Source organism: Chionomys nivalis, chromosome 3, assembly GCF_950005125.1.
Source record: "Chionomys nivalis chromosome 3, mChiNiv1.1, whole genome shotgun sequence".
Taxonomy (NCBI): domain Eukaryota; kingdom Metazoa; phylum Chordata; class Mammalia; order Rodentia; family Cricetidae; genus Chionomys; species Chionomys nivalis.
The window spans coordinates 73,639,108-73,711,196 of record NC_080088.1 but is presented as its reverse complement, the minus strand read 5'-3'; the positions used below and the strand labels follow the sequence as shown (position 1 = coordinate 73,711,196).

General features: G+C 41.6%; 1 protein-coding gene across 3 annotated transcripts; it reads right to left on the bottom strand.

The window, feature by feature from the left end:
• Positions 1-32,764: 32,764 nt before the first annotated feature.
• Positions 32,765-63,226, bottom strand: Parl (presenilin associated rhomboid like). Of its 3 annotated transcripts, XM_057765409.1 has the most exons (10): positions 63,042-63,226; positions 57,165-57,360; positions 56,441-56,581; positions 52,028-52,076; positions 44,964-45,059; positions 43,942-44,091; positions 41,531-41,601; positions 37,861-37,962; positions 37,645-37,742; positions 32,770-33,984 (listed from the first exon to the last, which is right to left on the bottom strand). In XM_057765409.1, the coding sequence occupies exons 1-10, from the start codon at positions 63,158-63,160 to the stop codon at positions 33,873-33,875; spliced, it is 1,134 nt and encodes a 377-aa protein (XP_057621392.1). In that variant the 5' UTR covers positions 63,161-63,226; the 3' UTR covers positions 32,770-33,872. The 3 variants fall into 3 exon arrangements, with proteins under 3 accessions (XP_057621394.1, XP_057621393.1, XP_057621392.1); XM_057765411.1 differs by lacking the exons at positions 52,028-52,076; positions 57,165-57,360; positions 63,042-63,226 and having other exon boundaries at positions 32,765-33,984; positions 56,441-56,578; XM_057765410.1 differs by lacking the exons at positions 56,441-56,581; positions 57,165-57,360; positions 63,042-63,226 and having other exon boundaries at positions 32,765-33,984; positions 51,972-52,066.
• Positions 63,227-72,089: the final 8,863 nt, after the last annotated feature.

Below are 72,089 nucleotides of genomic sequence, written 5' to 3'. Positions count from 1 at the left end.
TTCTTTGGTTGTCACCCCTAAGTCACAGTCCATCATTGTGGGAGCTTAGGAGAAAAATTCAAATTAATCCCTGATGAAAAAACACGTGGAACCATTGTTTCCTGGTTTTCTCTTTTGCTTTGTTACTGTCTTGTTCTCAGCTAGCTCTTTTCCAGCCCAGGCCTACTCGCTTAGAGACATTACTAACACAGTGGAAGAGTCTTCCCACATCAGTCATCAATCAACACAATCTCTTTCAGACTCAGAAACCAGACATTCTGCTCTAAGCACATCCTCAACTGACTTGTCCTCAGATGACCCCAGGTTTTGTCATGTTGACAGAACAGGCCAATTAGGATACAAGGAAAATAATATTCAAGAATCTTTAAAGATCCAAAGCCGATGTATTAATCATATTAATCCCTTAAGCAGCACAGACACAAACATGAAGATAGGAACAACTGGAAAGCACAGAGATCCGAGGAAATGGGAAGAGGCAAGCATCAAAGATCAAGAAGAGAAAGGTAAAACTGTCTCTGTACAGAAAATTCCCAAACCAACAAAAACTTAAGGAACTCATAACGTAAGAAATTTTTTGAATACAGAATTGGTGAATGTCCATCATTTCCAGAAAATGAACAGTTTAATTAGACTATCATAATAAAATCAACAACATAGATGGTAACACTGAGAAACAAGACACAAACATAGACCTACAAACATATATAATGGTCTCTTAAACAGGAACTACAAGATTCTAATCAAAATCAAACTCTAAGAGGTCACTGACCAGCACTCATTCTCTACGTTCCAGTTCTCTCCTTTATCAATAACAGAAAATGGGTTGGGTCAGGAGGGCAGTTCTACCAAACCTCGAGAGATTCACTTGAAACCTTCTGATGTTGTAACTTTGTAGAAAATAGTTTTGACTAATAAAAGGATCTCATCCTCTTATGACAAAGAAAGGGCTGTCTGTTAGGATCAATTAGCCACCATTTTGTTTCCATGACTGATGGTTGCCTGTAAGATTGTATTAGAGTAAGAAAATCAAAACTTTTTAAAACAAATTACAAGATGACAGCTTTAAAAAAAAAAATAGTGTATACCTAAAGCAACGTGTTTTACTATAATTGCTTTATAAGTCACAAATACTGTTGAAAACAAGTCAGTCCAAATCCCATCAGAAATGACAGCTCAGCTGACCTGCTCTGAGCACCCTACACCCACCATGGCATGGCTGTGGTCTTCCTTACAACTCTCTACAGTACAGGCAGAAGACAATCCCAGAAAGAACCCGCCAGTTTCCTGCCAGTAGTACTCCTGATTGCTAAGCCTTCCCAGAATCCTTCATTGGATAAGGCCACCCAGCTGCATCTCAGAATATTAGCAACTGCCATACTGGGTGATCAGATCAAATGACTCAGACAGCACAGTCCTTCCAGCTCTGCCCTTCCAGCCCAGAAGACAGCACCCTAGTTTAGAAAGTTTGTATTTTAGTAGACATTCTTGCTCTCTCCTAGAGCACATCCTGTTCTTCAGGCAGAGTACTGGGCCCTTTGTGAACCTTCCATTACACACTCAATGTCCAGTGCAGCCCACCCTTTGCCTCATAGCTGGGAAATCCTGCAGACAAACACAGGTCACATTCACGCAGAAACTGTTCTTATTGTGTAACTGTTGTTAAAGAAATAAAGGCTATGAATTAGAAAACAATGAGGGGTCACTGCAGAGCATGGAAGCCAGAAAGAAAATGTGATTATCTTGTAGTTATAATCTCAAACTGAGGCAATGGGGATGTTCTATCGGGAACTCACCAAGGCCAGCTGGCCGGGGACTGAAAAAGCATGGGACAAAACCGGTCTCGCTGAACATAATGGACAATGAGGACTACTGAGAACTGAAGAACAATGGCAATGGGTTCTTGATCCTATTGCATGTAATGGCTTTGTGGGAGCCCAGGTAGTTTGGATGCTCACCTTAATAGACCTGGATGGAGGTGGGTGGTCCTTGGACCTCCCACAGGGCAGAGAAACCTGCAGGCTCTTTGGGCTGAGGAGGAAGGAAGACTTGATTGGGGGAGGGGGAGGGAATGGGAGGTGGTGGCGGGGAAGAGGCAGAAATCTTTAATAATTAAATTAATTAATTAATAAAAAAATCAGCAAGAAAAAAAAAAAAAGAAAAGAAAAGCTGAAACAGGTTTTATGGTCATGTGCTCCAGAGACTAGGGATTTGTATTAGAGCATATCAAGATTTCTCATAACTTCTCTCTAAGGATGAACATGTTAAAACAGAAAAATCATAGTCCTGTTAGGCAGGGCCACAACATTCTACCCAGATCTTCTATTTTGGTTGAACTATTGTAACTATAGTAAGTTGGTTTGGTTACACAACAAGGTCAGTCTTTGCCCAGATTCTTGATTGCCCTGGTCTGTGGATCACAAGAAATGGCCAAAAAGGGCGTTCATGGAGCACCTAAAATTGATGACCTAATTCCACATTTCTAATCTTAACTACTGTTGAAGGAGGAAAGCTCGCACCCTCCATCCTGCCTCTCCTTTTCTGCACTGTGACTTCACTAGCTTCAAAGTTGGTCAAAGAACTCAATTCTTTTTTTTTTTTAATTTTTATTTATTTATTTATTTATTTATTAAAGATTTCTGTCTTCTCCCCACCCCCACCTCCCATTTCCCTCCCCCTCCCCCATCAAGTCCCCCTTCCTCATCATCCCTAAGAGTAATCCGGGTTCCCTGCCCTGTGGGAAGTCCAAGGACCACCCACCTCCATCCAGGTCTAGTAAGGTGAGCATCCAAACTGCCTAGGCTCCCACAAAGCCAGTACGTGCAGTAGGATCAAAACCCAGTGCCATTGTTCTTGAGTTCTCAGTAGACCTCAATGTCTATTATAAAGAACTCAATTCTTGCACAGGTCCCTCTTCATCTATAAGTGCCCAATAAAATCCAGAGAGATTGAAGGTCACTCATTAACTAGTCCATTTTTCCTTCTCACTGACTAGTCAAGGCCCAGCCTGAACGAAGTTGCCCAGCACTGGACACCAGAGGCAGGATTAGCTGTTCAAAGCAATTCTCAATTACATAGCATGAAACAACCTTAAGATATAGGAGATAGTGCTCTCCTCAGAAATCAATAATCAACATCACTTGGGAGAAAGGAATGAAACTATATTAATGACCTGGAAACATTGGAAAACAGAAATATAGAGATAAAAGCAGTAATGCTCTTAAAGAACTTATTTAAAAACAATACCAATACATGATTCTTAAAATGATGAATACACATATATTTAAGAATTAAAAAACCTTAACTAGCCGGGCGATGGTGGCGCACGCCTTTAATCCCAGCACTCGGGAGGCAGAGGCAGGCGGATCTCTGTGAGTTCGAGACCAGCCTGGTCTACAGAGCTAGTTCCAGGACAGGCTCCAAAGCCACAGAGAAACCCTGTCTCGAAAAACCAAAAAAAAAAAAAAAAAAAAAAAACCTTAACTATATTGATTTCGAAAAAGAATAGGTTCTTCCCTAGAAGATGAAATGTCATTAATAAGAGATAGATTAATGTTGTCCATACACATATGTTGTCTGCTGAGATCTGTAGCCTGACACATAGAGTCACAGTCAATGGCCTGTTTCACAAACCTCTGGAGCTGCCATAACTGTGTCAAGCAGGATTAACATACCTGCATAGGATAGTAGCCTATTTGCAAATTTAGGAGTCACTGGCCGAAGACAACATTCTGGAAAGGTACACCTACACAATCTGTCCAAGTTCAATCACTTGAAATGAATTAAAACATGCAGAGAAATTACAAAATCACCGCCCCTACCACAACCAGGTTCTTTGTCACAGTGTTGACTCCAACAGCTGCTTGCCTACCCCGTTTTCCCTGCAATGCACACAGTAAACTATTCCTCCCATTTTGGTCTGAGGAAGAAGCAATGCTCCACATGCGAATCCTTTTCCTGTGACTGCACTGGACAATCAACGACATGACTCTAATGGATCATTTTAATACTCTGAGGTGGGACAGTCATCTACATGAGAGTTTTTAACATTAAAATAGTATAGAGGACAGCAAGGTCATTGCCCCGGAGAGCAACAAACTGAAACCAAGGTCACCTGAGTCAAAATAAGAGAGCTTGTCTCAGGAATATTTTTCTAACAGCATCAAAATATAGCTGCTCAGAACGAATTTGCCCTCCCATTGAAAAATCACTTCACACACTTAGCAGATTACTAAGAAAGCTCTCTTTAAGGGTGGTGCGCATCCATCTCTGGCTAATCTGGATACAGGAGCCACCTTAGACAGGTTCTGCATTCCATATCCTCAAGTGTCTTTTAGGTTCAGGCTCCAGGTTACACTTTGAACAATTTCAATAGAGACAGGCAACTTGCCAATCTAGACACTTAGGAAGATAGGAGAGTTACACAGCAAAGATAGTCCCAGAATAATTTCTACAATACACCGGTGACTTGAAACAGGACGTCGTAAGGCGAAGGTCACAAGGGATGAGAAAGACAGGACAAGAAGGTAGAAAAGATAAAGCTGGTGTGGCGAGGTCGTGCATAACACTTGTCTGTTCCATGCAGAGTTAGCCTTTTACAACCTGCACAAAGTTTAACATAAATGGATCTTAAACTGAAAGGTTAAATGCAAAGGGCTGACCCTCTAGAAGGTACTGGAGAAACTAGGTAACCAGCTATCCATGGAGACACCAAAAGCATGTTGAAGTTGACTACAAAGAAGTTTCTACACACAGCTCCCTGATCCCCACGCTCTGAGCAGATTCAGCTCAAAGTGCGAAGTTATTCAGAGGCCTGGCCCTGGCTGGGTCCAGGAAGTTGCAAGGACCCCACGGAGCTTCCACAGGACTGAGAATCTGACTGCAGGTTCCCACCCAGATCCGGGGAGGACCCACCAAACTGGCTCCCGAACCTCCGCATCTACTCCACCCCATCTGGGTATTGCGGGCCCTCACTCACCATGTTGTGGTTTCCCAGCTCGAATGCTCTCCGCTCAGCTCCCTGCAGCAGCAATGGCAGCACAGCACCAAAACCAATAATGCTGTCTCCTCTTCAAAGCCAACCCTGAAGCCTGAGACCCTAAAAGAGCCCTTCACCACTTCTGAGTGGCAGGTCGCCAGGAGGGTCTGATTGCCTAGTTAGGCAAAAGAGACTAGAATACCTCCCATAAGGTCACAGTATGCTTAAGGAGGCAGCAACGTGGTTCCTGGCCATGCCTTCCACCCCAGACACAGACCTTTTCTGGATCTGCAAAGATATGCAAATTCCAGTAGTGCTTGCTTGGCTCTGATAGTAGACCCTGCTGTCTTCCTGCACTCCATAGGCAGGAAGCCTGTCCCAGCTAGCTTGTACAGCCCACTGGACCATGTGGGGTGGAGTGATTCCCTGGCACACTGAAGACTTCAGGAATAAATTACAGAAATAAAGGTCCGGTCCAGGAATAGAGAAATATAAAGTTGTAAGCCCAAACACATTTTGGTGAAACTAAATAAGTAAATCAATAGCCTCAACCACTGCTGACCTTTAGCAAAGACTTTCTACCTCAAGAGCTGACATCTTGGCATCCACTGTGAACAGAGGTAAAATTTTAACAGTCGTCTCCTGTCTCTCAGTTCTCCAGCGAGGCAGGAACTGGGGACAAAGGTTAGCTTTTAACTATTGCCTCTATAGGACCCTCTGCTTGTATTCCCTTCATTTTTAACTGTTCCACTATGTGACTCTACTCTCTGCCGTGCATTCTTTCAGGGACAAGGAAAAAAAAAAAAACAGCTGTGTCAGCCACAGGCTTTCACTAACATCCTAAGTTAACATCCTATGACCAAAAGATGTAAACCTTAAAATGCAATGTGACTTTAAGCCTGACCTCAAGGTTGTACAGGCTCTCTGATCCACTCCCAGTTTTTACTATTGCTGTAGGAGGAGGCCCAAAGGCAATCTTATGGCCACAGCTGCAGAACCCTGATCTCTGGCTGTGGTCACAGCTAGAGCTGATAAGCTTTGTGTGTCCCATCGAGAATTTTTTTTTCTGCAATACAGTTTGCCCCTGGCTTAATAGACTTTGGTGGTCTGTCCCCCATCTTTACACAATACCTGCACCCAACAACACAGGTGAAAGGGTGCCAGGATATGAACAACTACAGAGAGATTGAAGGACAGCAAAGGACATGCTTGTTATGTGTCTTCACACTGAGGTCAGGTGAACTGCAAGTACTTTTTACCTGGTTTTCATGGGGACATCAAACAACCAGAAAGGAAAAGCAGGAACTAGATCACACACACAAAGATAATAGGTCTGTCTCCCATCAGAGAGCTGAAAGATGGCTCCACTGCTTCAGGAGTTTTATTCCTGAAATTCAGAGCAAAATGTTGGCAAACTGATAATAATAAAAGAGCAGTCTTCATGAAATGTTGAGTCCTGAGAGCATGGGGCTAGGAGGAGTGTCTTTATGAGCACTAATGTTATCCATCACTTCTTCCTGCCCGGGCTGGAAAAAAAAAAAAAAAGACACAGTTGCATTATTCAAGGTTGTCTACAGGACTGGCAGAATGAATCTCTCCGTGTATGTAGAAAGTGGATTTATTAGAATGCCTCATGAGCTGTGTAGGTGGAGAATGCTCATTCCTTTCCCATCCATGCAGACCCAAATTAGAAATTTCAGGAGGGGATGGGGATGAGGGCCACGGGAGGAACGGCAGAGTTAGCAATGACTTCCGGTGTGTGAGTGTGTGTGTGTGTCTGTGTGTGTGTGTGTCTGTGTGTCTGTGTGTAGTTGTTCTTGCTCTCCTTTGGATTATGGAAAGTGGGAGCTTTGAGGACACATTTTATTGGCATGATAGCATAGTTGGGTCCCCAGAAGGGAACGGCATGTAAGTAGGAGACTCAGCACAGCAATAAGAAAGGAAAAAAAAACCAAAACAAAAACCAAACAAACAACAGCAACAGACTGTCTGAGAGAGGGGTGTAAGGGATAGGAGGAGATCGAGAAAGCCTCTGCCTGCTTGCCATCTGCAGGGAGGGGGCATCCCCTACTCTAGCTTTAAGATGTCCTAGGACAGGCAAGTTTGTTAATGCAGTGAGGGACTCTCCCAGACAGAAAAGTCAGAATGTTACTTCTCTCCTCCAGCGCTGCGCCCTCCACCACCCTCGTTTTATTGCAGAGATTGCCACAGATTCATTTAGAAGGAAAATGGATTCTCAGGCATCTGCAAAGTTCACAGCCCTGGCTTACAGAGTGTCCGGTTTCACTGTGGGCTTTGCTGTGGATCAGGGAAGGGAAAAGAGAGAGGGTGAGGAGGGAGAACTTAAATTCATTATGGGCTCATCAAAGTCTCCAAAGAGAAAAGCGCCCCAAAACTCAGCTGAGTCTGGGGAAGGCTGCCAGCGTATGCAGTAAGAGGGTCTGCCCCAGGCACAAATAACAGGCAACCAGTTTTAAGATCAAGGACTAAGAATGGCAGTGTGGATGGCTATGGTGATGGGGGCTGTTTCTCCAAGGCAATCATCAGTCAGAGACCAACTTTGGAGTGCTTGTAGGAGTTCTTAATCTGGCAATTACAACATCGTGGTCTCTGCCGACTTGCAGGGTAGGAGGGTAATGAAGAATTATCTCCATAAAAAAGTAAAGAGAAATTAATGGTCCCTTCAACTCTTCTTATTTTTCTTTTCTTTTTTTTTTTTTTAAATATTAATTACAGACTGTTTCACTGATGGCTCAGGCTTCTTACTGGCTAGCTCGACATTAAATTAACACAATCCTACTAGTCTGTATTTTACCACGAGACTCGTGGCTTGTTTCCTCACAAATGCAACCAAACTGGGTCATGTTCCCCTTCCTCCCGTACAGAAATAGAGTCTGTCTGCACGTCAACATAGCCTAAGTGTTCTGGGTTCTCTGGTGACCAGCCATCCCAGCTTGGGGCCTTCCATAAGCATGGCGCTCCCCAGGGCAGCTCCCCGAGGCCAAGCAGCACCCTTTCTCAGTGTGCCCATGTGCAGATGGGTTAAAGCAAGGCTCGAAACTGCCTCCCTACTCTGCTCCATGGCGGCTCCCTGAGACCCACCTAGTATCTGCACTCCAGACATCCCCAAGCAAGGGCCCGCGGAGAGTAGTGGGGTGATCTGCAGGAGTGGGGAACCCACTTTGCCTTACCTGTGACCCCTTTGGAGACCTCAGTGCACCTCAGCTCACAGCCATACTTGCAGGGTGAAGGCTTTGCTGAACAGTTCCAGGTAGGCCTGGAGGTGGAGCTGTTCCCCTCTTCAACTGAAGTAGATTATGGACTAATTTGGCTTGGCTCCCCTGAGGCCAAAGCCATGGGTTGCTACTGCTGCGTGAGGACGCACAGGGCTTCCCAGGTACCACCAGGAGGTGGCAGCAGAGAAGAACGGAGACTACAGGACTCCCTGGTGGTCAAGGAGGCCGGCCCACAATCAGGCCCGGGATGCACACGACCCTGTAATCTCCATCAGCTCAGTGCAGCTCTCAGCAACCCCTGGCTCAGCATCCAACCAGAGCCCCTTGTCTTACTGCCCCGCCCCTCCCCGCCCCGTTCCTGCCTCGCCCCTGCACAACAGCTGGGAGCTGCCAGCTTTGGGAGCCACTGGCTCCTTGGCTTTGTCCCCGCTTCAATGGCTAACCCCAGGTTCTACTTGCTTTTTTCTTGTCTTTCACACTTTTCTTCCAAACGTGTGTGTTCCATTCGCCCAGTCTTTCAAAAATACAGTTCAACTCCTCCTGGTTGGCAATTCATTTCTCTCCCTGCTCCTTTATTTACCTTATCCCCTCCCAAGCCCAGCATCTGGATGGTTCCTCCATGTTTTATTTCATTATTATTTTATATATTTCTCGCTCTCCAAAAAGAAAAATCTATAACACACTGATGGGCTAAATTCTCTCCCTCTACCCAAGATGGTCTCATTGATTTAAGAACAAACTAACAAAAATCTTCTTTAATTCTTTTTTAGTATAAGACAACCATTAAGATTAAATACATCATCCCTCTGGCATCCCTCTGGATTGGGAACTAATGGCCACAGACTCAGATCCTGTGCACCCTGCTGCTCTCCACAGCCACATGGCAGCACGTACACTAGGTATTACACCTTGGGTTTATCCATGGCTCCACCCTGTGCTTCCCTCCCCTCATTCTTTCCCAGACCTCAAGTCTTCTTGCAGAGTTCCCTCATCTATCACACAGGCTTCATGATTTCTAACTTTACTCAATGCAGCATCAGCCCAAGCCTCATCCCAGAGTTCCCTCAGCTAACACACGTCTTTAGATTTTCTTTTCTTCTACCCCTTTTTATTGTTTCTATTGAGTTACATATTTTTATCTGCTCCTCTTACTTTCTCCGCTCGCCCCTTCTACCTTCTCCATGATTCCCATGTTCCCAATTTACTCAGCAGATCTTGTCTTTTTAAACTTCGCATGTAGATTAGACCCATGTCAGTGTCTCTAAGGGTCCTCTTTGTTGTCTAGGTTCCTGGGATTGTGAATTGCAGACTAGTTTTTCTTTGCTTCATGTCTAAAAGCCAATCATGACTGAGTACATATTATATTTGTCTTTCTGGGTCTCAGTTACCTCCATTTCCCCGCAAATTTCAAGATGTCATTATTTTTTTCCGCTGTGTAGTACTCCATTGTGTAAATGTAGCACATCTTCTTTATCCATTTTTCAGTCGAGAGGCAATTAAGTTGTTTCCAGTTTCTGGCTATGACAAATGTTGCTGCTATGAACATAGTTGAGAACATGTCCTTGTGGTAAGATTGAGCATCCTGTGGGTATATACCAAAAACTGGTATTGTTGGGTCTTGAAGTAGATTGTTTCCTAAGTTTCTGAGAAATCACTACACTGATTTCCAAAGCAGCTGCACCAGTTTGCACCCACACCGGCAATGCAGAAGTGTTCCCTTTTTCCCACATCCTCTCCAGCATAAGCTGTCATCTGCGTTTTCGATCTTGGCCATTCTTGCAGGTGTGAGGCAAAATCTCAGAGTTGTTTTGATTTGCAATTCTCTGATGCTAAGGATGTCGAACATTTCCTTAAGTGTCTTTCAGCCATTTTGGACTTCTCTATTGAGAGTTCTTGTTTAGGTCTATACCCCATTTTTTTTTATTGGATTATTAGTTATTTTGACGACCAATTTCTTGTGTTCTTACTATATTTTGGAGATCACTGTCTGATGTCTGGTTAGTGAAGATCTTTTCCCATTCTGTAGGCTGCTGCTTTGTCTTGTTGACCATGTCCTTTGCTTTACAGAAGCTGCTCAGTTTCAGGAGGCCCCATGTATTTACTGTGGCTCTCAGTGTCTGTGCTACAAGGGTTACAATTAGAAGTGGTCTCCTGTGCCAATGTATTCAAATATACTTTCCACTTTCTCTTCTGTGAGGTTCAGTGCATTTGGCTTTATGTTGAGCTCTTTCAACCATTTTGAGTTGAGTTTGGGAATGGCGATGGATATGAATCTACTTTCACTGTTCAACATGTTGATGTCATTACGCCAGCACCATTTGTTGAGTATGCTTTCTTTTTTCATTTTAGATTTTTTTGCCTTTTTTGTCAAAAATTAGGTGTTCGTAGGTGTACGGATTAATGTCCAGATCTTCGGTTCAGTTCCATTGGTCCTTCTGTCCGTTTTTATGGCCATACTGGGCTGTTTTCAGTAATGCAGCTCTGCAGTAGAGTTTGAATTCAGGGATTGTGATGATTCCAGAAGTTCCTTTATTGTACTGGGTTATTTTGGCTATCCTGGGGTTTTTTTTTTGTTGTTGTTGTTTTTGTTGTTTGTTTTTTCCATATGAATGTGAGTATTGTTCTTTTGAGGTCTGTGAAGAACTTTGCTGGGGTTTTGATGGACATTGTATTGAATCTGTAGATTGCTTTCGGTAAAATTGCCATTTTTCTTATGTTAATTCTACCTACCCAAGAGCATGGCAGATCTTTCCATTTTCTGGTGTCTTCTTTAATTTCTTGCGTCAACGATCTAAACTTCTTGTCATGCAGGTCTTCCACTTGTTTGGTTAGAGTTACTCCAAGATATTTTATGTTGTTTATGACTCTATTGTGAAGGGTGATGTTTCTCTGATTTCTTTTTCCACCCATTTATCATCCATATAAAGGAGGGCTACTGATTTTTTTCATGTTAATCTTATCCTGTTACCTACTAAAGATGTTTATGAGTTGTAGAAGTTCCTTGACTGAATTTTTGTGGTCACTTACATAAACTATAATATCATCAGCAAATAGTGAGAGTTTGACTTCTTCTTTTCTGAATTGTACCTCCCTTGATCTCCTTTTGCTGTCTTACTGCTCTAGCTAGAACCTCAAGAACTATATTGAAAAAAACATGGAAAGAGTGGATAACCTTGCCTTGTTCCTGATTTCAATTTGATCACTTTGAATTTTCCCCATTTAGTTTGATGTTGGCTGTTGGCTTGTTGTATATTGCCTTTGTTATGTTTAGGTATGTTCATTGTATTCCTGCTCTTTCAAGGACCTTTATCATGAAGGGATGTTGTATTTTGTCAAAGGTTTTTTTCAGCATCAAATGAGATGAGCATGTGGTTTTTTGTTTGTTTGTTTGTTTTCAGTTTCTTTATATGGTGGATTACATTGACAGATTTTTGTATGTTGAACTATCCCTACCTCTCTGGGATGAAGCCTACTTGGTCATGTTGAATGATTTTTCTAATGTGTTCTTGGATTTGGTTTGCCAGTATTTTATTTAGTATTTTTGCATCAATGTTCATAAATGGGATTGGTCTGTAATTCTCTTTCTTGGTAATGTTTTTGTGTGGCTTGGTTATCAGTGTAAATTGTAGGCTCATAAAAAGAGTTTCGCAATGTTCCTTCTGTTTCTATTGTATGAAAAAATTTGAGGACTTTTGGTATTAATTCTTTGAAAATTTTGTATAATTCTGCGCTGCAACCATCTGGTCCTGGGCTTTCTTCATTTGGGAGATTTTTGATGACTATTTCTATTTCTTTAGCAGTTATAGGTCTATTTAATTTGCTTATCTGGTCTTGATTTAATTTTGGTAAGTGATTTTTAACCAGAAAGTTGTCAGTTTCCTTTAAGTGTTCCAATTTTGTGGAGTACAGGTTTTCAAAGTATGACCTGATGATTGTCTGGATTTCCTCCATGTCTGTTGTTATGTCCCCCTTTTCATTTCTGATTTTGTCGTTTTGGATATTCTCTTTCTGACTTTTGGTTAGTTTGGATAAATGTTTGTCTATTTTGTTGATTTTCTTGAAGAACCAACTCATCGCCTCATTGATTCTTTATATTATTTTTTGTTTGTTTGTTTCTATTTTGTTCATTTCAACTCTCAGTTTGATTATTTCCTGCCATATAATCATCCTGTGTGAGTTTGCTTCTTTTTGTTCTAGATTCTAATGTTCTGTTAATTCATTAGTGTGGGATTTTTCCAGCTTCTTAATGTAAGCAGTTAGTGTTATGAACTGTCCTCTTAACACTACTTTCATTGTGTCCCATAAGTTTGGATATGTTGTATGGTCATTTTCACTGAATTTTAGCAAGTCTTTAATTTCTTCCTTTATTTCTTTCTTGACCCATTTGTGATTCAGGAGACCATTGTTTAATTTCCATGTGTTTGTGTAGGCTTTCTGAAATTAGTGTTGTTGTTATTGTTGTTGTTGAATTCTATGAACATAGTTGAGCACATGTCCTTGTGGCATGATTGAGCATCTATAGACATAAGTCACAAAACAATCCCACACCAGTTTGGAATTATGATTAATAAAAGGGTTATTTATTTAAGGGGAAAACTTACAGATCACTGTCCTAGACAATAGCCCTCTGTGTGACCAGGAACAGAATCTAGTGGCTAGAAATGGAGTCAGAAGCAAGAGAGAGAGACAGAGAGAGACAGAGAGACAGAGACAGAGAGAGAGACAGACAGACAGAGAGAGAGACAGAGAGAGAGAGCAGGGCTACCGCTTCTTTTTAAAGCAAAAGAAAACACACCCAAGTGGACTGGTATCTTAAAGGCTATTGGCTGAAGGAGCAGCAGGAGCTCCAGCAGTAAGTATCCTTTGAATATATACCAAAAAGGGGTATTACTGGGTCTTGAGAAAGGTCGTTTCCTAATTTTCTGAGAAATTGCCGCATTGACATTGAAAGGGGCTGTACCAGCTTGCATTCCCACCAGCAATGGAGGAGTGTTACTTTTACCCCACATCCTCTCCAGCATAAGTTGTCATCAGTGTTTTCGATCTTGGCCATTCTTACAGGTGTAAGATGGAATCTCAGAGTTGTTTTGATTTGCATTTCTCTAATGACTAAGGATGTTGAACATTTCCTTAAGTGTCTTTCAGCCATTTTAGATTCCTCTCTTGAGAGTTCTCTGTTTAAGTCTGTATTCCATTTTTTATTGGATTATGTGTTCTTTTGATGACTAATTTCTTAAGTTCCTTGTATATTTTGGAGATCAGACCTCTGTCTAATATGGGATTAGTGAAGATCTTTTCCCATTCTGTAGGTTGTCATTTTGTCTTGTTGACCGTGTCCTTTGCTTTACAGAAGCTTTTCAGTTTTAGGAGGTCCCATTTATTAATTGATTCTCTCAATGTCTGTGCTGCTGGGTTATATTTAGGAAGTGGTCTCCTGTGCCAATGCATTCAAGTGTATTTTCCACTTTCTCTTCTGTGAGGTTCAGTATGGCTGGCTTTATGTTGAGTTCTTTGATCCATTTGGACTTGAGTTTTGTGCATGGTGATAGATAAGAATCTATTTTCATTCTTCTTCATGTTGATATCCAGTTATACCAGCACCATTTGTTAAATATGCTTTTTTTTCCATTTGATATTTTTGCTTCTTTGTCAAAAATCATGTGTTCATATGTGTGTGGATGAATATCCGGGTCTTTGATTCAGTTCCATTGGTCCTCCTGTCTGTTCTTATGCCAATAGCAGGCTGTTTTCAGTACTGTAGCTCTGTAGTAGAGTTTGAAATCAGGGATTGTGATGCCTCCAGAATTTCTTTTATAGTACAGGATTGTTTTAGCTATCCTGGGTTTTTTGCTTTTCCATATGAAGTTGAGTACTATTCTTTCAATGTCTGTGAAGAATTTTGCTGGGGTCTTGATAGATTGCATTGAATCTGTAGATTGCTTTTGGTAGACTGCCATTTTTACTATGTTAATTCTACCTACCCAACAGCATGGGAGATCTTTCCACTTTCTGGCAGCTTCTTTAATTTATCATCTGTGTACAGGAGGGCTATTGTGGTTTTTTTGTTTGTTTGTTTTTGTTTTTGTTTTTTTTGTTAATCTTGTATCCTGCTACATTACTAAAAGTGTTTATGAGTTGTAGAAGTTCCTTGGTAGAATTTTTGGGATCGCTTATGTAAACTATCATATCAGCAAATAGTGAGAGTTTGACTTCTTTTCCGATTTGTATCCCCTTGATCTCCTTTTGGTGTCTTATTGCTCTAGCTAGGACCTCAAGAACTATATTGAATAGATATGGAGAGAGTGGACAACTTTGTCTTGTTCCTGATTTTAGTGGGATCACTGGGAGTTTCTCTCCATTTAGTTTGATGTTTCATTTCCTTTAAGTTTTTCAATTTTGTGGAGTACAGTTTTTTGAAATATGACCTGATGATTCTCTGTTTTCCTCCGTAACTGCCCCCTTTTTTCAATTCTGATTTTATTAATTTGGATATTCTCTCTGCCTTTTGGTTAGTTTGGATAAAGGTTTGTCTATTTTTTGATTTTCTTGAAGAACCAACTCTGTGTCTCACTGATTCTTTGTATACTTTTCTTTGTTTCTATTTTGTTAATTTCAGCTTTCAATTTGATTATTTCCTGCCGACTAGTTCTCTTAGGTGAGTTTGATTCTTCTTGTTCTAAAGTTTTGAAATGTTCTATTAATTCACTAGTGTGTGATTTTTCCAGCTTCTTTATGTAGGCATTTAGTACTATGAACTTTCCACTTAACACTGCTTTCATTATGTCCCATAAACATGGGTATGTTGTATGGTCATTTTCATTGAATTTTAGGAAGTCTTTAATTTCTCCCTTGACCCACTGATGATTCAGGTGAGCATTGTTTAATTTCCATGAGTTTGTGGGTTTTCTGGAATTAGTATTGTTGAATTCTAGTTTTAAGCCATGGTGATCTGATAAGATACATGGGGTTATTTCAAATTTTTTGTATTTGTTGAGGTTTGTTTTGTTACACGTGTGTGATCAATTTTTGAGAAGCTTCCTTGAGGTGTTAAGAAGAAGGTATATTCTTTTATGTTTGGATCAAATATTCCATAGATGTCTGTTAGGTCCATTTGAGTCATAACATCTGTTAGTTCCCTTATTTCTGTTTATTTTTTGCCTGACTGACCTGTCCAGTGGTAAGAGTGGAGTGTTGAAGTCTCCCACTAATAGTGTGTGTGGTTTAATGTATGATTTAAGCTTTAGAAATGTGTCTTTTACATATGAGGGTGACCTTGTATTTGGGGCATAGATGTTCTGTATTAAGATTTCCTCTTGATGGATTTTTCCTGTGACTGATATGAAATGCCTTTCTTTGTCTCTTTTGATTGATTTTAGTTTGAAGTCTATTTTGTTAGATATTAGAATAGTTACACCAGCTTGTTTCTTAGGTCCATTTGATTGGAAAATTTTTTCCCAACCCTTTACTCTGAGACGATGTCTGTCTTTGAGATTGAAGTGTGTTTCTTGTATGCAGAAGAAGGATGGATTCTGGTTTCATATCCAATCTGTTAGTCTGTGCCTTTTTATAAGTGAGTTGAGTCCATTTATATTAAAGGATATTAATGACCAGTGATTGCTATCTCCTGTTAATTTAGTTTTCATTGTTGGTGATGTTAATTTGTGCATCCTTCTTTGGGATTTGCTGCTATGAGACCATCAATTGTCTGTGCTTTACATCTGGTATCCACTTATGAGTGAGCACATACCATGTTCATCTTTCTGGGTCTGGGGTACTTCATTCAGGATGTTTTTTTTTTTTTTTTTTTTTTTTTTTTTTTTTTTTTTTTTTTTTTTGTTCCATCCATTTGCATGTTAATTTCAAGATGTCATTGTTTTTTACTGTTGAATAGTACGACATTTATTGTGTAAATGTTCCACATTTTCTTTATCCATTTTTCAGTTGAGGAGCATCTTGGTTGTTTCCAGGTTCTGGCTATTACAAATAATGCTGCTATAAACATAGTTGAACCAGTGTCCTAGTAGTATGATTGACCATCCTTTGGATACATGTCCAAGAGTGGTATTGCTGGGTTCTGAGGTAGGTTGATTCTTAATTTTCTAAGACACTGCCATACTGATTTCTAAATGCTTGTTGGCATCAGTTTGGATATGATTCCCACAAAACATAATTCAGAATAATTATATGGCCATCAGGAATATATTTTGAAATAAATAAAAATGGACCAAAACCTGAGTGACTTCCAACAAAAATTTATCTTCACAGTTGTGAAGTCAGATAATCCCAAATTCAATTAACCAGGGAAAAGTTCTATCAAAGACATCTATAGGAAAAAAATCTCTTGTCTCCTCCTGCTTCTGGATACCAACTTCTCTCCTGATGATTTCTGGTGTAGCCACTCAGTCCCTGTCCTTCCATTCACATAGTTGCTTTATGTGTCAGTGCAAACGTTCCTCTTCTATAAGGATGTTCTCATGGGATGATAGCCCTCTCAGCAATCTTGCAAATGTGAAGACTTATTCCAAATAAATTCATAGTCACAAATTTCCAGAAAGAGGACTTCAATATATTTTTGATGTAAAAAGTCAATCCAACACGAGTATCTTTCCAGAGTTACAAAATGATAACCATTCAAGGACACACCCAGAGTAGTAATTTAATCAAAGAGAGTACTTTTGCATGTCAAATTCCTTTTACTGGCATGAGAATCACTAATAATATTTTAAATTTTTGAAGAAGAAGAAATGCAACAAGATATTAAACTGGATTATAAACCTGAAATATATGTTTTAAAATATAAATTCAGGCTAGGTGGTGGTGACTCATGCCTTTAATCCCAATACTCAAAAGGCAGAGAAGGGCAGATCTTTGTGAGTTTGAGGCCAGCCTGATCTACAAATCAGGACAGGCTACAAAGTTACAAAGAAACCTTGTCTCAAGAAACAACAACAACAATGTGTGTGTGTGTGTGTGTGTGTGTGCTCAGGACAAGTCATGGTGTCATAAATCTGTAATCCTTGCATTTTGGAGGGTTAGGTAGAAGGTTAACTGTGAAACTAGTATCTGCAGGGTGAGTTTCAGGATAGCCTAGAACACAATGGGAGGTACTGTCTCCTACTTCAATATATATGAGTGGGAAGGTGGGGGGTGGGGTGAGTATGGGTGTGGGGGGTGTGTGTGGGTGTCTACGTGTAAATATCTTAAGGTTTCCTATATTGGTCTTATAGTATTTTCATAGTCTTTCTAATTAATTCACTGTGTTAGCCATGCATCATAGGAGTTCATTCTTGATCATCTAAGTACATTTGAAGAATGAATATAAACTATAACTCGGAATGAAAATAATTTTTTGCCTATGCCTGGCAGAGTGGCAGATGCCTTTAACCCCAGCACTTGGGAGTCAGAGGCAAACAGGTATCTTTGAGTTTGAGGCCAGGCTGGTCTACTTAACAAGTACTAGGACAGCTAGAGCTACATAGTGAGACCCTTTTTTTTTTTTTTTTTTTTTTTTTTTTTGGTTTTTCGAGACAGGGTTTCTCTGTGGTTTTGGAGCCTGTCCTGGAACTAGCTCTTGTAGACCAGGCTGGTCTCGAACTCACAGAGATCCGCCTGCCTCTGCCTCCCAAGTACTGGGATTAAAGGCGTGCGCCACCACCGCCCGGCAGTGAGACCCTTTCTCAAAAGGAAAATAAAAGAAGAAAACAATAAATTTCTGTGCAAAGACAACTTAATCACATATACTTGGTATTTTCAAATTGAGGCACATTAAGTCTCTATTATACTCATTGTTACAGTCCACAGTTTGCTTAGTAATAGATTCAAAACAAGCCATGTGGAATCCCAGGGACTGGGAGGTATGCTTGGTTTATATTCCAGGGCACACAGGGGTCCACCATGCATGCAGTGTCCCCATAGAACCTCTACTTAAGTTGAGCTTAGCCTAGGGTACATTGTCAGAAACAATACATTATAAATGAGTTGAAATCATACTTATTTTTGTAGAATTAATACACACTAGGAAAGAAAAGCTGGAAAACTCCTTCAAAACTTAAGGGTGACTAAAGCATGTGACCCCAATTGACAGTCCCTTCATACACACATCTGCAAGATTGGTTTGCTGGCCTTTCCTACATCACACCCTAATACCACTGCCCAAATCCTTGTGTCAAAAGTTATTGAAAGAAATTCATGTTCTGGATATTATATGAAATGATAGTTCTACATATTTTATCCATTTACATTAAACTAGCAATAATTATGTAAGTGTGTACATGATATGATAACATATATATGTATGTATGAATAGTAACACTAAAGATTTACACTCTAGGTTAGGATATAACGGTCTTGAATTGATTTCAATCAGCAGTCATTACGCTGACTCTGACTGCTGAACATAATTTCTCCTGTATGAACACAAAAGGACATCAGAATCTGACCTCAAGACATCAAGGCATTGCTGAATGCAAAGGGACACTGGGGAAATAGGAGCCATTCATTACAAAACACCATGCTTCAAGCTTTATTGTTTACAGTGTGGAACATATAACCTTGCCATTGAGTATTAACAGTGCACTTACTGCCGATGTTTTGTATGTTTTCTGTTGAAATAATTAAAACTAGTTTGTTAAACAACATGCCCACATTGTTTATAAAAGCAAGAGCACTAATGGGCAGTGCTCCGAGACTCTCAGCACTGCAGTTTTCTGATCACACATTCCTCAGACATCCCCGTTGCACTGTTCTTTGCACCGCTATTGAATGCAGTGTCATTAGGCACCTAACTGCATAGTTATATTACAGAGTGTGGAATCAAACATTAACTATAAGCATATGTTTTGCAATCACATTCATTATATTAGCCACTTTTGTTTGGGTTTTTAATATTATAGTTACCTATTTATGATTCTCTGTAATACTCCCAATTAATGAGTTATTTTTAGCCAAATGTAATTATATCATAATCTCCTTTCCCTTTCCTCCCTGTAACCCAACTTGTATACCCCTCCTCTCTCATTTCCATGTCTTCTGACCTCTTATACTTTAATTGTTGTTACATATACACATGTATATTATATTCATATTTTTGGTGAACATTCATCCATGCAGGAAAATACGCATACACTAAATAAAAACAAATATATCTCAATGTTCAGAAGCTAAGAGGAGGTAGGATAGAGCTGGAGAGATGGATCTGTAGGGAAGAGCACACGTGACTCTTCCTGGAGGACAGTGCCTATTCGCAGTATCCACATCCAGGTAAACTCATGAATGCCAAGAACTGCAGAGCTGGGAATCTGATGCACTCTTATGATATCCAAGGGCACCTGCTCACTCTCTTCTGTGTGTGTGTGTGTATGTGTATGTGTGTATGTCTCATAAGTAAAACCGTACATCACATTTTGAAGAAGTGTAGGTATGGATGATAGGTAAGAAAACTCAGTGTGGAGTGGAGAGTGTGGACCCCACACCGTGTAATATTCTTACCATACAGGCCTATCTTAACTTCCAACAAAATTGGCTTCACACTAAAAATGATGAGAAGAAATAAAAAAGGATGTTCCAGTCTGTTCAAAGAACAATTAACCAAGAACATCCTATAATCACAGTTATAACTACAAAGCACAGGTGCATCCATTTTCATGACAGATGTAATACCGGACTTCAAGAAACAGATGAGGGCCAGGTGGTGGTAGCACGCACCTTTAATCCCAGCACTCAGGAGGCAGAGGCAGGTGGATCTCTGTGAGTTCAAGCCAGCCTGGTTCACAGAGTGCATTCAAGGATAGCCAGGATGACACAGAGAACCCCTCTCTCAAAAGCCCACAAATAAACAAAGAAGCAGATGAACACAATTATGTAATAGTATGGGATTCCAGGAGCCCATTTTCTCCAGTAGACAGGTGATGTGATCTAGACCAAAAATTAACAGAGAAACACCAGAATTAAAACAAGATCGTCCATCAAAATAACAGATCTACAGATACAGCACAAACTCCAGAGTATGTGTTCTACTCAGCAGCTGATGCTTCTCTAAAATACAGCACATAGTGGGATACAAAACAAATCTCACCATATAAATAATTAAATATCCCTGTGAATTCTGTCTTACCCACAGTGAAACAGAGCTGAAAATTAGCAGCAGAGTGATATCTAGTAACTGTGGAGACTCACAGAGACTGCTCAGCACACAAAGGAAGAGTAATGTGTCAAAGTTAAAATAGAGACAGTGTAAAGGATCAAAAATTAAATTAAATGAAAACACAACACAGAGGGAAATATATATATATTTAAGTGTGTGTGCGCACACACACACACACAAAACCCACAGAAAAATGACTTGGTGACATAACACAAGACCCAAGATAGAAAGACAACACAGCAAACCAAATGCCACCAGATGGGAAGATATAAAAAAGGGGAGAAAATCAAAGCAGAAATTAATGAACTACAAGCAAAACAAGGGCACTGGGCTCAATGTAGTTAATCGTTTTAGCTACTGTTATCAACATGTAAGTATGGGATCAGGAAAGACCGATAAAGTTTATAAAGCATGGAAGAGAAAAGATATATAGGAGGGTGAGATATCAGACCCAGGACACTGACTATTGTAGGTGTTGCAATGTAAAGTAAATATTTTGTAGACATAGAAAGAAGAGTATCATTAAAGATTTTCTGGTAGGCACAATTGAAACAGGAAGTATTAACAAAGTATTAATATTTCAAAATTAATAAGCATAAATATAATGAAAAAATACACACAAACAGGAACAAAAGGATAATATGCCCCCACACCATTCAACTGTTGCGTGCAAGTCTTGACAGTTGAAGGGAGCACCACTCAGGAACTCTGACAAGCGGTCCGTGTGTCCTAGATGGAATGCCCCAGAATTCTCCGGTCTGCGTGCAGCCCCATGACTTTCCCCACCTACTTGGTGAGTCACAGTCTTGTCACTATTAAATTAGGGATCATCCTTTCTTTACATCAAGTATTCTAGGTTTCAGACACTGAAGGAGTGCAGAAAGCCCTTCCTCCTGGACATCTATCTTTGTGTGCCCATCAGAGTGCTTGACCGGATGGGATGAGGGTGTGCTCAGATGTAAAATCCATGGCCCTCTGTCTGCCGCTCCATCTGGTGCTAACTCAGTTCCAGCCAGTTAGCTGTGTATTCCTAACTCTGCCCGTGGCTGTTAAGCAACTGTCTCCTTTCTCTAGTTTTCCTGCTTTTCCTGAAAGCACTTCACTGCGGCTGTAGCTGTGGCCGGAGATGAACGGCACACTACATAGGTGGGGCACGACAGGGAGCCAATATCCATGGCTGCTTCAGCCCAGCTCCATTCACATGCAGTACAGTCTCTGGTTCTTTCCCACAGCAGACTGACTTGGGAAGATGAGGTCCCTGAGTTCAATGAATGCATTCTATTTACCCTAGAAGAGTTTTAACGTAGGAGTTAGGTTGCTGGAAGATCATGGTCACAAAAAAAGTTCTCCTCAGTTGGTTGCCATGAGTTCTGGCTTCCTGATTTGCAGCAAGGAATGATAAGTTTTGAAAAAGGTTTTATTGTAGGGAGTTGAGCTAAAGAAAGAAGTCAGAGCCTCCGCCAGCAGAGGCAGGTCTCGGGAAGCAGGTTCTGCTGAGTGAGACATGGGGAGTGGTCCTCTTGAACTGCTCATTCCCTTAGCTATGGAGACGTAGGTGGAGATGGAATGGAGAGAGAACACCAGTAAAAACTCAGGAATGAAAAGTCACAGGTTTTGAAATTTTTTATATAAAGCATCTACTTTCAAGAAACTTTGAAAGGCCAGGTGGTGTGGCACACACCTTTGACCCCAGGAATCAGAGGACAGAGGCAAGTGGATCTCTGAGTCCAAGTCCAGTGTGGTCTATAGACCGACTTCCAGGATTGCCAGAACAGAGCTATAAAGAATCATTGAACATATCTTTTCAAATTAATGATAGGAAAATGGAAGAGGAGAAGAGATGGCTCACAAAAAGTAATAGGACTCCTGTGCACTGATTCCAGAGAAATAAAGACTACTTGATTTAAAATCCCATGGGCAGTAAGTTATTCAAACAGTGGTTACAGGTGACTAAGGAAAACAAAAGTCTTACTTCCCTCGTGGGACCACCTGGGCTGGAAACACAGCAGGCTCAGAGGTCCTGGCTGCCACTGGACCCAAACTGCATCCTGAATAAGCCTGTTCATGTGACCAGGGCCCTCTGGAGCTAAGACTTAGTGCAGGTATTGGGGCACTGTGCTAAGAACCAAGAGGGATGAAATGTTGAATCTGAAGCAACCCCTAGGCCAGACAAGAAGAGGTCAGGACTGGAAAGGCATTGGCCCCCAGCTCTGTGTTGGCCCGCACAGGAAACACCAGGACTCTACAGCTAGCCAGGTAAGGGCAGCCATCACTAGGTCTCTCCTCACTCTAGACCTGTCATTGGTGGAGTTCTTTAATCTCCATGAGTTTGTATATTTACCAGATTTGCTGGCTATCAATGTTAAGTTTTATTGATCTGCAGTCTGATAGGATACAAGCAGAGATTTCAGTCCTTTTTAATTGATACAGATTTGGGTTGTGCCAAAGGGTATGGTCTATTTTAGAGAAGGTTCCTTGTGCTGATGGACAGAAAGTGCCTTCTTCTTCAGTGTTTGGTGGATTATCCTGTAGATATCTGTCAAGTCTGTTTGATGCAATAAGTTGATTAATTTTTTTTTTTTTTTGGTTTTTCGAGACAGGGTTTCTCCGTAGCTTTGGTGCCCGTCCCAGAACTAGCTCTTGTAGACCAGGCTGGCCTCGAACTCCCAGAGATCCGCCTGCTTCTGCCTCCCGAGTGCTGGGATTAAAGGCGTGAGACACCACCGCCCGGCAAGTTGATTAATTCTTGTGAATTTTTTGTCCAGACGACAAACCAATTGGAGAAAGTTGGCTATTTTCATTACCTAATGTTAATGGATTGACAATTCTGTATTTAAATCCAGTAGTACATTTCTTATAAATCTGGGTGCACCAGTTTGGTGTGTATACATTTATACAACATTGTCTCCTTGGTTAACCATACCCTTGATTAGAATGAAGTGTCCCTGTTCATTTCTTTTGATTAGTTTCAGTTTGAAATCTATTTGGTTAGATATTAGATAAGCAATTCCTGTTGCTTCCTGGTCTCATTTGATTGGAGTACTTTTATCCCTCCTTTTACTGAAACATATTGCCTTCTTTTTTTAAACCTAAGTTATATTTCTTGTAGACAACAGACAAATCGATTTTATTTCTTGATCCACTCAGCACATTTTTTTGAGAAATGATTATAGAAATGTATGTGTAGGGGGCTGTGGAGATGGCTCAGAGGTTAAGAGCACTGTTTACTCTTTCAGAGGACCTGAGTTCAATTCCCAACAACCACATAATGTCTCACAACCATCTATAATGATATAAGATGCCCTCTTCTGGCCTATAGGGATATATGCAGGCAGAATACTGTATATATAATAAATATTTTTTAAAATGTATGTGTAAATTATGGTTGTACTGACATACTGACTAGCACTTTGTTTTAAAATAATTATTTCTTTGTATTTCTTTCCAATTTCCCTGTTATGCTTACTCTTCTCTTCAGAACAAAACTTTACTTACTGGGTTTTTTTATATATATACAAATTCATTTGGATTGTTTATGTTGTGGAAAGTGGAGAGACAGGAAACCTTGTTTCAACCTTAGGTTTAAAGATATATGCTCTGACTAAAGCATCATCTTTTGCAAATACAGCTGCTTTCTGGAAATTTCCATTCACACATTCCACTGTACCCAACCATCTGCTCAGAGAAATGGCATTCCAGGGGAGAGTTTATTTGTTATTCAGTTGGACATAATGATGCTTTTTTAAATGTCTCATCCCCATCCATGTGGCAAACTGTTCACGTGGTGGGTTTTGTTATATGTGACTTGTTTCCCTCAGCAGCTGTCAACAGACTTTATTAAGTATGTTTAGTGTTTAAACTACGACATGCCTTGAGGAGTTTTGGTTGTTTTGTTTTTCTGACTTGTCTGTTTGGTTGTGTGTACTTCATCCATCTGTATGGGTGTGTTCTTCCTTGGTTTGGGGAAGTTCTCTTCCATGATCTTGTTGAAGATCTGGCTTATGCCATTGACTGGGGATTCTTCCTTCTCATCCATGTCAATAATTTAAAAGTATGATTTTTTGCATGGTTTCTCAGAATTCCCTTTTGCCCTCTTTCTGTGTTTTAAAATTTTCATGTTCCTTGCTTATTTGGTCTAGATCCTCTACTTTACTGTTAAATACTGACAGCCTATTGTCTAGTTGATTCATTCTACTTATAAGCCTTTCCTTGAGCTTTCTAGTTGCCTTATTAGGTTTGTCAATTTCATTCTCATTTCAGTTTAATTCCTCTTGAGTGTTTGTCTTCTTACTGAACTCTGATCTTCAGTCCTGGAGTGACTTTGTCACTCCGATCAGGTCTTATGCTTACATATTCTTTATTTTTAAGTTTTTATTTTATGATTTTCCATTCAAAATTTCCACTTCCTCCCATCCTCCCATTCTCCTCCCACTCCCCCACTCACCCTCTCACTCCAGTCTTAAAAGGGCAGAGTACCCTGCCCTGTGGGAAGTCCAAAGCCCACCCCCCTCCATCCAGGCCTAGAAAGGTGTGCATCCAAACAGACTAGGGTCCCAAAAAGCTAGTACATGCAGTAGATACAAGTCCTAGTGCCATTATCAATGGCTTCTCAGTCAGCCCTCATTGTCAGCCACATTAGAGAGTCTGGTTTGATAAACTGCTCGTTCAGTTCCAGTCCAGCTGGATTTGGTGAGCTCCCATTAGATCAGGCACATGGTCTCAGTGGGTGAACTAACTCCTCGCAGTCTTGAGTGGTATTGCTGGATCTTGAGGTAGGTTGACTCCCAATTTCCTGAGAAACTGCCACACTGATTTCCAAAGTGGTTGCACGAGTTTGCATTCCCACCAGCAATGGATGAGTGTTCCCCTTACTCCATATCCTCTCCAGCATAGGTTATCATTGATGTTTTTGATTTTAGCCATTCTGACAGATGTTTTGATTTGAATTTCCCTGGTCGCTAAGGAGGTTGAGCATGACCTTAAGTGTCTTTTGGCCATTTGAACTTCTTCTGTTGAGAATTCTCTGTTCAGTTCAGTACCCCATTTTTTAATTAGGTTATTTAGAATTTTAATGTCTAGTTTCTTGAGTTCTCTATATATTTTGAAGATCAGACCTTTGTTTGATGTGGAGTTGATGAAGCTCTTCTCCCATTCCGTAGGTTGCCTTTTGTCTTAATGACAGTGTCCTTTGCTTTACAGAAGCTTCTCAGTTTTGGGAGGTCCCATTTTCATTGTTGCTCTATTGTCTGTGCTACTGGGGTTCTCCTGTGCCCCTGTGTTGCAGTCTACTTCCCATTTTCTCTTCTATCAGGTTCAGTGTTAGATATATATTAAGGTCTTTAATCCATTTGGACTTGAGTTTTGTGCATGGTGATAGATATGGATCTATTTTCATTCTTCTACAGGTTAACATCCAGTTATGCCAGCACCATTTGTTGAAGATTCTTTCTTTCTTCCATTGTATACTTTTAGCTCCTTTGTCAAAAATCAGGTGTTCATAGATTTATGGGTTAATATCTGGGTCTTCAATTCGATTCCATTGGTCAACATCTCTGTTTTTGTACCAATATCAAGCTGTTTTCATTACTGTAGCTCTATAATAGAGTTTGAAGTCAGGGATGGTAGTGCCTCCAGAAGTACCTTTATTCTATAGGATTGTTTTGGCTATCCTGGGTATTTAGTTTTTCCATATAAAGTTGATTATTGTTCTCTCAAGGTCTATGAAGAATTTTGTTGGGATTTTGATGGGGATGGCATTGAATTTATAGATTGCCTTTGGTAGAATTGCCATTTTTACTATGTTGATCCTACCAATCCAAGAGCATAAGAGATCCTTCCATTTTCTGGTGTCCTCTTCAATTTCTTTCTTCAAAGTCTTAAAGTTCTTGTCAAATAGATCTTTCACTTCTGTGGTTAGTGTTACCCCAAGATACTTTATGCTATTTGTGGCTATCCTAAAAGGTGATGTTTCTCTGATTTCCCTCTCTGCTTCTTTATTCTTTGTGTATAGGACAGTGACTGATTTTCTTTGGAGTTGATCTTGTATCCTGCCACATCACTGAAAGTATTTATCAGCTGTAGGAGTTCTTTGGTAGAGTTTTGGGGGGTGATTTATGTACACTATCATATCATCTGTAAATATCGAGTCTGACTTCTTCCTTTCCAATTCAAATCCCCTTGATTATCTTATTTGTCTTATTGCTATTGCTAGAACTTCAAGCACTATGTTGAAGAGATATGGAGTGGACAGCCTTGTCTTCTTCCTGATTTTAGTGGAATGTCTTTGAGTTTCTTCCCATTTAATTTGATGTTAGCTATTGACTTGCTGTATATTGCTTTTCTTATATTTAGGTATGAACCTTGTATCCCTAATCTCTTCAAGACCTTTATCATAAAGAGGTGTTGAATTTTGTCAAATGCCTTTTCAGCATCTAATGAAATGATCATATGGCTTTCTTCTTTCAGTTTACTTATATGTTCGATTATATTGATAGATTTTCATATGTTGAACCAGCCCTACATCTCTGGGATGAAGCCTACTTGATCATAATGTATAATTTTTTTGATGGCCGGGCGGTGGTGGCGCACACCTTTAATCCCAGCACTCGGGAGGCAGAGGCCGGCGGATCTCTGCGAGTTCGAGGCCAGCCAGGTCTACAAAAGCTAGTTCCAGGACAGGAACCAAAAAAGCTATGGAGAAACCCTGTCTCAAAAATAAAAAAAATAAAAAAGTAAAAAACATTTTTTTGATGTGTTCTTAAATTCAATTTGCCAGTATTTTATTGAGAATTTTTGCATCGATGTTCATGAGCGAGATTGGTCTGTAATTCTCTTTCTCGGTTGAGTCTTTGTGCGGTTTTGGTATCAGGGTAACTGTAGCTTCATAAAAAGAGTTTGGTAATGACTCTTCTGTTTCTATTATGTGAAACACATTAAGGAGTATAGGTATCAGCTCTTCTTGGAAGTTCTGGTAGAATTCTGCATTAAAACCATCTGGTCCTGGGCTTTTTGTTTAGGAGGCTTTTAATGACAGCTTCTATTTCCTCACGACTTATAGGTCTATTTAAATTGTTCACCTGGTCTTGATTTAATTTTGGTATATGGTACTTATCTAAAAAAATGTCCATTTCTCTTACATTTTCCAACTTTGTGGCATACAAGCTTTTTTTAATTAATTTATTTGTTTCTTTATTAAAGATTTCTGCCTCCTCCCTGCCACCGCCTCCCATTTCCCTCCCCCTCCTCCATCCAAGTCCCCCTCCCTCGTCAGCCCTAAGAGCAATCAGGATTCCCTGCCCTGTGGGAAGTCCAAGGACCACCCACCTCAATCCAGGTCTAGTAAGGTGAGCATCCAAACTACCTAGGCTCCCACAAAGCCAGTACGTGCAGTAGGATCAAAACCCAGTGCCATTGTTCTTGTAGTAAGACCTAATGATTCTCTGAATTTCCTCAGTGTTTGTTGTTATGTCCCCCTTTTCATTTCTGATCTTGTTGGGTGTTCTCTCTCTGCCTTTTGATTAGTTTGAATAGGAGTTTGTCAATCTTGTTGATTTTCTCAAAGAACCAGCTTTTTATTTCATTGACTCTTTGGATTGTTTTCTGTGTTTCTATTTTGTTGATTTCAGCCCTTAGTTAGATTATTTCCAGTCTTCTACTCCTGGGTGAGTCTGTTTCTTGCTTTTCTAGAGCTTTCAGCTGTGCTGTTAAGTCTCTAATGTGAGCTTTCTCTGTTTTTTGTTGTTGTTGTTGTTTTGTTTTGCTTTTTAATGTGGGCACTTAGTGCTATGAACTTTCCTCTTAGCACTGCTTTCATACTGTCCCATAGGTTTGGGTATGTTGTGTCTTTATTTTTGTTGAATTCAAGGAAGACTTTAATTTCTTTCTTTATTTCTTCCTTGACCCAGGGGTGGTTCAGTAGTTGACTGTTCAGTTTCTATGAGTTCGTAGGCTTTCTGGGGGTAGCATTGTTGTTAAATTCTAACTTTATTCCATGGTGATCCGATAAGACACAGGTGGTTACTAAATTTTTTTTTTTTTTGTATTTGTGGATGTTTGTTTTGTTACCGAGTATGTGATCAATTTTTGAGAAGGTTCCATGAGATGCTGAGAAGAAGGTATATTCTTTCCTATTTGGGTGGAATGTTTTATATATGTCTGTTAAGTCCGTTTGATTCATTACCTCTGTTAGTTCTTTTATTTCTCGTTAGGTTTCTGTCTGGCGACCTGTCCATTGGTGAGAGAGGAGTTGAAATCTCCTACTATTAGTGTGTGGGATTTGATGTGTGCTTTGAGTTTTAGTAATGTTTCTTTTACATAAGTGGGTGCTTTTATATTAGGGACATAGATATTCAGGATTGAAACTTCATCCTGATAAATTGTTCCTGTTATGAGTATAAAGTGTCCTTCTCCATCTCTTCTGATTGACTTTAGTTTGAAGTCAATTTTATTAGATATTAGTATAGCCACACCTGCTTGTTTCTTAGGTCCATTTGATTGAAAAACCTTTTCCCAACCCTTTACTCTGAGGTAATGTCTGTCTTTGTGGTTGAGGTATGTTTCTTGTAAACAGCAGAATGTTGGCTTAACCTGTGCCTTTTTATAGGTGAATTGAGTCCATTGATATTAAGTGATATTAATGACCAGTGGTTGTTAACTCCAGTTTTGTTTTTGGGGTTTTGTTTGTTTTTTTGGTGTTTTGTTTTTTGGTGTTTGCTTGCGTGTTTCCCTTCTTTGAGTTGTGCTGGTGGAGGTTTGTTAGATGTCTGTGTTATTATGGGTGTTGTTGGCTTCCTTGGGTTGTGGTTTTCCTTCTAGTACTTTCTGTAAGGCTGGGTTTGTGGCTATGTATTTAAATTTGTTTTTGTCCTGGAATATCTTGTTTTTTCCATCAATGGTGAAAGAAAGCTTTGCTGGGTATCCATGGTCTCTTAGTGTCTGCAGCACATCTATCCAAGACCTTCTGGCTTTCTGGCTTTCACGGTTTCCATAGAGAAGTCAGGTGTAATTTTGATAGGTTTACCTTTATATGTTAGTTGACCTTTTTCCTTTACAGCTCTTAAAATTCTTTCCTTATTCTGTATGTTTTGTGTTTTGATTATTATATGGTGAAGAGATGTTTGTTTTTGTTTTGGGGGGTTTGTTTTGTTTTGGTTTTGATCCAGTCTATTTGGTGTTCTGTATGCTTCTTATACCTCCATAGGAATATCCTTCTTTAGGTTTGGAAAGTTTCTTGTATAATTTTTTTGAATATATTTTCTGGGCCATTGAGCTGTAATTCTTCTCCTTCTTCTACCCCTATTATTCTTAGGTTTGGTCTTTTCATGGTGTCCCAGATTTCCTGGATGTTTTGTGTTAAGAATTTGTTGGATTTGCTGTTTTCTTTGATCAATAAATTTATTTCCTCTATAGTATCTTCAGCGTCTGAGATTCTTCTATCTCTTGTATTCTGTTGGTTATATTTGTCTCTGTAGTTCCTGTTCATTTACCCAGATTTTCCATATTCAGCCATCCCTGTTTGTGTTTTCTTCATTGCCTCCATTTCAATTTTCAAGTCTTAAACTGTTTCCATTACCTGTTTGATTGCTTTTTCTTAGTTTTCTTGGGTTTCTTTGAGGGATTTATTCATTTCTTCTAACTTTTTGTTAGTTTTCTCATCCATTTAAGGGAGTTTTTCACACCCTGTTAAAGGGTCTCTATCACTTTCATAAAGTCAATTTCTTCTACCTACTTCTTCTGGATTAGGGTGTTCAAGTCTTCCTGTTGCATGTTCGTTGGATTCTGGTGTTATCATGTTGCTTTTCAGGTTGTTGGAGGAATTCTTGCATTGGTGCCTGCCCATCTCTTCCTTCAAATGTGGTCAGGAGAGTCTTGGCGTCTTGGTCCAATCTTTGCTGTGGCTAACTGTACTTGGGGTTTTTTCTTGGTCTGCCCTCTCTTAGGTCCTCTCAGCACTGGAGTTGGCTGTCAGATCCCCTCCACCCTGAAGTGGGCTGTGGTGGTGGATCTAAGGACCCCACAGATGAACAGAAGTGCTTGGTGGCAAGATGGAAAAGGGTAAACAGAGAAAGCCAGTAGCCAGAGAGACGCCCTGCTGAATGGCCAGGAATGTTTAGAGAATAGGAGGGGGCCTGTACTCCGTTTCTGGGGCATCCGGCCAGCCAGGCATGCACACTTACTCCTCCGGATGGATCTCCTGGTACAGGAGCAGGGCCTCTTGCTGGCCAAGGACCTTGCAGAGAAAAGGGCGGGCTTGGTAGGTGCAGGGTCCTGTGGAACAAAGAAACCCCTGCAGCAGTAGCACTCACCACTGTGTCCCCAGACCCTCATCCCCAAAGCAGGCTGAGTTGAGGAATCCTAGGACCCCGCAGATGGAAAGGGGTGCTTGGGGGCAAGCTGGGATGGGATAAATAAAGCCAGTAGCCGGGGAGAAGCCCCACCGAATGGCCAGAAAGTTTAGGGAATTGGAGGGTGCCTGTACTCCGTTCCTAGGGCCTGCTTACATATTCTTGAGCATCATTCTGGCCTTTGTTCTCTTTTAAGTTAACTTGAATTTCATTGAGCTTTTTCATTGTCTTCTTTAAACTCTTTGAATTCGTTGACAGATTTATGATTTTTCTTTTAAATCTGTGTCTTGGGGTTCATCTAAATAATTCTTGGCAAACATTTCTACTGGTAGATCTTGGAGAGAAGTTACTGACTTGACCTTTCATGTTGTTATTTTTGGGATGAGATTCGGGCATGCCAACTTCACTTCTAAGTCTGATGTGGACACAGCAGGTTAGGGCTAAAGAGAGGATGTATGGGTAGGGCCTAGAGGGTGGAATAAAGGTAGATAATGGAGACTGAGCTGGCATATAGCATGTGCCTCCTGGTCTGAGCTTGGGTTTTGGGGTGTATTACACTGGCTAAAAAGGCTAGATGTGGCTTGGGAGTGTAGTCTGTGGCTGGGTCACGACAGAAGCTGAGACTGGTTGCAGCACAGGTAGGAGAGACCAGAGAAAGCTGAGTAGGTGATGTTGGACCCTGGCTAGCTCAGGCAGGTTGTGGAAGAGGCATGGATGGGAGGGTGAGGGAGACTCACTGGGCTAGAGTCTGGATGAGCATGTGGTAGATTGCCTGAATGGACAGCTTGACTGCAATGTACAATGGATCTGTGGTTTACTGAAAAACATGATCAACACATACTGAATAATAGGTTTTTAAAATCAAAAACCTATTGACTGACATAAAGGAGAACAAAAATAATTTTACCTCATCACTGAAGGAAAAAGGTTCACACACACATGCATACACTTGTATATATAAATACATATATGCATTTGAAAGGGAGGTATTAATAAGTATCCTTCTCTTTACTGACTAGGAATACAACTTGAAATTGCATTTGAAATATATGACTTATTTTGTAAAGCAAATATGAATGAACACTACATACCAAAAGAATTCTAAAATAGGTTAATTTTAAAAGCACAGAAATGTTGTCTTGAAACATCTAATCTCAGTGTAGTTATCACTGCTGAGCTAAAGTCTCACTCAGACTCACAGAAGAAAAACCATTAATATGGCTTCTGTTTAAATGAAGTCATACTTACACAGCAATTCTACCAGAGGTAGAGGAAGATGGAAATGAAGGTTTGATGGAGTCCCCAGAGAACAGAGGCAGAATGAAAAGACAAATCCTTGCCAGCAGTCTGCTACAGAGGTGGGGATGACTTGAAAAAAGCATTATTTAAGTCCAAGGGAATAACACAAGTTGTCCCCTGGAATGTCACTTATCTGAGCATATGGTTGGGTGGGATGTGTGAATGGAAATTTCCAGAAAGCAGCTGTATTTGCAAAAGATGATGCTTTAGGTAGTGATGTGGGATTCCCCTCTGTATGCTGTGAATACCATGGTTAATAAAGAAGCTGCTTTAGGCCTACTGCAGTGCAGAATAGGGCAAGGCGGGGATTCAAAGCAGATAGAGGAAGAGAGAGTAGGCGAGTCAGGGGGATGTCATGTAGCCGCTGCAGGAGACAGCACCACCAAACTAAACCTCACAGTAAACCATGAGCCTCGTGGTGAAATATAAAATAAAAAATGGGTTAAGATGTAAGAGCTAGCTAGGAATACGCTAGAGTAATTGGCCAAGCAGTGTTGCAATTAATATATAGTTTGTGTGATTATTTCAGGTCTGTGCAGCCAGGAAACGTATGAGCAGCCTTTGATTACAAATTAGAGCACATATCTTTTTTTCTAGTTTCCTTTTTTATTACTTTATAAATAATACCAATCAAAATTTCCACTTCCTCCCCTCCTCCCACTTCCCCTCACACCCCTCCCCCCTCCAGTCCTGAGAGAGGGCAGGGTACCCTGCCCTGTGGGTAGTCCAAGGCCCTCCCCTCTCCATCCAGGCTTAGGAAGGTGTGCATCTAAATAGAATAGGGTCCCAAAAAGCCAGGACATGCAGTAGAGACAAATTCCAGTGCCATTATCATTGGCTTCTCAGTCTGCTCCAATTGTCAGCCACATTCAGGGGGTCCAGTTTGATCCCATTAGAGCACATATCTCTAAACATAAGGTTGAAACAAGGTTTCCTTTCTGTATTTACCCACCTTATTTCCTTCACTTGGAGGTGGGATGGGGCTGGTGAGTTCATGATGGTCATGCATGTGTGTGCACATACGTGGAGACCCAAGATAGAATCCAGGTTTTTTCCTCAATTGCTCCCCATTTTATTTTCTGTGGTGGTGTGTTCACACCCATGAGCATGCATTTCTACACATGTGCAGAGAGGGCAAAGGAAAACACCGAGAGTTCGGCTCTATCACTTAATGCTCATCCCTTTGAGACAGGTCTCTCACTTAACCTGGAACTCATCAATTGGGTAATCCATCTAGCCAATGAGCCCGGGGACTCACCTGTCCACCATACTGGTGTTACAGGTATGTGCCACCACAACAGTTTTCTATGGGTGCTAGGATTCAACCTTAGCTCCTCATGTTTTCATGGCAGGCAACTCTTCTGCCTGAGCCATCTTTCCAACCCCCTCTTCTCCTCTTATCTTAGCTGCATCTTTTATCTAGAAAGTAAATTCTAAAACAAGTTTCTGAATATGTTGCTCACTGCCAGAAAAGTCATTTAGGGAAATGCTTGGAAGTGCTGTGGCTGCTATTCCAGACTATGTCAAACAGAGAATGCCCTCAACTTTCTGCTGTTGAAAGGAAGTCAGAAGCAATGCTAAGTAGATGCCAGGTCAGGCATAAAACCAAGGCTCCTCCAAGGTACCATCAAATCTGTTGAGGATCTCTCACCAGGTTCCAGGCTTGAAGAATGTCATATTTCACAAACCAATCAAGAGCACCAGTACTCCAAAGGAGCAAATACCATTTACAAACTAGAGATATAAACATTTATTTCATAACTTTGCCATAATTTGCTAATGAGACATGTACTGAGAACATTTAAAACACCGGGGTGGCAGGATGCTGAGTCTTCCAGGCAGCAAGGAGCAGATGTACCATACTGGCCAGTTTTGCATCACTTAGAGCCACCTCCTTTTTTGGGGCCATTAGTCCTTATTTCATGCCAGATTTTCACTAGAGGCTCCCTGTTCTTCCAAATGAGTTCATGACCATAAGTGATATACCATCTGGAGAAAGACAAATAGTCCAATGTTCAAACTATGTGACATGCAAATCTAAATAAACATCATTGCAGCACCGAAGGACACCAGTTTTTTGTTTTGTTTTTTTGTTATTGCTTTGCTTTTTGTTTTTGTTTTCATTAAAAAGAGTATTTGTTTTCTGTGAGTGGGTACTTTGCCTGCATGTATGTCTGTGCACCACGTGTATGCAGTGATACTAGAGGCCAGAAGACAGCACTTCATGCCCAGAAACTGGAGTTACAAACAGTTGTGAGCTGCCATGTGGGTTCTGGGAACTCAGGTCCTCTGCTCTGAACTGCTGAGCCGTCTGTGCAGCCCCAAGTTGTCACAGTCACTACACAAAACAGAATACAATAGGTAATTTGATGTAAAGCTTTGATATTTATGACATATAATAGATAAAAGCAGGATGGGGCCTGAGTGGCTGCTTGGAAATATGTCACAGCTTTACACAGTTATTAAAGATTGTTCTTGACATTCTGTATCTTGGGGGAGGAGGGACAGATACCATGGTCTGCGTGTAAAGGTCTTAGAACATCATGTATGTCCCAACAATGGAACTAAGTCTGTGAGGCTTTGTGCAAAATGCCTTTAGCCAAAGAGCCATCTCAAAGGCCCTAAATTATAACTTTTTTATTCACTTCAAGTTAACCATCATGATTCCTTGTTTATTTTTGAGACAAGTGCTCACAATGTAGCCCAAGTTGATTGGATATTCATGACAATTCTGCCTCCCAAAAGCTGGGAAGAGAAGCATAAACAACCATATCTATCTTTGTTTTTCTCTTTACAGACTAGAGGAAAAGAAGTATATAAGAAAATAATTTGCTTAACATGCTAATAGCTTTGTGTGTCACCCAAGGTCTGACCAAAGATACACTGACTCTTTGTTTTACAATGATTAAAAAGAAATGTCAGGTAAGGGACTTACTAATGAGGACTACAATGGTATATGTCCTCCTGCCATTCCCACCTGCCTACACACAGAAGGAGGCCTGCCCACCCAAAACCTGACTACAGGCAATGAGCAGTGAAGGTGAAAGGTGTAATTCCTTAATCTGCTCAGCCCTCTGACTAGGAATCAGCAAAGTAAGAGCGAGCAAGACCCACACCTGAGATCCTGTGCTCTAGCTACTGCTCACAAAGCAGCATGGAGATCATCTCACAGGCAATGGGTGACACTGCTAACCACATGGGCATGCTGTACCACATCAAACACAGGCTGTGGGGTTCATTTAGGGCATCTTCAGACTCCCATGGAAAAGGCACTGGCTCCTGAAGATGTGAGCTGACAGAGAAAGGCAGCCTAGGAAAGCACCTACTCTTGAAACCTTGACTCGTGTACTCATTTCTCCAAACAGACTTCATGTTCTCAGAGGCAGATAGCAGACTTGATTGACCTCATCCTTTCCCAGACACCTGGTTTTAATTTTTAAGGGAATGGGCATGATGGCCATGCTCTTAATCCTGGGCAGAGACGCAGAGGCAAGCGGTAGAGGTAGAGGGATCTCTTTGAGTGTGTGGCTAGCCTTGTCTACATACAGAGATCCAGGCCAGAAAGGCTTACATAGTGAGAGCCTGTTTCAAAAAGAAAAAAAAAGGTATAAAAGACTGAAGGGGTGGAGAGATGGTTCAGAGGTTAAGAGCACTTGGAGCTCTTTAAGTCCCGGGTCCAACTCCCAGCATCAACATGGTGGCTCACAACTGCCTGAAACTTCAGTTTCAGGGGATCTGCTGCCCTCCTGTGGCCTCTGTGGGCAACAGTCATGAATGTGGAAAACAGACATATATGTAGGTAAGATACTGATACACATAAGAATAAATATACTTTGAACAGTGCTCTATCTGATTTACATAGCACCAAAACAGCAACGTAACGTTTTAACATGTCAAAAATATCTGAATATTCATTTTTTATTGTAAAGGTTTTGCCTTATACCAGGATTTTAATTCCTGCTTATAAAAACTGGACACAATAACACACATCTGTAATCCTAGCACTCGGGAAACTGAGGCATGAGAATTGTCACAAGTTCAAGGACAGCCTGGGATGTATATTTAATAAGAGGTCAGACAGGAGCTACATAGAAAGACCTTCTTAAATACAAACAAACAAAACACACCAATTAATTGGAGCTAAAGTAAGATTCTCTCATGCATGTAGAAGAGAAAAAGGACTGTCCCAAGAACAAATGTAAAACCCTTAGAAGTGAGTCACTTGTCAAGAACTCACCATGAACATGATCTTTCCAAATCTTTTGAGCCTACTAACTGCAAGCAGAAGCAAACACTTCAGTCTGGCAAGCAACTACTCGATTTTACTCATGAATATAGATTAACCGGTGACAGGGCTAAGGCCAAGTAGGAAGACACAGTTTTGCTTCAGGGTATGAACCGAGGACCCCACACGTTAGGCTGTGCATCACCACCAAGCTACACCAGTGTTGAAGAAACTTTCCAGATGCAGCAGTGTAACAAGCTAGTATTCTGCAATCACTGGCTGTGTGACTGTAGACAAATTATCCATTCCTCCTTTTGGGGGGCATGTAATTCCACAGTACAGTGTGGGGATATACATGCATGTGGGTGTACACATGTATGGGTATGTATATGCGTATATGTGGGGAATGTACAAGTGGGGAGCGTGCATGTGTGTATGCACCTGTGAGGATACATGTATACATGTGTGGGTGCATGGACACGTGTGTAAGTGCGTGTCAATCAAAGGATAACTTGCAGGAGCCAGTTCTCACCTTCCACCATGTGTATCCTGGGGATTGCACTTGGGATTAAGCTGGACAGCAAGCACCCTTACTCACTGAGCCCTCTCAACAGCCCAAGCTTCTGATTCCTTTCTAAACACAAAAAAGATGAGTCTGGGACATGACTGAGATCCACTACACGAAAAGGGTTGAAATTAGAAGAGCCAAGAGAAAGGATTCCTCTGCTTTTCAGATCCTGGACTTTAAAGTGTATTTGATACAATTAACTTCAGAATAAAAGAAAAGGTAGAACAATGAAAACCCACCAGGGGAAAAGATGCTATGAAAATACATGTAAAGTACAGCTAAACTTAGACTTCACAATGCATAGCTCCTTCTCAAAGTCTCTGTCTCGGACTGTTTATAATGTGCCGCTCTAAGAGCTAGAACACGCATGTGCCGTTCTTTAGTCACCATGGAAATTACACACAGAACGGCAGCACTCGGCTCCACCACCTTAGGCAGCACTGCTTCACTTAGGAAGACCTGTTCTGTTTAAATTCAGGCAAAAACAAATTTCCTCAAGTGCAACTGTGTGTGTGACCATACACCCAGTGTGCTCGGTCTGGTGTGTTGCAAAACAAAACCGTGGATTTCTATTTAATTTTCTAGTCTCTACTTCAACACCTGCCATTCCTGTGACTCAGTTTCTACCATTAAACAGGAACCTAAGGTAACTAGCTTGGTGCTGGCATGTAGCAGACGTCAGGTACCATCTGCACTGGCACACGGTCCACACCAGCCTCTTCCTAGACACAGCACATTCTCCCACACACACAATGCAGGGAGAAAAATGGCTGCACCAGCTCTGTACACCAGTAAGATGGGACCAGCAAGGGGTGGGGAAAGCAACAGCTCAGCACTTGGTTCTGCTCAAACTTACATTCCAAAGAGAGCTCCCCCAAGATGTGCTGCATGATCAAAGAACTTCCATCCCAGGATCATCCCAGCTGTATCCATGGCAATGATGGCTTTTAAGGCCTGGAAGCCAGGGAGAGAAAAGAGAAATGGTACAATTTTGCTCCTCCACTTTCAATTTAAGGGCGAGATGTCAGACGCTGTCTGACAAGGCTACGACCAGAACTCCACCGGTACTCACATTGCCTGCTGTGAAGGTGAACACCGGGAGAAAGATGATGGCGAGCCTCCCTTCTGGGATCTTGGTGCAGACTGCTGCAAGCACAGTCATGATTGCTCCTGACTGCAAGGTAATGAACACGGTGGTGAGGACAGCAGATACCATGTGACCATGGGATGCCTAGGCTCTGAGCAGGCCAATGTACTCCACATCCAGAGGGGAACACAAATCTTAAAAACTTTTCACTGTGAATGTGAACAGTATCAGGGAAAGGGATCCAAGTTGTCACACAATGCTGCAAATAATCCCTAGAAACAGACTATACTTTCACTATAGAGAACTTAAATATATCATAATGACCATAGGAATCCGTAATGAGCACCAAGGATAGCATTAAACATGCCACACACTTAAGAAAGAATGTCTAACAGCTCTCTAACTGGTTAGAGTGAGCTATGGACTGGACAGCTTTTTCTTACAATTTAAATTTAATAATGGCTTTGAGATATTTTTCTGCAATACAGAAATTTAACAAACCTCTATTAATGATAATCATAATCCTAATATTCTGAATGGTAGACTATCTCAAAAACTCGATCATAATTCCTTGTTTAAGTTAGCTCTCATGATACACATTCATTCAGCTATTTAAATCCTAACACAGTAGGCATGATATTATACACTAGAGACACAGAGGTGAAAAAACATTTCCAACTTTGTGGACCTTACAGCACAGCAGGAAAGACATTGAAGAAAAATAAGCAATTCTGAGATCAGAAGGAGAGGTGCTGTGTGCCAAGGCAGCACATGGAAACCCAGGCCCAGGGCCATCAGCTGCATGGAGCTTAGGGGAAGAGACAGGAAGCGCATGCTGAAGAGCGACGCAGCAGAACCACGTGAGCTGCGCAGTCCGGCAGAGGACTTCCAAGATCCGAGTGCGAAGTGCAGACAACAGGGTAAGAGGACTTCAAAGATCCGAGCGCGAAGTGCAGACAACAGGGTAAAACACAGCCTGGCAGGCACTCAGGTAGTTTTTTTTCTAACACAGGTCACAGCAGATACAAAGATGTCTATTAAAGGAACAATGTATTAAGTACAAATCTACTTATCAAAAATAATCAATCTCCATAGACACTCTACAAAGGGCTTCGCTATCTGAAAGGCCAACTGTGACAGACTGAAGGAGTCTGGGCGTAACATCCCAGCACACAAAAAGCACAGCATGGAAGACATCAACTATGCCCAGAGCCAAAGGGGCTATGCCAGTGCTGACTCTAGCTAAGAGGATACACGTGTCACCTCTGCAAAAAGAACCACAGTGAAAACAGACTCGAACTAAAATAATCAACAGATACTATTATCAGTAGAGTGTGTCACAGGGAGCTAAAAACGTCTCCTCACATATATTAATTTTAAAAGAAAAATGTAGTATAGAGGATGGACAACATCTGAGACATTTACCACAAAAAGAGACGACACCATGTGCCTGGTCCTAGCAGAAACGGTCCTGAGGATACCATTTATCTAATATTCCCACACAAGACAGACAAGCTGATTGAGTCTTGAGGAAGAAGAAAATCCATAATAGCCTCCCTGTTTGTTCTAAACCACTAGGAGCATGAAAAACAAGGACAACCTGCAGAAATGTGACAGCTCTGAGAAGCCCCCCCAAAATAACAACTAAATGTGTACATGAGCTTACGGGGAACAGTACTAGAGCAACTTCGTAAGTGGTATATAGATTATAAAGTTTATCTCTTTAATAATGGTGCTGTGGACTATGAAAAAATATTTGTGTTTCTAGGAAGCATATGCTGAAGTATACAGAAACAAAGAGACACAATATAAGAAAGCTTTTCTTAAGGACAGTAGCTCAACACACAGAAAGCACTGGATACTAAAGCCTGATGACCTGAATCCAGCACCCAGAACCAAATGCAAAAAAAGAGCCAACTCCAAAAGCTGTCCTCTGACCTTCATCTGTACACCACAGCATATGCGTGCCCAAGGACACTGTGTCTGTCTCTGTCTTACACAGAGAGAGAGAGAGAGAGAGAGAGAGAGAGAGAGAGAGAGAGAGAGAGAGAGAGAGAAAAACTGCTCAAATGGTTCTGAAAAGAGTAAGTATGGTTAGAGAGGAAATGATGCATGGCAAAGTGTTAAAAGCTAGTGGATCTGTGCTAAGACTTCAGATTTGATTTAAAATGAAACTTAGAATTAAATAAATAAAACAACATTGGAGTAAAATCTTTGTGATTGGGTCAGGGAAAACTTTCCTCATTGCACACCAAAAGTGACTTCTAATAAGTAAATTAAGCTTCATGCAAATTAACAGCATACTCTTTGAAAGAAATTGTTCCAAGACAAGACAAGGTAGGCTAAAAAAAAAGTTTGCTGGTTAAAATTCTGATAAAAGCCAGGAAGGTAGAGGGAACAGGATGTACATAAGTGCATCTCAAACAACGGCCTAACAAAGCACTTGTTCCCAGAACATATTGTGAATATTTAGGAAGCTCAATTAAAAATATTAATGAGCAAAAGATAATTCAAAGATGATGCTTGAAGAACAAACACAAAATCATCAACATCATTAGCTTTTATTGGGGAAAATAGCCACCAGGCCACACTGTGAGTGGGTGAAGCCATGGAGCCCGGGACTCTCACACTCTGCTGGCAGGAAAGGACAGAACACAGTGGTCCATGTGCTACCAGTCTGTAGGTTCTTAAACATTAACATCGGCACCCTATGATCTGGTCACTTGACTCTAAGAAATGAAAGCACTGTCCACACAGGGGCTATACACAAAATATCCATAGCACTTGTTAGTTTGTTTCATTGCTTGAGACAAGCATAGGCCTTGCTGACCTGGTACCCTCTATGTAGACCAGGTTAGCCAAGTGCTGGTATTAAAGGCATGTGCCACCATGAATGGTCCAGTAACTGAATCTAGGTAGTGTTCAGAGCACAATAGCAGATTTAAGTATGTAATGACAGTTATCTAATGTTAGAGTGGGCTCTTGTTATTCTGACATACTTTTTCCAAAACGTACTATATTCCAGTACATACATACAAACAAACAATAGTTAAAAGCTATGGTCAGGTATGGTGGCGCACACCTTTAATCCCAGCACTCAGCTAAGAAGACCAAGGCAAGTGGATCTCTGTGAATTCCAGGCCAGCCAGAAATATACAGTCAGACCCTGTCTCAAAAACACAAACAATAAAACAAAATTTAAAAAAAAAAGAGGAAAGAACTAGTTCCACAAGTTATGTTCTGTCCCCCAACACAAGTCCCAGAGCAACCACATATGGCACACAACCAACAAAGGTGAAGTAAAAAAGCTGCAGTCTCAACACTTCAGTTGTACAAATGTACAAACTCCAAGTTTGACAAAAATGTGTCAAACAAATCGTTTCCATGTTAATTTACTCATTATTTACTGTTAGACGGATTCTGTAAGACATAAGGGAACAGCAGGATGAGAGTATATGGAAGCTGTACTCGTTTGCAACTTTCTTATAAACAATCATTTCTCAATGAAATTTAAAATTAGATCAGAAAATATTTAATTAGATATACAAGAGAAAGAGAGGGAGGGAGGGAGAGAGGGAGGGAGGGAGGGAGGGAGGGAGGGAGGGAAGGAGGGAGGGAGGGAGGGAGGGAGGGAGGGAAAATGAAGACTACTTACTGCACCCAGTGAAGGTCCATATCTCCCCGTGGCAACTTTACACACATAACTGACAAAATTGGAAATGACACCTATGAAATAAGCCACATTTCAATAAGTCACTATAAAAAGTACTACTGTATTTTTTTTTTTAGACATACTGCTAATTGAGCCCAGGGCCTTAAGCACACCAGACTAGCACTACCACTGAACTCCGCCCCAGGCCTTAGCATCTGTATTTTAGTCCCCACTCCAGTTGTAGTACTGGTTTGCTTTTCTTCTTTAGTGGCATATTTTGCTTTGTAGCCCAGACTGACCTCAAACCCGCTATCCTCTGCCACAGCCTCCTGAGTACTGGGCTTACAGCAATGGTGTAAGGTTTCTATTCATATCAATCTAAGGGTGCCAGGAAGAAGCCCATTCTACTATCATTTCAGCTAATTTATAGGGCAATGTCCTGAATGGTGTGTCCTTTCCTAGACCCCACACACGACTCACCGAGTGACACAGGGTATCCACTTACCCCTCAGGTATAATTTTCCTAATCTACAACATGAAAAAAGGCCAGTACTCAAACTTACCAGCTATCTCAGACCCCTGGGCTCGCCTCCAGAGACCAGGGGTCTATTAGGTCCTGCTGGCTCTAGTGCCATAGAACTCGACATCATTTTTCTTTTCTTTGGAGACAGGCCTGGAACTCACTATAAAGATCACACTCGCCTCAAACTCATACAGCGAACGCCTGCCTCTGTCTCCTGAATGCTGAGATTAAAGGCATGTACCACCACACCTGACTCTCAGTGTCTTTTTTTGGTGGGGAGGGGATTCAAGACAGAGTTTCTCTGTGTACCCTGGCTGTCCTAGACCTCACTCTGTGGACCTGTGGACCAGGCTGGCTTGAAGTTAGAGATTCGCCTGCTTCTGCCTCCCCCATGCTGGGATAAAAGTGTGCCTCTCCAAGTCATTTTTAAAAACAACTCCAGGGGCTGGAGACATGGCCCAATGGTTAGGGTTAAGGACTGCTCTTCCAGAGGACCCCAGCTCAATTTCCTGCACATGATGACTCACAACCATGTAACTCCAGTCTTAGGAAATCCACCCTCTTCTGGACTCAGCAAGTCCTGCATGCGCTATATAAATACACATATAGGCAAAATTGCTAGGGAATATTATGTTAAGGTATGTTACTTTTGTTTATGTTGCATTTGTTTAACTCTCTGAAGATGCAATACTTTGCTGTCTGGAACTCCTGATGGTCTAATAAAGATCTGAACGGCCAATAGCGAGGCAGGAGAAAGGACAGGCGGGGCTGGCAGGCAGAGAGAATAGAAGTAGAAATCTAGGAGGGGGAGAAGTAGCCAGAGGAGGAGGACACCAGGGCCAGCCATCCAGCTACACAGCAATCCACAGAGTAAGAGTAAGATTTACAGAAGTAAGAGAATGGGAAAAGTCTAGAGGCAAAAGGCAAAGGGATAATATAAATTAAGAAAGTTGATAAGAAACAAGCCAAGCTAAGGCCAAGCATTTATAACTAAGAATAAGTCTCTGTATGATTTATTTGGGAGCCGGGTGGCGGGCCCCACAAAGAGCAAAAAGAGTAAAAAAAACATACTACCACTGCTACTACTACTATTACACAAAACACCCATATACATGAAACAAAAGTAAAAGTAAAATTTGATCAACTGTTCATTCTGCAGTAGTGGCAACCTGGAATCCTATGCTACAATTCCCGTTGAGATGTGGAGAAGAGGCCATCCAGGACAGCCGACATGCCATTCTACAGAGAGAATGGAGCACACTCACTACTGTTTTGTTTAGAGACAGGCTGTCACTCTGAAGCCCAGGCTGGCCTCAAGCTCTCAGGAAACCCTGTACCTCAGTCTCCCAAATGCTGGTCTGTAGCATAAGCCACCCCACTCCCAGGGACACTCACTAATTTTTTGGTGCTAAGGATCCAAACCTAAATCATGTGCATACTAGGTAAAGGCTTCACACCACTGAGTTATGTCTTCAGCCCAACACAAATTACTCTGATGGCTAATCTAAAGATTTCTAACAACTGAACACACTGGGGGAAATAAACCACATGGTGAAGATAGCTGGAAAGTCTGGAAACCATCTATTTATAAGATGGCTGATCTGAATTCAAAACCAATGTCCAGGGAGATAAAAATGTTATGTTTAGATAGCACTCTATTCCTGAATCTCGGCTTGATTCACTGAAAACCAAGCATACATGGGGATCTATCAGAACAGAAGCAGGGAAGGAACAATTCTGTTTGTCTGTGATGCCCTTCTATACACGCGTTTGATAAATAAATCCATCCCAAGCATTTGCTGTGTACAGAATATCACTGTACCCATTCCTCTGTCCCTTCTGTAGGGAAGTGAGTCTTACAGTTCCAACGTTCTCAGAGTAAAGCTATTACCTGCAGACAGGTACACTGCCACAAACTGCTCCTGACCCAGAATGTTCACGATGCTAGATGAGAAACTCCATAAAACATACATATTTGCTGCCATGTGGAACAAGGAGAAATGACTGAACGTTGACAGCAACATTGGAGAACAAAGAACCTCTACGAGAGAAGAAAGAATGTGGTAAACATGCAATACTAGGCCATAAGTTTTGCTTATTTTAAGCTTGTCTCATTGTTATTAAATCAAGCATAAGAATCCAAAACAGTCAGTTAAAACTTTAAATGAGATGGTTTAACAGAGCATTTCCTAAGATGTCTCTACTTAAGCATCCAGTGAACATTCTGAAGTTCAAAAACTTGTCCTTATCACTATAGCATGAGGAAATTACTTCAATTACAGACACAAAATTACATATAACATTGTCCTCAAAAAATAAACCTGTAATGATTATAAATCTTAACTTCAAAATCTTTATTTTAATTTCTTTTCATTTAAGTGCTTGTCTGTTTGTATGTCCGTGTGTCCCTGGTGCTCAACAAGGTCATAAGAGGGCAATGGATATCCTAGAACTGAGGTTACAGGCAGTTAGGAGTCACCATGTGGGTGACTGAAATAAACCCTGGGTCCCCTGGAAAAGCAGTCAGTGTTCTTCACTGCTAACCCATCTCTCCAGCCACATATCTAATTTTTGGGGGGGCTTTACCTCTGTACTTTGTGCCTCACTACTGACAAATAACTCATTCCTGTAACATTCTGATTAAAACAAACCATATTTTCTTCTTTTTTTAAAAAAAAATATTTATTTATTATGTATACAATATTCTGTCTGTGTGTATGTCTGCAGGCCAGAAGAGGGCACCAGATCTCATTACAGATGGTTGTGAGCCACCATGTGGTTGCTGGGAATTGAACTCAGGACCTTTGGAAGAGCAGGCAATGCTCTTAACCTCTGAGCCATCTCTCCAGCCCCCCAAACCATATTTTCCACATTATTTCTACCTCAAAATAAATTCACACAAGATAAACTTACTTGACGCTGGGTTGGATGTAAAATATCTGATCATGGTTCGATGCAGAGATGGGACCCTCCATAGGCAAAATACTAGAGCATTTGCAGCTATGATACCTACAAAATAGAATTGAACAACATTAAATAAAAGCCAAGAAAGTCTGATCCAGTCCACCTGGCATTTCCCTGCCACAATTACATGAGTGCACTGTGTATTTGCTAAGGGGGAGTGTGCTTAGAAGCACAAACCATGTCAATGCCTTTAAAGTGTCAAAACCATCACATGGTTGTAAATCAGGGCTTTTCTGGAAAGCTGCAAATGCTCTAAGAACTGGCTTTTATTTTGACAAAGTTATTTATTTATGGCAGAACCACACATACAACTTTCAGAATCATTCTTGCCTTCCTTGCTGTTGCAGGATCTCTATCGCTAACTGGTATTGGGTTGTTACTCCAGGCTGGCCAGCCTATCAGCTTCAAGTATCTACCATGTCTCTATCCAGTTTTCTCAGGGTCTCTTAGAGATACCATCACCCCCAGACAATAGGAAATAGTCTAGAAAACAAGATGCCCACATTCCCAAGAGGTGGGATGGGTGGCTTTTGGTTGTTCAATGGAATATGGATGGTTATCATCGTTTAGGGGGTTGATTATAAGTTGTTGTTGGTCATGGTCAGGAAAAAAACCGAGCAAAGGAGATTAGATTCAGGGATCTCTTTCTGAAGGAAAAATAGGGGGATTTAGTATAAAAAGGATGGAATAAAAGGGTCAATTGTTGAGTCTACTTTTGAACTAAAAAACAACTACTAGTCTGAAATATTTTACATTGGTAAGGATTCTGTATATTGATACAAATTTAAGGGTTACTTTTGTTATACTTTATATATTTTTCTGTTCTTGTTTAAGGTGTTACACCTATGCAGCTCATTTTAAAATGTAAAGTTTTAGTTCTTGAAAGCTGTTTAGTATTATAAAGACACACAAGTCATCTATAACAATCAAACATGTAGTCATGTTAGGTACGTATTCCAGGTCAAACAGAGATAAATTTTAAATAGAAAGATGGTCTTCAAACGCATCATAAACCTACAGAATATGGCATTTAAAATGTTTTTAATAACATAAGACTTTTCATGACAGTGAAAGATGTCTGCTTCTGGCAGCACCAATTTACTTTTAAACAGAATGATGGGAATCAAAGAACTAACACAGTTTGCTTTTACTTGTGGCAAGGTTAGTCACTGGACAAGAAACTCTCCTTGCCTCGACTGCTGACAATATGCTGTCCAAATTGGACAAGGAAGACACAAAAGAAAGTGACTGCCAAACTTTGCCAAGACAAGGTAGGACACTCCTTCAAAATTCTTGCTTCACAGAAAAGTCTGTCAGATATTATTCTACAGAAGCCAAAGATGAATGCCCCAATGTTAATCCTTAGGTGACCATCCAGGAACCCAGCTGTCCCTGTAATTTTAGTTTTAAAAATTGTTTGCTCTGCACGTTCTGCTTACTCAGGTAATATTATATCCTTCTTGGGTCTCTGATGGGGATTGAAGACTAGATAGTTATATCCTTTTCTTTGTTACCAGTTTAAAAAAAAAACCTACAAAAGAGATATAAAGTTTATAAAGATTGAGAGATAAAAAAAATTAAACTGTTGATCTAAGAAGATGCTTTAAGGTCTAAAATGATATTTTTAGGATGGTTATGATAGAGTTATGATAGAAAGTGATTTAAGTTAAAACTTTGGACTCATTAAAATAGTATAAAAAATACAGTGCTTTCTCCGAATTGCTGTGGGACAATGGTTTTACCCTGTAAAGATTTGTTTCTTGTACTTGTTTAATAAAATGCTGAATGGCCAGTAGCCAGGCAGGAAGTATAGGTGGAACAATGACAACAGGAGAATTCTGGGAAGAGAAAAAGTCAGTCTGTAGTTGTCACCCAGACAGAGGAAGCCAGACACAGAACAAGTAAGACATGACTTCCTTGCCGAAAAAGGTACCAAGCCACGTGGCTAACACAGATAAGAATTATGGGCTAATATAAGTTATAAGAGTTAATAAGAAGCCTGAGATACTAGGCCAATCAGTTTATAATTAATGTAGACCTCTGAATGTTTCTTTGGAACTGAATGGCTGCAGGACCGGGCGGGACAGAAACCTCTGTCAACATTGAATTTGAAAATATACATGGCCTATACAGTGTGAACATAATTCTTATCTGATAATTGTCCTTATTGTATATAGTTTTACTATGTTAGCGTTAAAATCTTTCCCTTTTTATTTAGATCTGATAATTGTTCTTCTTATATATAGTTTTACAGTGTTAGAGTTAAACCCTTTCCTTTTATTTAGACAAAAGGGGGGAAATGCTACAGAATATTTGTGTATACTGTAAAGATGTGCTTCCACTTCAGTCGCCTTCTGATTGGTTTAAAAAGAGCTGAATGGTCAAGAGCTAGGCAGGAGAGAATAGGCAGGATTTCCAGGGAGAGGAAGAGGGACCTAGGCACACAGATATCGCCAGAGACTTTTAAATCAGACATATGGAACAAAAAAGAGATTACCAAGCCACATGGCAGAATGTAAATTAATAGAGACTTTTAGTTATAAGAGCTAGTTGGAAAAAGCCTAAGCTAAGGACAAGCTTTCATAATATTAAGTCTCCATGTCATTACTGGGGAGCTGACAGTTCCACAAAAGAAATTCTGACGATATTTTAAAAAGCTTGTTACAGGGTAGTTTAGGGAATCCCTCACTCCCACCCACCCAAAGTCAGGCTGAAAATCTAAGCAGAATGAGAAAGTAATCAAAATGGAAAAGCACCAGTGTCAAACCTAACTCTGAAGAAGGTTATTCAAACTTCTCCTTTACCTCACAGACACCAACAGAGTAAGTACATAGACTTCTTTCTGGGCTGAGGACTGGCTCGGTCAGTAAAGATGCTGTGCAAGCATGGGGAACTGAGTCAAATCCTTAATACCCATGTAAAAGTTTTAAAAATTTAAACAAAGATGAGTGCGCTCATGCACACCTTTAATCAATCCCACATGGATGGATGGAGACAGGAGGATCTTGGGGTTTGCTAGTCAACCAGTGAGCTCCAGTTGAGTGAAGACACTGTCCTAAGGTGGAGAACAACTGAGGAAGAGGCATGACCAACTTCTGGCCTCCACATATTTATTCATGGCTGTATACAAACACACACACGCACACCTCTACCTTTTTACCCTAATCAGCTTGGAGACTATGGAGGTATTTCTGATTAAGACCAAGAAAACTTCCAAAGCCAGATATGATATTCCACACCTATAATCCCAGCACTTGGGAGTCAGAGGCAGAGAACAGCTGCAAGCTCCAGGCAAGCCTGGGCTATACAGGAAGATGCTTTTTTGAAATAATAACAATAACATAACAATGATACATTCCAAAATAATAAAACTAAAAAGCAAATTGAAAGGAGCTTTCTACCCTACCACACAAGGACTCCAAAGCAATATCAGTGACGACTGGATGCTTAAAAGAATCCCACACTAGCTCAGAATTGAGAAATAGGTATTTATTTAGGGGTAAACTCACAAATCAGAATTCTCTGCTTGAACGGTGGACAGAGATCAAATCCAACAATCCACAATCTGAACAAGCAGCCAGGGCAAAGAAGAAGGGGCGGACACAGGCTCTGCATCCACATATATAGTATAAGAGGCCACGCCCCAGTAGGTGGGTAACCACAGGCTGCAAGCCTTCCTACAGCACCTCCCCCTTTTGTTTAAATAAGAGAGTTCTAAGCCTAATACAAAATTATATACAATGAGAACAAATATCCTATCCTAACTAGCTTAAATCTTATATAATAAATAACTTAGCCAAGTCAGAAGAGGAAAGTAACTACAATTATCTAGTCTTCAACCCATCAAAGATCCGAGAAGGGAAATAATATACAGCAATGAATATATATGTGGAGGCCAGAAGATTCTGGACCTTGCTGGCCAGTCAGTCTAGTAAATCATTGAGTTTCCAGTTCAGTGGAAGACCTTGTCTCAAAACTAGGTAGAAAGCGACCAAAGATGGCACTGCATAAGCCTCCAACTTCACCCACACACGCACACATTCACCCACACAAAATGAATGAAGTTAATAAAACATAAAAAGTAGAAGGATTCTAGGATAGAATTCTAATTTTTAATTAGCACTCAACTGACTTTAAGATATAGGGTTATAGGGGGCTGAAGAGATGGCTCAGCGGTCAAGAGCACTGACTGCTCTTCCTGAGGTCCTGAGTTCAATTCCCAGCAACCACATGGTGGCTCACAACCATTTATAATGAGATCTGGCGCCCTCTTCTGGCCTGCAGGCATACATGGAGGCTGAACACTGTGTACATAAATAAATAAATAAATCTTTAAAAAAAAAAAGATATAGGGTTATATTATGTAACTCAGGCTAAGCTAAAACTCAACACAATCCTTTAGCCTAACTCCCAGAGTATTGACTCGAATTCACCATGCATGTGTGCGCCCTCGCTCTCTCCCTCTCCCTCTCTCTCTCCCCCTCTCTCCTCCCCACTCCCCCCACCCCCGTGTGTGTGTGTGTGTGTGTGTGTGTGTGTGTGTGTGTGTGTGTGTGTAAAGTAGTTCAGGCTAGTCTTGCATCACTTGGTAGTCAATCATGACCTGATCCTCTGCCTCCACCTTTCGAGGGCTAGGCTTACAGGCAGACACTACCACTCATGAGTATTTGCAGTTTAAGAATTGGCCTCAGGGCTCTGTGAAAGCTAGGTGAGCATTCTACCAACTAACCTACATCTCCAGTGCCTGACATTTTTTAAAGATTTGCATTATCTTTAATTACATGTATGTGTGTGTCTGAATGTGGGTATGTTCACACACAGAGCAGCTGCAGCCCTGTGGAACTGGAATTACAGGTGGTTGTAAGCCACTAGATGTGGGTGTTGGAAAGCAAATTCATTTTATCTGAAGAGCAGTAAGTAATCTTAACTACTGAACCATCGCTCCAACTCTTCCTTTAATTAACTATTTATTGACATGGAAAAATTTTGAACAGACCAGGCTAGCTTGAATTCAGAGATCTTCCTGAAAAGGTGTGGACCACCACGCCCAGCTGAGAAACAGTTTTAAAGTTCGAGTCCAGGCCTTGTCATATATTAAATGGGAGAAAACCTACGGTCCTGGGACACACAACATAGCAAGCGACTTTGAAATGCAATAAAAATGCTGAAGAAGGGCTGAGATGGCTGTGCTGCCTGTTAAACCTGGGTCACACCAGTTTAACAACTCCTGATTGTCCTCTGACCTCAACATAGGCATTCTGTGTCATACACACACCTCACACATACACAGACAAATAAATAGATGTAATTTTGAAAAAAAAAATTGCTACCCTAAGGAAATGCTGTTAATTTTGGTTATTTTTTGAAAACAGGCAAACAAAACATATTAATCTCAGTGGAAACAGATATGCTTCTCTACAGAGCTACCTCTGAAGTGATTGTATTTATTAAGACCACAGTGCCTAATAAGTTTTACAACCTTGACTATGGCAACTTGGAAAGCCTTACTCGGCTGATTCAAGGTCTGCCGCCACTATGTATGCAGTATAGGCTAATCTCACTGTTATCCTCAAGATGCTGACATTTAGCTTCAAGGTAGCTGCTGTCATTTACGAAAAAAAAAAGCAATGAATTCAAAAAAACAAAAATGCTTTCTAAAGAAAGCATATCAATCACATCACTTCAGGTTCCAATAAAGTGAGGAAAAATTAACCTTATAGAAGAAAAATTAACCTCATATAGAAGAAACAGTCTAAATTAAGAAATGTAAACACGCTTTTATCTACCAAGAAGTTAAAAGAAACAGAGTACCAATAAGTCTAACCCTGTTTGAGAGTAATTAGTATCCAGCTACTCTCTAGAAATCATGTTTACTACTTATGTAACTGTACAGAACTTACAAATCCATTTCTTTAAATTTTTAAGTCCACAAAATATCCTAAAACTACTACATTGAAAAGTCAGATGTGTCTTTCCATAAAAATGTAGAGAAGAAGCAAGTGTGTGGTGGTTCACACCTATAATCCCAGTCCTCAAGAGGCAGAGGAGAGGCAGACAGATCTCTGAGTTCCAGGCCAGTGTCATCTACAGATTCTGTCTTTTCACCCCTCAAATCAGGGGTGAAAAGAAAAAGAACAAAATGAAATCCCCATGGTTGCACGAATTACATGACTGTATGCTCACATTTAAGGGAACTTTTTGAACATGAGTTATTAATAGGCAGGAAGGTGGACTTGGGTTAAAACTAACCTCTATTTTACTAGCAGTTTGACTTCAAAAAGTTCTTTTTCACACATTTTATACATGGATAAAATTCTCAAACAATTAAAGAGGAGAGAAAAGTTTGTTCTCTAGAAGCCAGTCTCCTCATCTACAAAATAGAAACAACTTCGTTGCAGCTCAGAAAGTAGAGACCTCTGGGACTTCAGCAATTTCTCCTTTGGCTTCTTTCTTGTTTTCTGTATTCAGTGCTGGCCTCAAACATTTTATATTCCCTTAAACTTATGATCCTCTGCCTCCACCTCCCAAATGCTAGGATTACAAGCATGTGCCACTTTTCTGAGTCTGTGCAGAGCTGCAGCTGAACCAGGGCCTTGCTAGGCAAGCACTCTACCAACTATGCTATACCCCAGCATGTCCCCACCTTCTTTAATGGGGAGTTACAATAACCCAGGAATATTTACAAGCACTACTGTTTATCTGGTTGATAGTATGCTATATACAAAGTAGAAAAGTGATCCAGAACATCTTGAAAACATTTATCCAGACCTTGATAATGCCTTGCTATATAACACAAACTGATCTTGATCTTTCTGTCCTGCTACTACCGACGTGGGCCATCATGCCCACCTCCACACTACTTTGCACTATCACAGAGGTATGTAGGTACACAGACTCCCTGTCTTCTAAGGCACCAGTGAGCACGGTATGAAAGCCATTGCCTGTGACATACTGTACCTTTCGTTCTGATTTCTCTTCCCTTGAATGGCTAAAACGTGTAAGCTAACACAAACCTGTCACAGTCCGCTGGCCATCACTTAGGCTATTCCACCACTTGTTAATCTAAAACAGAAGGAAAATTGCATATAACTCTATGTGAAACACTTCAAACTAAGGGGAAAGGCGGGTGCTTTTTCTTAGGACTGGAACTATTAAAGAAAAAGAATTCCCTATCAAATGAAACGTTTTTCTTGTATTACAGACTCCAGAACTCTTTAAAATAATAGTGGCTGTGACCAAGAAACCTGTCAAGTCTAATTTATCAACCTCTATGAAGCGTTTAGTCACAACATTGTTTCTCAATTTTAACTTGGAGGACCAGAAACTTCTTTAACAATATTAATTTCATGTCTCCTAAGCATCACGATCTTTTACAATTTTTAGAGAAAAAGTTTACTGTCCTTGATAAGTAACTAATTTCATCCAATTTCAGCATCTCCTTTGTTGTTCCCACATAATATTCATTTTAACATTCCTCCTACTGAAAAAGTCTTTTAACAATTCCCTAATTATAGGTATAAATATAAATGATTAACTACAGGGGAAAAAGAGCTAAATACTGAAAAATGCTGTGAAAAGCACAATAATGTATGCAGTACAGAAAACAGTTACACTTAAAACTGAAAATTCAATGATAGAATGTGTTGCAAGGCATAAGACTACAAAAAATGAATGAAAGATTCAAATCAACCTTATACTATCTGCTGTTTTAAGACGACAGCTGGTTCAGTGCTGTGCTGTGGGGAAATGTTTAAGTCTGCGTCAGCATCTGTGTCCTCTTGACAGCATGTTTTATACTCAGACACTCTACAGAATCACTGCTCAGACATCCATTTCTAACTCTAAGTACTGCCAGAATGCAGTAATAAAGGCTAGCTAGCAGCACTGTCATGAGGCCTACCGAGAGAGACAAGCACAGAGCCACACTACAAGAAGCAGGAACTAAGGTCCTATCGAGTTTAAAATTGCTAACTAAGAGCTGGCAGTGGTGGCAAAGGCTTTAATCCTAGCACATGGGAAGCAGAGGCAGGCGGATCTCTGAGAATTTCAAATCAACTTGGTCTAGATAGTGAGTTTCAGGACAGTGTGGACTATACAATGAGACTCTAACTCAAATAAATAAATAAACTTAATTTTTAAAAAACAAAAAAATCTAAGAAACTGAAGAAAAGGCTCAGTGGGCAAGAGCACTTGCTTCAAAATTATGAGGATTGAAGTTTATATCCCAAACTTTTGTAAAAAGTTTCAAAATAACCAACATACACTGCTGGCCTCTGCCACCTCTCCCAACACACACACACACACACACACACACACACACATACATACACACACACATACATACACAAACACACACACATACATACACACACACATACACAAACACACACATGCACACACGTACATATACACACAAGATGTATATCTTAAAATAAAAAATAAAAAAATAAGAAAAAAGTTGCAACTAGGTACTAGGCATGGTGTCAAGGCTGGGTAAAAGAAACACTTGAGCCCAGGAGTTGGTGGTAAGCCTGAACATCAGGGCAAAACCCATCTCAAAACAGCAGAAAAGGGCTGGAAGTCTGCTCAATGCATAAGAGCACCATCTGCTCTTAAAAAGGAAATGTGTTCAATTCCCAGCACCCACAGGGTGGCTGGAACTCAGGTTCCAGGGCATCCAGTGTCCTCTTCTGACTTCTGTGAGCACCAGGCATGAACATGGTGCACACACATACACGCAAGCAAGGCATTCATACACATAAAATAAACTAAATCTTCAAAACATAAAATGTACCTGTAATTTTCACTAAAATTGTCATTTTTTTGAAAGAGTCAGTCTCACTGCTGAGGCCCGACTGTCCTGACACTCAGAGACCGCCTGCCTCTGCCACCGCACCTGGGGCCACATTTTTAATGCAGCAATATCACTCACTTCAGAAGACAAGAAAGAACTTACATTTTCAGAATACGCTTTGAAATATTTAGAGACTGAACACGCTGATGGCTTCTTCCCAATGCTCTAGTAAGGGAAGAGAAAGGATGTGCTGGGAACTGTCTGACAAGCAGGCTGCATTACACCAGCTTCTCTACTTCTCGACCTGAAATGCTTCCATGTCTAAGATGTGTGAGTAAGAACTATTCTAGGGCTGTGATGTGCCTGGCACGCAGAGTCCTGAGCTCCGTAGCAGGACACAGAAAACAATTCGCTAGTTCACACGTGTCAGCGCAGCTCTTGGGAAGTGGTGGCAAGAGGACTAGAAATCCAAAGTCGCCCTTGTACACATGACAAATTCAAGGCCAGTCTGAGCTCATATTTGACATCTTGTTTCAAAAACAATGCTAATTATGAAACTGAGCCAGACGTTCATATGAAAAGTCAAGACTGAAAAGGAATGGCACCCTAGTGGGCATGTGATTCCATTTCTGTAACTGTAACTGTGCGAGTCCCCAGAGCTGCATGTACAGTGGTGCAGACGGGTTTCTAAGAATCTGCTTTCTAACTAGGAGCTTGCTCTGTTGTTGAAGCTTTCCTCAAATTCCCGGACTCAGAAATCTCCAGGTAGCAGGGACAAAGGCCCAAGCAACCATGCCAGGCTAGGACTTCATCTTTCATCTTGTACCCATAATTGTTTCAGTTTTCTTTAATAAACATAGACTTTAAATGCAATAATCTACCTACCATTGTTTAACTATTATTAAAAAGAGAGCTACTTTTGGATTAAGGTTTTATATATGTATCACCTATAATTTTCAGGAAAGAACTTAAAGAACCATGGAGACGGTCAGCAGTGAGCATACTTGCTGGCCTGGAGTTCAGTTCCCAGCACTCACAGCAGGAGCAGTTCACACTCCTCTGAAACTCCAGCTCCAAAGGATCTAATGCCCCTCTAGCTTCCTTGGGCACCTGCAAACATGTGGCATACACACACATAAGCAAAAATAAATCTTTTGGGGGCTGGAAAAATGCTGCAGCAGACAGAACACTGCTTTTCCACATGGTGGGTCACAACCATCTGTAATTCTAGTTCCATGGGAACCCAGAACCATTCTTTTTCTGAGCTCTGAAGACACTGAACGCACATGTTGCACAGAAACAGATGCAGCTAAAACAAAACACACTTTAGGAAAAAAAAACGAATTTAAGAGCCCAACAAACAAAGAAAAAGTAGATGCTTTGCTGAGTCTGTACAAGGCCCTGAGTTCAAGGCTGAGCAGGTGGGGAGTATGAAGCTTGAAAACAAATGGATGTGGAGGGGCTGCAGAGATGGCTCAGCGGTTACAATGGCTTGGGGATTGGCTAGTCTTCCAAAGGACCTGGGTTCTATTCCCAGCACCCACATGGCAGCTCACAACTGTCCGTGACTCTGGTTCCAAGGAATCTGGCATCCTCAAACAGACATACATCAGACAAAATCCCCAATGTACATAAAAAATAAATCTTAAAAAAAAAAAAGGATGTGGAATTAAGTATGCTATCAATGGCCTCAGTACCCAGTATGTATTGACAAATAAAAATACTGTATCTAGAAACTTTTTTGAGAATTCAGTTAAGAGGAAAGAAGACTATCAGCTTCATACAAAGTAAATACAACTCTACAAGCTCTAAATTTGCATCTCTTTCTGGCATCCCATCCCAAACACAGTCAGGATATAAAGCAATGGGAAATTACCAGTCCCTAAACAGCACACCAGAGCAGCTTTAAAATCCACTGGATGGCTGTCTACAAGGTCCACAGGCACGTGTGTGTGTATACACATATACACACACACATACATATGTTTTTCAATCTCTGTAATCTTGTTACAAACTACTTTAGCAGGGTAAAGAAAGTGAGCACTGGCTACTACAGCAGGGCTAGAAAAGAGCCCCTGAACCTTTTTTAACTCTCTGTGGTGACTCTGACTCATGCAGGTTGAAGGACAATCTTGTGATTGTGTCAATTACAACATTGCCAGACATGCATTGGTAAATACCTACTGTGCTTAAAGGGCACAAAAGAAGAATGCTATGTTATCAACTTCACATCTATGGGTAGAATGCTGACATTAAGTAAGAACGCCTTCTAGAGCCAGGCGTCAGCAGGGACAAGACAGCCAACCCAAGTTCGAGCCCTGGAACCCACTATAAAAAGCTGGGCATGGTAGCACATGCCTTTATTCACAGCATTTGGAGGCAGAGGTGGGTGGATCTCGAGTTTCAGGCTAGGCAGGACTATAGAATGAGACCTTGCATCAAAAAAAAAACCAAAAAAAAAAAAAAAACCGTTCTGTGACCACCATTTTAATACCATGTCACTCACCCCCACCTTTTTCCAACACACACAACAATAAACATTTAAAAACTAAATAGAAAAAGAATACTTTCTAAATAATCAGACTCTTAAACTGTGGTTAGCTAGGATAAAGAAAGCAAGGTTTATTCTCACCTCCTTTCTGAGGTCTCCTTCCTTTTGCGGTCGTATGCTATCCAACCAGTCAGCTTTTATACCATCAAAATAACTCTGGACCCTGGATTTCAATGATTCATATTGCCAAATAGCAGCTGATCCAAATGCACAACCTGTGAACTAGAGAAAATATTTAAATACTCTGAAAGGAAATACATTTCTAGACAGTATTCCACCTAGCACAGTAGCCTACCTTGTTCCTTTATTTATTTTATTTAATTATTTTTATTTATTTATTTATTTATTTATTTATTTTTCGAGACAGGGTTTCTCTATAGTTTTTGGAGCCTGTCCTGGAACTAGCTCATGTAGACCAGTCTGGCCTCAAACTCACAGAGATCCACCTGCCTCTGCCTCCTGAGTGCTGGGATTAAAGGCGTGCACCACCACCGCCCGCCCTGTGCTCCTTTATTAATGTCAGGCATCCAGGCCTATTTCTAGCCACAGCTCTCCAGATAAATAAAATACCAACTTAGTGCCACCTAAAATGCTATATGAAACAGGAAGCCCAGAACTGTCTTCCTCAAGGCTCATGTAATAGGTCTGAATTCTGAAAGCAATTATTGGATTCATTCTTTAATCTGAATCCCCAAGCCAGTTTCCTAGTCCCACTGAGTCCTGCCCATCTGTTCTTACAGAAACCCACCCAGGGCAGTACTTGAACACAAAGCTAGCAGGAAGCTAGGAAAATATGAGCTCTTACCCCAACAGTGAAGAAAAAGGGCTTCACGAGAGTCCGTAGAGGGTAGGGGGAAGGGTAAAAGACTGTCTCTTCCAGAGGCGGGATCAAGGCGCTTCTCTTATAGGCTTCCCCACTTGACCCCGTGTCTGATCTTCGAGGTTCAACTTTTCTTGGTGCTTTTCTAAATCCACATTTTTGCTGAAGAAGGAAGTTATACCTGTGGAGGGCGGGTAGGAACCTGGCTGAAACAGTGCGGCTCACAGACAATCCCTAGGAGCCTCCTCTGGCCTGGGTGGCCATCATCTCACTGTATTATCACAGCAATCCCATAACAGCAAAGATCTCAACTAGGTGGCTATTTTCCCAACATATTTTTATTATGAGAAATACACATTTGCCCCCGATTACACTCACCTCCCCACTTTACCATGTCACCCCACCCACCTCCCTTGCCACCTACCCTAAAGGAAAAAAAAGAAAAAAGAAAAAGAAAAAATGTCAAGTCCAATTTGTGTTACCCATATACCTACCCACTGCAGTATGGTCAAACTGCCAGTGGCCAGGCTATTGAAGAAAACGGAGTCCTTCCCCACCCCAACCCCTGCCAGAGCCATCAACTGTGAAGAGCTACATCAAGGAGTCACCCTGATCCTCCCGGGAACAATACAACACAAACTAGAGTAGCTCCGAGAGCGCACCACTGGGCTTTACTTTGTAAAATCAGAAAAAGAATTCCTCTAGTCTCCATATGGATTCTGAGAAAATCCATGAGAAAAAACTACAGAAGTTGTAAACTATTTCTTTGTGTTCCTATTTTACTTTTTGAGCATGTCCTCATACCCACCCCCCAGGGTTGGAGGTCTCTCCTACCTTGTAGAACCATAAATTGACAGCTTCAATACATATAAAATAACTTTGCTTCTTTCAATTTTGGTCAGTTTCCAAGAGAAACATTCCTTGCAACCATAACTGTTTCATTTGATGAGTACTGATCATTAGAAGTGATAAATTCCTCCCACCTCTTCTCTTATTTCACTGTTTTAGGGACACCAACCACATTCAAAAACGATCTTGCTGTTTGAGTACTTTTAACTTGGCCTTCTCATAGCATTTGACACTACTAACCACAGCCCCCAGGCCCAGCTTCTGTGTGTCTGTGTGCTCTACTCTTCAAATTGATCTTTCACACTGATGGTTCTATTCCTGAGCTCCTTAGTAGTAGATGTGCATGCACTCAAAGGCTCTAAATTCCTTTATCTATGCAAAGTCAATCCATGAGAGTTCTTGAAGTGCACTTTTCTTCTGTTCTTATTCTCATCACACCCTAAACAAGAGGCTAAGGAAGAATAGTGTGTTCCTGACTAGCCCAGACTACACCTGAAGGCCCTAGTTTTGTTAGAAAGAAAGAAAAGAGAGAGGGAGGGAGGGAGGAAAGAAGGAAGTGGGGGGGGACTGAGATATAAGTCAGCAGACCACTTGACTAACACGCATGCGGGCTTGGGTTCAATCCCCAACATAGTACAAACCAGGAATACTAGCACACACCTGTAATCCCAGCAAACAAGAAATGGAGGGAGGCCGGGCAATGGTGGCACACGCCTTTAATCCCAGCACTCGGGAGGCAGAGGCAGGCGGATCTCTGTGAGTTCGAGACCAGCCTGGTCTACAGAGCTAGTTCCAGGACAGGCTCCAAAGCCACAGAGAAACCCTGTCTCGAAAAACCAAAAAAAAAAAAAGAAAGAAATGGAGGGAGGCAGAACTGCTACATATGGAGTCTGAGGTCACTCTGAGCTATGCAAGGCTGTGTCTCAAAATAAACAAGCAAAGCTTTCTGTTCCTAGTCTAGTTCCCTCCTTCATGCCTGGATTACATTTAAGAATTGGATTTCAGAGGATTATCCATTCATTCAACCAATGCTAAGGCTGCGCTAAATAACTCTAAACTCCCTTCAATGACAGTTATCAGTCTGATGAGCAAACACCATTGAACAGCCAACCCCATACCTCATTTTTCCGGTTTTCAGTATGCTGTATGTGTCAAATCATCCAGAATTTTGGCTAACTGAAACCTGAATACACATCCCTAGTTTCTGTCTGTCTGCCTGTCTCTCTGTTTCTGTCTCTCTCTTACACTTACACACACACACACACACACACACACACACACACACACGCGCCTCTCTCCTACTAGCTTGAATAAGGAATACCTAAAGCCAAGAGGAAGGTCAAAGGAATTTACACTTAAACCTTACCATTTTCAAACTATAGAGTCAAGACAGCAGCTACTTCCCTCAAAACACCTTAGATAAGTAACTACTATTTATCTAAACTACCATCAGTTTTATAGTGAAATGCACACCTAAGTGATTTTTTTAAAGCTTTGTTTTAAATTTAATTATATGGATGAGTGCTTTGTCTACATGTATGTCTGTGCAACTCATGCATACCTGGTGCCTGTGGAAGCCAGACGAGGACTAACAGATTTCTAGGGCTGGCATAAAGGTAATGTGTGAACCACCCACCATGTGGGTGTTGGGAACTGAATCTGAGTCCTCTAGAAGAATATCCAGGGCTCTTAACCATTAAGCCATCTCTCTCGTCCCAAAAGCTTTATGTGTATGGATGTTTTGCCTGTATGTATGTTTGCATACTACTGTATGCCTAATGCCAGTAGAGGGTGTTGTATCCCTTGGAACTGGAGTTCCAGACAGTTGTGAACAGTCATGTGGGTGCTGGAAATCAAACCCAGGTCCTTTGCAAGAGCAGCGAGTGCTCTTAATTACTGAGCTACCTCTCTAAAACCCAATGATTTTAAAGAGCAAAAGTAGATCTAATAAATAAAGCAATAAGTAATCAAAACATGTAATGTCACTTTGGACCAAACCAAAGGATCATTACCAGAGTATTGATTATACAGACCTAAAGTTGTAGTCCAATGCTGTTGAGTTCTTACCAGAACAGGAATTAAGAAGAATATGAATTCAACAGTTTAAACTTATCAACTATTCTTTCTCCTTTTAAGATAGGGTCTCATGTGGCTTAGGATGGTGGTTCTTTAATTCTTGACCCCTGAGTCTCGGACTCCTGAGTACTAGATTACAGACCTGTGCCACCATACCCAAAAGAAGTCAATTCGAATAAAAAATTACTTCTGCATCTCATCAATCATTTAAAATTCTGAAGTTTGAAAATTACACTGAAACTCTAAAGCATAGACATTTAGTTTTATTCATTCAGATGAATACATAAGGTGAAAAATTATGAGGAAAACTGGAAATGAAGTTTTTTTAATGTTTCTATGTGTATTTGAGTGTTTTACCTACATGTGTGTCTATATATGTACATGTCTGGTGCCTGAGGAACCTAGGGACGTCAGATCCCCTGAAACTGGAGTTAGACAGTTGTGAGCTGCCAAGTGAGTGTTGGGAACTGAACCTGGGTCCTCTAGAAGAGCAGCCAGTGCCCTTAACTGCTAAGTTACCTCTCAAGCCGCAAGACATAACTTTAAATAGAAAACTCATATCCATGTATTGTTTGTTGGCTAAATGATGAGGTTAAAAGTAATATAAATTGCTTGTAAACATGTGAATATAAATACAATTTATACATACATACATGTTGGTACTGTTACATTTATTAACAAAGTTGAGAAGAAATAGCCTAATACTCAAGCAGAGAAGTATGTCTAGACATGGTTGATAAGAATCATTCTACTTAAAAACAGGTTTTGGAGGCTTGGGAGGAAATTCTACAAATCCTCCCCACTTTGTGTTTTGTGTTTGAGACCGTCCTGCTATGTAGCTTTCTTTGGCTGGACAGGAACTTGCTATGTAGACATACATAGCTAGCCTTGAATTTGCAGGGATCCTCTTCCTGGGTGCTGGAATCACTGTCATGAGCTACCACGCCTGGCTCCATATCAACCCTTGAAGGCCGAGATTATTTTCCTCAAACACAACTTGAGTTAACAGACAGTGAAAACAATAGGCCTATTTCCTACTTTGTGGAGTATCTTACCTAACTTTTCTTAAAGACTGTCATTTAAACCTAACAAAACTACACCCACAGAGGTGCCAATCAACCACTTGCTTCCCTTGGATTTCATTCAATTGGAAAATCATACATGTTTCTACTTTCAAACTTAGGTGCCTGTGAAAGACCAAATAAGTATTTTAGTACTTGTGGACTACTGAAATCTTCTATCATAAAATCTTGTAACTCCTATAAATATGGAAACGATTTTTAGCAGGTGCCTTGGAACTTTGAATTTTTATAGGCCTCTAAATCACAACATAAAATGCAAATTCCTGGGCCCTCTTTAGAGCCACAAGGCCCAGATCATTCTGCATGCAATTTTAGAACCACCGCCACTCAGAACAGACTAATGATGGTCAAGAAAGAACTCCATTCCCTAGTAAGCGTGTCCTTCAGGAGACTGGAGCAAAGGCAGTACTTCAGGCTCACCCATTCTCATCTGACGCATTTTCCCATGCAACACAAGAATGTCACTTTCAAGTTTTCCATATGAATTTTCATTACCACATATATTAGGGGGAGGGAGCTGAGACAGCGGGATCCTACAATCTCCACCTCCCAGGTGCTGGGATTACAGGCCTAAACCAAAGTGGACTATACTACTTTGAGAAGTTTTGTGCGAACAGCCTCAAAGAGATTGCATACTTCAGGCTGTTTAATGCCTGAAGAACTATGTTACCCCTGGTCATGGAAACTTCACTGTAGGCTATATTGTATGCAACCTTTTCCATAAATGCTGATAAACTTCACGTGGGGGTGCTTGTCAAAAACCAACAAACAACACGTTCTTCCCCTTTTATCAACTTCCTGATTCTGATTTTGGGTTACAACTGAGAAACGACACTCTCTACAAACGGTCCAGGTGACTTTTACTTTTATTTATTTTCAATAAAGATCTTTCCCCGGGCTCCAACTCACCATCCTCCTGCTCCATACTACTAAGAGCTGAGATTACAGGCCTGTGCCCACCTCGGGTGCATTTTAACATCACGTGGTAGCTTCACCAAGCCGAATCTTAATTTCCCACTGATTAGCCCACATGTTGACAAAGACCTCAGGCTCCTTGGTGTTCTCGTCCCATCAAATCAGGTAGAAATCACGAAGTTGAAATCTTTGGTTGAAATTTCGAAGTCAAAATTAGTTCTTCAAGTGTTGAAAATTTTTCTTTTATTACACCTAATGCGAAACTGGCCGACCTGAATGCCCTGGACTTTCCTCGGCAGTATTAGGATGACTTCCTTTCCAAAGCCATCAATCAATACCTGAGTCTCAACTCTTTAAGAAAAGAAAAAAGAAAGAAAAAGGTGGAGGGTGGAGGGAGGGAGGGACGGACGGAGAGAGAGAGGGAGGAAAAAGGCTTCTCTCGGGCAAGGTATTCCCCCGACTCCGTGCTGTCTTTAATTCTTCTGAGCACTAAGGCACACGGGTGGGGCACGGGCTTTCCGATTACCAGCCACAGGAAATGAAATCAGACCAGCTACCCTACCAGCTCTGTGACTGCTTCACTAAAAAGCGGGTTCAGTATTTTTCCTCTCAAGAATATGAACCGGACACGCAATTAACCCCCAGAAGTTAGTTCCCCTTCCCACCACGTCCCTCGCAACGACTGGGAAAGACTTGGAGAACTCGGCCGGGCTCAGCCGGCCACCGCGCACGGCCGGGGCGACACCCTCAGAAGCGAACAGGGAACGAAGGACCTAGGAAAAGCGTGGCGGAGAGGAGGCAGCTTTAGGGACGAACTCGTGGACAACGGAGAGCCGGGGCCCCAGGCGGCCACCGCGGCCATCGCCGCCGCCGGTCTCCCGAGGATGCGCGCGACCCCAGCCCAAGGGAAAACCGGGAAGCCGGAAGCGGCAGCCATTACCTGAGTCCGAGCAGCCGCGGGGCCTGGGCCGCAGAGAGCTCCGGGCAGCCGCCGCCCACGGGAGGCGCCCAAGCCTGACAGCAGCCCCAGCCTCGCTGTGCCCAACCTCGTAACGCCATCTTCCCAACCTCTGCCCCACCATGGCCCGACCTTACCAACCCCAGCCCCGGAACCACTTCCGGGGCGAAGGAAGAGGAGCTGCCTAGAGCGCCACCTGGAGGCGGAACAGGTTCCGGCCGGCCGCCGCTCCGACGAGCCCCAGCGTGGAAGCCCCTGGTGAGCGTGGCTGGGAGAAATTGGAGCGTCTGAGTGACACTGTGTGTCAGACACCCTCAGGTTATCACATTTAATCACAAGGCACCGTTTGTTCCCGAGGCTCCGAGGCACCGGTGAAATGACTTGCGCGTATAGAGCTTGTCACTTGTCCTGCATTACCACTTCTTGTTATTCTGATACCCTCATACATAAGAGAGCAGAACTCATATCTTTAACCCAAACTGAGATTCTAGTCTGTCAGTCAGCTCCATTTCCTGCTGCTGCATCCCCCATGCCTTAGTCGCAGCCATACCCAGCCATTGGTCCTTTTTTTTTTTTTCTTTTTTGTTGTTTGTTGTTGTTTTTCGAGACAAGGTTTCTCTGTAGCTTTGGAGCCTGTCCTGCAACTAGCTCTTGTAGACCAGGCTGGCCTTGAACTCACAGAGATTCGCCTGCCTCTGCCTCTGCCTCTGCCTCCCCGAGTGCTGGAATTAAAGGCTTGCGCCACCACTGCCCACCATTGGTGGTTTTTCAAAGGCAATGATACCATAATTGTTAGGGTCTGATCCTGTACTTTGGCAACCCTAACAAGCGAGGCTTGGCCACTTGTCTTCAATGCGCTGATTAGACAGTCGAACTGATAGGAAAAAGCAGGGAAAGATTTATTCAGTGGGACCACACTGGGGAGAACAAAGTGGTCCAGTGACTCCCCAAGTTCATCATCCGGGTCTAACATGAGGATAGATGTTCAATAGAAGGCAAGAGGTATTCAGTAAGGAAACTGTTCCCTCACACAATTCCCGAGTTTGCTAACTTGTTTAAAATAAAGGCTCTTTGTTTTTACACACAGGACTTGGTCTCCTAGTTGGTGTTGGGGGGACTCTGTGATCTGGGCATAACAACATCGAGCCAGGATAGAAAAACTATGAGAAAATTAAGGAGGCGTGGGAAGAGAGAAGAGTTTCCCATACAAGAGTCGGCTTGGTCTCTAGCAGGCCGAGAGTCAAGCATCCGGCACTATTAACATTTGCTGTGAAGATAATATTCCTTTGTAATCAGGATGTTTCAACAATAGCAATGAATCATGTTTAATGCCTAATCATGGTCTTTTTCCTATTCTAGCTATAAATATGCAGTTTTCTAGGACTCCCACAATAAACCCCATTAATAGGAAAAGACCTTTCTTAGCTCCCTCCGCAACCTTATGACCATGGTTTACACTGTTAAATTGTAATCTATCAGAAGCACCCCAGGACCGTTCTATCATCTAGAGGGAAAAGGATGATGGGGGTCTCCCTCAGAAACTCTTTTCTTATTGGTGGTACAGATCTGGGCTGGGTGTTTCTAGGCACACACACACGGATTTAAAAATTAAAAGTATTTTTAAATTTTATTTCGACAATTTCACAAATGTATAAATGTATCTTGATCATATATACTCCCAGCTCCTCCCTCCCCTCCCCATGATATGGGGAAAGTGGGGTCTTTGAAAGTAACAGAGGCTTTCCCTCATACCTCAGGTGAGTATAACTAGGAGTCCTAGCGTCTTTGACAAACCAATGGCCACAAAAAGCAACCCCTGGATAATGGTTTTTGTTTCACAGTTTCAAAGAATGAAACTTATGGACAATAAGAAGTGAATTTAGGAAGGTGTTTTCTATAGGATCATATACAGGAAGGAAGAAGAGCTCCTTCCAAGCAGGGTTAAGCCCCAGAAAATGACATGCCCCCAAACTGTTAGCCCAGGGGTTTTTCTTAAGATTCAATGGTAGGAGCAAGGAACAATGAGGTCCCTGAGCTTCTGGACCAAGTTACTAGTCTCTGAACTATTGGATCTCAACTCTACCACATGCAAGTCCTACAATGACATTACAAATACTTCAACAGAAAGAATATAGCTAATTTAAAGCAGAAAGAGAAAGAGGGAGAGAGAGAAAGTCAACCATAGCAGTAAATGCCTTTAAACTTGGAAGGTAGAGGCAGGCAGATCTCTGTGACTTTGAGACTAGCCTGGTCTACATAATAAGACTCTGTCACAAAGCCACCATGAAATCGCAGCAACCACAAAACTTTATGGAAACTCACTATTTTGGGAGCTGATTTTAAAAAGAACTTGAACAAGCCGGGCACACGCCTTTAATCCCAGCACACGGGAGGCAGAGGCAGAGGCAGGCGGATCTCTGTGAGTTTGAGACCAGCCTGGTCTACAAGAGCTAGTTCCAGGACAGGCTCCAAAGCCGCAGAGAAACCCTGTCTCGAAAAACCAAAAAAAAAAAAAAAAAAAAAAAAGAACTTGAACACGAACACAGGTTGTAATGATCTGCTCTGTCCCTTTAAGAGACAAGCCCCGCCCACACCCTCCCCCATCCAAGGAGGCAAGCTGATCTTCAGCTTCCAGCCTCAGTCCCTTCCTTTCCATCTCCCTCTAGAAGAGGCAGCTTCTGTCTCTCCCTTCTCCCCACTTCTCCTCTTCCCCTTCTCTGTCTCTGTCTCTGTCTCTCTGTCTCTCTCTGCCTCTCTCTGCTCTTCCCCCTTCTCCCGTTCCCTTCCATAACCCACTAAATAAATATCCAGCTTCACTTTGCGTGGTGTGCCTATCCATGTCTCTGTCTCTGTCTCTTGCCTGCCTCGTGGCTCCCTGCCCAGGACCAGCTGCCTTCCGAGGCCTGTAGTGTGGTCTCATGGCCCACTGCAGCCACTTGGGGAACTGCACCATCCCTGCCTGATACTGGCTGCTCTCAGGACTGGCTGTCTGCTACCTGCCACCACTCAGGGACCTGCAGCATGGTCTCATAGCTGGCTGCGGCCACTGAGGGATCCACAGCATTTTACTTAATCCATTACACAGGTCCCCCCCCCCCAAAAGACATGTTATTAAATGAAAATCTCAGTGCTAGGTGTGAAATACTGTTGTGAACCACACGGTGACCATTTGCTGTTTTGACAAAGTTCCAGCATTTTGACATTGCCGACCACAATTCTCCAGCATCTTTTAACTTTCATTTTTAATGGTTCTCACTGTTATAATTTTCAAAACAGTACCAGAGACAGACACCATCATGCAACAGGGCTCACATGAAGGGTTTTTTATTAGGGGAAAGGAATGGAAAGGGAGGAAGAGAGGGGGAGCCAGGTCTCTGGAAATAGGAGCAGCAGAGGAGAAGAAAAGAGCGGAAGGGGGTGGGGGGAGAGAGAGACTGGAGCAGGGTGGGGACACCTCTCATGAGGGGCCATAGCCATAGTGTTGTCAGGACTCTGAGTAGGTCAGGTCCTGCCTGGCCCCCAAGGGGCAGCCTAGCATAATGCCTGCATGCTAATACTATGTGTTATGAGAGTTCCCTTATGCCTTTTCCTTTCGGGAGTTTTGTGTGGACTTTGAAGAATGAGACTGTATAAAATGGCAGCCTCTTTAAACAAAATAATTATTTTGGGGGAAAAAATCCCCACCCTTTCAGAACCATATACTGTGGTGACTCTACACACAGGAGTCCCTATTGACCCCTCTTGATTACACCAAGAACAAGAATGTCAGAGATGTTCTAGACACACCTGACCCCAAGGACAAAAAACTTCGAGTTTGGATCCAGAACCTGAGGCCATTAAGGACAAGAGTTGGGTTAATAAGTATAGAGAAATCAAAACGGTATGGTATAATGAAAAAGAGTAAGACATCAGGACCTCCCCTTTGGGAGTGTATGCGGGGTTCTAGTAAAACTAAGGCACAAGGGAACACAGTTAGGGAACAGCTCAGTACACATGCTGCATCATGCCCCTTGAGGAATGAAAATTGCTCTTAAATTGTAGTAGAGCATCTGTCCCCAGAAGAAGTCTTTTTCCCAAGGTCAGCATTTGGATAAAGGCCTACATTTCCTCAGGAGCTTGAGGAAAGTTCCTGCAGGTGAACTTGTGGCCCTTCCATTGATGTAAGAGGGCTCTTGGTAGAGTTACTGAACCTTTGAGAACAAACGGCATTTAAATATTTATTGATCATATTGCTCTTTTCCTTTTTTTTTTTTTTTTTTTTTTTGCTTTTTTGAGACAGGGTTTCCCTGTAGCTATGGAGCCAGTCATGGAACTTGATCTTAGACCAGGCTGGCTTTGAACTCACAGAGATTCATCTGCCTCTGCCTCCTGAGTGCTGAGATTAAAGGTGTGTGCCACCACTGCTTTTATCTCAGAAAAAAAACATTACAATGAAGTTAATGGTCACTTTCAGTCCCTGAATCACTGAGTCTGCTTTCAATATTGCCTGTGGCAAAACTATTGAGTTAAAAGGTATAGCCTTTTTTCAATAAAGAGTGCTGGCAGCCATCCTGATTTACCCTCAGATAGTGCCTTCGCCTTCTCTCTCTGCCAACTCCTCTTTGGGACCCGAACCCCTGCCAAAGCTGGTCTCTTCAAGCTATTATTCAGAAAGCTCTACCCTCACCCCAGAAAAAGACAGTACAGTCTATTACCATTGTTCTCAGTTTCCCACCGTAACTGTATGGCGAGATTCTAATGCTGCAGCCAGATCTGATTGAACAACAGAGAAAGCAAGCTGGAAGTAACCTGGAAACTTCCTTCCTGCTAGCTAGCTTTCATCGAGCCAGAAAATGCTGTGCAGGCTACTTTGGGAGAAAAGCCATTAATGGTGTCACTCTGGATGAATGCTGAGTGATGTAATGCTGACCTACCCACTTGAGCAATCGTGATATGAAGTTTATGAGGGAAGCCGATGACTTTCTGATTGGATTTGAAGCCTGCTCCACTGGAGAAAAATTCATGCCTTGTACCGTAAACATGATCAAATGTTCATGGCTGCGAGGTCATAGGCCCTAATGGGGAACTTACCTGTGCCGTTTTGCTAAATGGGCATGTTGTCAAGCTGCCTTCCAGATATTAGGTTGATAGCCTCAGATTGGTGCCGTTCTCAGCTCGGCCAGGAAGCTTCTTACTGCAGTGGGTGCAACTAATGGAGACTCACTGCCAGTCAACGCCCCCAGGGATAGTGACTGCGGAGTGCTCAGCTCTAAACAAGACAGCTGCCTCAGCCACCCAAGGGCCAGAGAATGCTGCAGGGAACAGGAGTGGCCGAGAGTGTCAGAGCCGGAAGATGCAGGAGGAGGCTCATAAATGCTACCTACTGGACATGTCATAGCTCTGATGGTCATGGACTCACCTCAGCTGACTGCTGCCACAGATTGTATGAACAAGCTCAGCCAACATTCCAGCAAGCAGCACTAACTAGACCCAGTGGGTTACAAAACAAAAAGAAGATGGGTAGGTAAGGGGGTGTTCTAAGAAGCTTCTGGGGAGACTGGGAGGGCGGAGTTGCAGATGGATAGTTCAGTTGGAGACTCCAGCTTGCCCCTGCATGGTCCTGAAAGCCCTGTCTCCCCCTCTAAACCCCAACCACTCAAAGTCTCCAAGGGAAAGTGGCCTAAAAGCCCAGTTCCACACTCTTGGTGGCTGTTGCAGCTTCCTCCCCTAAAGAAGTTGCCACTCCTCCTAGTACCCACCTTATCACTCAGCTTTTGACTATACTTGGGCACAAATCAGTGCTTGTGGTGAACTGTTGTTGTATACGGTGTGAAAATGTATTGCTGTGATTGGTATGATAAAAGCTGAATGGCCAAAGCTAGGCAGAAGGTACAGGTGGGACTTCTGGCAGAGAGAGAAAGAACTCTGGGAAGAAGAAGGCAGGAACAGTATGGAGAGATGAGGTAACGAGCCACACAACAGAATGTAGACTAAAATAAATGGGTTAATTTAAGATATAAGAGTTAGTGGGAAAAGCCTAAGCTAAGGCTGAGCTTTCGTGATTTGTAAGTCTCCATGTCATTTGGGAGCTGGCGGTACAAAGACTCCTGACAGTGGGCACACCATCACCCCTCACCTACAGTCTATAAAACTTCCCTACCCTGGCCTAGGTGCGCATGACTTCTCTGTCCTCCATCTCTGGGACCCGAGAACCTGACTAGGAGTCACTTTGTTCAGTATATACTTTTTCAATTTGGCTTCATCTGGCTTACTGCATCAGTGAAGAAACTTATGCAGGGGAGGAGGGGCCTATTAGATAGAATGAAGATACACTGTATGAAATTGTCAATGAATAAATAAAGAATTTTTAAAGAGAGGAAATACCACAGAAAACTCTCACTGAAATATTGGAAATGAAAAGTTCAATAAGTCAAGTTACAAAGCTCTGCACAAAGCCCCAGCGATAGACTGTACCAAGAGGAGGGCAGAGTATCCGGGTTTGAAGGCAAGGGAAGGGGTAGTAGCAGTCAGTGACAAGTGGATAAGAATGTAAGAACTCAGAATCAGAGATATATGAGATTCTGTAAAGGGGCAAAACCTACAAACTGTGGGCACAGAAGCGGGAGAACTTCATACTAAAATGAAGAGAAAACATTTTAAAATCATAGCAGAAAGCTTTCAGAATCTACAGGAGGTTATGGCCATCCATGTGGAGGAGGCATTTACAGTAAACACGAAACTGTAAAAACTCTCCCCATCTCGCATTTTAGCTAAAACCCTAAATGTACAAAACAGAGGGAACATATTTAAAACTGCAGGAAAGAAGCATCGCATCACACACGAGGGCAGGCCCTTCACAATCACGGGTTTCTCAGCAGAATCTTTACAAGCCAAGAAGGCACAGAATGATGGTTTTCGTTCCCTAAAGAAAATCTGCCGTGTCAGACGACCACACCCAAAACTGTCTGTTGTGATGAAAGGAAGGAGAAACTTCTCCTGATAAAAACAGGCTGAAGGAATTCATGATGATGATGAAGCCAGCTCTAACAAGAAAAACACACCCCAGAGACTGCAGGATGAAAAGCATGTTAGAACCATAGGGGATGGGAGGACCAAGGAAACATCAACGCAGCAAAACAGCAGCACCTGCCAATCACAACTGAATGTTTCTTTCTCCTTTTTAACGATCTTTGTGTCTTTCACATCATGTATCCCCATCCTATTCATTTCCCCATCCCTTCATATCCACCCACCCCTCTGCTCCTGCAACCTTCCCCCCAATAAAATAAAATAAAATAAGATTTAAGAGAAAAAAGAAAAAGAAGGCAAAAATCAATCTCATCACGGAAGCTGGAGTGTGACACAGTGAGACACAGAGTAAACCCTTTGGTTCATCTAGCTTTACTTGCCAGTGTCCATTGCCATGAGTCATTGGTCTGGCTCAAGGCCTCTGGTTTCTCCCACACTGTCGATGTGGGCCCTCACTGGAACTCTTCTTGACTACCCTGCTGCTGCTCTGTGCACAGCTGAATATTAATGGTTGAGTTTCCCAATCAAAAGATACTTTGAGACTATGAAACCAAACCAGAATCCCTCCATGTGTTGCCTCCAGGAAATGTACCTCACCGTCAAAGACACACAACCCTCAGGTCAAAGATGGGAAGGGTCCAAGTAAATGGATGTAGGAGACAAGCAAGTGTCACCTTCCCCAAGACTTCAAATTTTGTCAGAAGAGATAAGAAGTTAACCATGCTGTTGAAGTGAGCAGTTCTTCAAGAAGACATTACAATTTTATTAATTTGATGTTCTTATTTTGTAGTGAGGGTCTCACTGTGTGGCCCTGGCTGGCCTGGCACTAACTGTTTAAACCAGGCTAGCCTCCTTACAGAGATCTCCAGCCTCTGCCCCCCAAGTGCCAGAAGTAAAGGCAGTTCACAGGCTTCCCTCCTCCTAAACATCCGTTTGTTCTCCATGTAACTGTAAGGTTTCCCCATCCCACTCTTTTCAGTTCTTTTGCAAACAGTCCTGGCCATGTCCAAGTCTCACAATGAACCCCACTACCACCATGGCGTGATTTTCCCCCCGCTCTGTTGCTTACAACGTAAAGTTGAGATCTGGTCAACCATGTACTCAGATGGACTCTGGAAAGTAGGCACAGGTGATCTCATACAGATGCTAGAGGTTTGGTTCTGACAACAGCACCTTACAACAGCAGCATCTTTTATATTTTATTTATTGCAGTGCTAAGGATAGAAACGAGAATCTAGCACATGCCAGACAAGTACTCTACCACTGAGCTACACCCTGACCCTCACATCTTTTAAAGAATGTGAAAAGAGAGGTAAATATTGCCACCCCAAAGTTTGTTTGTTGTTGTTTTTTAAAAGATATATACCCTCTGGATGGAACGTTGTGGCATACAGCTTTAATTCCAGCACTTGGCAGGCGGAGGTAGGCAGATCTCTTGAGTTTGAGGCCAGCGAGGTCTCCAGAGAGTTCCAGGACAGCCAGGGCTACACTGGGAAACCCTGTCTTGAAAAACCAAAAAGGGAGCTGCCCTTAATCCCTCCCTGGCAGAGGCAGCCACTCTCCTGGATTCCTCCTTCCCAAATAAATCTCTTTCTCAAAGAAGAAAGAAAGAAAGAAAGAAAGAAAGAAAGAAAGAAAGAAAGAAAGAAAGAAAGAAAGAAAGAAAGAAAAGAAAGAGAAAGAGAGGAAAAAAACAAAAAGAAAAATTAAAAAATATATGCACTCTGGTCAGAAGGGGTCAGGAAAGAACAGAAAACAGTGTGCTCCTCCTACACCCCCAGTGTCTTGCCAGTACATTCCCATCATCCTGAAAATTCCCTCATTTAAAAAATTATTTTATGTTTATTTATTTTATGTATAAGTTTGCCTGCATGCATGTCTGCGCACCAGGTGCATGCTTGGTGCTGGAGGTCAGAAAAGGACATCAGAGTCCCTGGAACTGCAATTACAGGTGCTTGTGAGCCACCATGTGCATGCTTAGTGCTGGAGGTCAGAAAAGGACATCAGAGTCTCTGGAACTGG

Bases quoted from the DNA above. Each gene is read 5' to 3' on its own strand.
- Parl (XM_057765409.1), bottom strand. From the start codon at position 63,160: ATGGCGTTACGAGGTTGGGCACAGCGAGGCTGGGGCTGCTGTCAGGCT. The intron at 44,092-44,963 runs GTAAGTTTATCT...CTTCTCTCGTAG, and splicing joins TACATCCAACCCAGCGTCAA to AGGTTCTTTGTTCTCCAATG. The intron at 41,602-43,941 runs GTAATAGCTTTA...CTTATTTCATAG, and splicing joins GGCAGTGTACCTGTCTGCAG to GTGTCATTTCCAATTTTGTC.